We start from the raw sequence: 72,089 nt of genomic DNA, 5'->3' as shown, positions 1-72,089 counted from the left end.
AAAGCAGTTCCTTCGGTTGCAAAAACGACTACTAATGTAGAGAACCCTCGAGTAATACTTGAAGAATAGAAGAAATGACTAGCTTGCGGATTTTATGTTCTTGGGTTCTGCTTTCTGCTTTCTTTCAGGTATGTCGATGTCAGTATTTGTAAAGGTTCTTATAATGGATGGTAGGGGATAAGTAGAGATCCATCTGTATTCATGTCTATCCAAGGCAATATTTTAAGATAAAGTATTAGAAACATATGTTTAGTTTGCAGAATAGTAAGATTATTATTTTAATCACAGATTCGTGAACATTCACTAAAAGGAGATGTGTGATATAATTTATTTTACTTGAAATGGTATTGATTATTTATAGCACTTTTTATGCTTATAAATTCCTACAAAGATGAGAATCAAGAGTCGCTTTGCAATGTACTTACAAATTCATTTTCTTCAATATGGATATTTACATGGTCTTTTCTGCATTTGTTGTTACTGGAAACTGTCCAATAGTTTATTCTTCTGTATAACGTACAAATTAAATAATACTGCACATGAAAATCTGTAGCACAAAAATGAACATTGAAATAATTTATATAATTGTAAAAATAACAATCCTCCCAGCCCCGGACTCTGCAGTAATTATTTGATATTAGTTGTTATGTGATGAGTTATTTGTGGCAGATTTAGTGTATATTGTACAGATGTAGGGGGACAGTTATCAATCTGGTGTATAGTAGAACTGGCTTAGTTGTCCATAGCAACCAATCAGATTCCACCTTTAATTTTTCACAGCTCCTTTGGAAACTGAAATATGGAATCTATGATACGTTATTATATGTGGGTGATCTGACATCATCAATAGATCCCATTATATAGTTAATCTCAGACTTTGGAAAACAGTCTGGTTTATTAATCAATTGGAATAAGTCAGTTATTCTTCCGCTGTCCGCTCTTCCGGAATCTCTTTGCTTAGATCATGTTAACCTGAAAGTGGTCTCCTCCTTTAAATATCTTGGAGTCACTATTTCCGTACAGCCCCGATCTTATGTAGCGAATAACCTAGTACCCCTAATGGATAGATTCAAACAGAAAGTGGTCACCTGGCATAAGCTTCCATTGTCAATGATCGGTAGAGGTAATCTTCTTAAGATGATATGGATGCCGCAATTGCTCTACATACTGCATGACTCACCAGTACGGATTCCTATGCATTATTATTATAAGTTACAGAGAATATTTAGATCCTTGTTATGAAAAAATAAAAATAGTAGAATCCGATATGAAACATTACAGCGTGGTCAAGAAGAGGGGGACTGGCGTTACCTAACCCCTTTATATATTTCTTATCAGCTCAGTTGCAACACCTTAAGGGCTGGGGATCCCTGAGAGAGATGGGAAGATGTGGAGAATTGGTGAAGTGGGCATCTGGGGTCTGCCAGCCTATTTCGATTATGGAGAAAGATTTACCTGACTCTTTTAAACCCCTCTCAGTAGTGGGATTAATGAAAAGTTAGGTAAATTCTGGGTGTTCAGGAACTATTGGACCTGTCTCCTGTTTGGAATAACCCTCATTTAATAGAATTGTCCAAACTGCAGGAATTTTCTGATTGGGAACGTAAAGGACTATGGAATTTAGGTCAACTATACTCACAAGGTATCCTAAAACAATTTGCACAACTTTGCACTGAATATGGCCTAGTGTCTACCCATTTCTATAAATACCTTCAGTTAAGGCACGCTATTAGTTCGCAGGATAAAGTGAGCCCCCCTACAATTTGTATCACATCTCATGCTTAAAAAACTGATAGAGCCAGGTCCTGTAAAAGGAGCTATTTCGGGTGCTTATAATACTTTGCTATATGAGCAGCTGAAAAAATATCCGCTCAAAGTTAAGTTAAAGTGGGAGAGGGATGTGGGCCCCATCTCAGACAGCCAATGGGAAGAAGTCCTTGCACAGATTCCTACTCTAACCCCTAGCGAAGCGGCTAGACTGTCTCAACTCTATATGATACACAGGGTATATAGAACTCCAATCTTCTTATGGAAGGTGGGATATAGATCTGACTCCAAGTGTCCGAAATGTGGGGAAGAAGGGGCCGGATTGCTCCATATGCTGTGGAATTGCAGTGCGCTACAGGGCTATTGGACAGATATAATCAAGTTATTAAACAAAATTTATAGCGCTAATTATAAACAGGATCCTAGCTTTTGCTTGCTTGGTATGTTGGATTCGGATAACTTGCCACCAAATGTTACAATCAGAATCAACAGAATCTTATATCAGTCACGCAAAACCCTAGCTGCTAACTGGATACAGCCTCTTCCCCCAAGCATATCGGAATTCATTACCAGAATGAATACAGTCATAAGATTGGAAAGAGGAGTATACATGAAGCGTAATAGCATGTCGAAATTTGATACCGTTCGGGGCCCCTGGATTGACAGATCTGGAGTTTGTAGTACATGGCTCACTAGTCTGAGGATCTTCTCGGGCTAGCCCGGGAGGGGAGAGATGGGGCTGATTGTGTTTGTTTGCCTAGTGTGCCGAAGCTTTATAGTGCATAGGTGATGTCATGGTCTGTTTCTAAAACAAATAGCTCTTACAAGGTCTCACAGTGGGGGGGGGGGGGGGGGGGAGTTTGGTAGTTGGGATCTTTATGTTAAGGATCCTGTTTATTGACTATCCTGTTTTGTACAATGAATATTTTTGCACTGTGTTTTTGCCTCCATGTATTTCTACCCATATTGACTCCACATATTCATGTCCCTCACTTATATTAACACAACATTGATAAAAAAAATGGCCATGAAAAACGGACACACTATCCTGTCCATTTTTCTACCATTTTTGCATCTATTTTCTGTCTACCTGTCCTTCTTAAACGGCAGATTTGCATCCGTTTTTCATGGCCATTAAACTGATTAATTTCATTGGCTTTTTTTTTAATAAAATCTCAACCCCTGCAGTATACATAATTAGAGATGAGCGAATTTCTCAAAAGTTCGATTCGGTTGATTCACCAAATTTCACCAAAAAATTTGCTTTGCAACGAATTACTTCATCACGAAGCGCATTTTTTGTAAGTAGCGGGTGCAATAACAGGGAGCTGTGATAGCGCCTCCCCTGTCATTGTACCCCTCAGATGCCGCGTTCATACATGATCAAGGCATCTGAGTGTAAAATTAACAATACAAAAAAAATTAAATCAAACTTGCAGCCTCCATCTGCTCGCGACGGGCCAGCTGCCTCCATCTTGCTTGAAGATCTCGGCCGAAATCCTGTGCAGAGCGAGATTACGTCATCACGCCGGCTGGCGGCCCGTCGTGAGAAAATGGAGGAGGTTTTTTAGTTTTTTATACTATTTCAGGATAAATCGATTCGCTGACATGATGCATGAGGAAATTCGCCTTCCAGGCGAATCAAATTTTTCATGAAATTCGCCCATCTCTATACATAATGTCACCCATAGTGTCCCCCAGTAGTAATAATGTCGCCCATAGTGTCCCCCAGCAATAATTATGTCCCCCATACTGTCCCCCAGCAATAATTATGTCCCCCATACTGTCCCCAGCAGCAATAATGTCCTCCATAGTGGCCCCCAATGTCTGCCACAGGGGCCCTCAGCTGTTGTTTTTTTTTAGCCCCACCCCTCCAAAAAAAAATACTCACCTCATCCACTTGCATGCGCAGAGGAAGTCTCTCCTCTCTTAATGCTGAAGGACCTACTGAAAGACCTGCGCTAAAGCGTGATGACGGCCTTTAGCGTGATTGCATGGTGATGTCATCACTCTTGAGCACAGGTCCTTTGGCAGGTCCTTCAGAATCAAGAGAGGAGCGACTGCCTCTGCACGTGCAAGTGGATGAGGTGATTAATTTTTTTTAACCCCTAAAAAGTCATTTTGCAGTAGTACAACCTATTTTGATGTCTGTTAGATGGGGAACTCCTGTCTTGAGTTCAATGGGGTGTCTCACCGTGAAAATGGCCAAAAATAGAACACAATAGAATTCTGTTTTTGATGGCTGTTATTCGCTGGCCATTAAAAAAGTGGTCATGTGAATAGTCCCATTGACTTCAATTTGTTCTAAAAACAGCCGTCACACGGTCATTTTTCACTGTAGTATGAATGTAGACTTATTGGATAAAGATTGTTTGAAAACAATTAAAAATCATATTCAAAATTCAAGATATGAACCAGGGAACCACTCACCATAGTCATGAAAATAAAGAAAACTCTTTGAATGAGAAGGTGTGTCCAAACTTTTGGTCTGTACTGTACAATATTAAGAAATAATTAATCCAGTGTATGAATATATCAAGTCAATGCCCCAAAAACAAATGCATGAAACATCAAAATGATGTAAAGCAAAAAATACTCTTTACAAAAATGGGAATAAATAATTGAAATAATGTGACACCACATAAGACAAATTGCAAATGTGCAAGTAGCAGAGTATACCAAGTGAACAAATATAAAAACTAGTACGACCTCCATAAATAAAGAAAAAGCTCTGTGGGAAAGAACCCCACACATATCGCTGCCCCTCACATGCAGCTTCCTGAGGGGTGAAAGTAAAAGACAATTCTGTCTATTGTATAGCCAATTACAAACAGATATCTGTATAAGGCCTCATGCACACGACCATATAGTTTTTTACAGTCCGCAAATGGCGGATCCCAAAAATACGAATACCAGACGTGTGTGTTCCGCACTTTGCAGATCTGCACGTCCCCCCCTTTGCTAGAAATGTCTATTCTTATCTGCAAAACAGACAAGAATAGGATATATTCTACTTTTTTTGCAGGGCCACGGAACGGACATATAGATGTGGACAGCACATGGCACGCTGTCCGCATCTTTTGTGGCCCCATTTTAAATTAATGGGTCCACATCTGATGTACCAAAAATGCGGATTGGATGAGGAACGAAACTACAGTCGCGTGCATTAGGCCTATCATACATGATCAATCAATAATGGGGGCATCTCTTTACAGAAAGAGACCTCCAAACATGTTGGAAGGAGATCTCCACATTTGGCGTATCTTTGGCAGAGGGGAGTTCCAGCGATGGGAATGTAATAATGCACGCACAGTAGATCTATGAATCCTCAGTGCATACCAATAGTAGAGAGGCACACACCAAGATGTGCAATATACAATAAAATTCCATATTCAAATAATAAAACACAAGAAGAATGTGCATGCAATAAGATCTCAAGTGCTCTATATCAGAGGCAACAACATAAAAATCATAATGCCGTTAGTCGATATACTATAAACTACAGTCCTAATCTAACTTGCAAATGTAATCACTAGGATCAAAATAAATATAATAGCGATAAGTATATAATGTTGATGTTAGCAGCTAAAAGAACATAACCACCGGGACTGCACTTAATATCATCTATATGATGAGAAGTGTTGTGCTGCACTGTGCTATTTGGTTCTGCTGGGGCAGTACTTTGTGCTGCACTATAGTATTGCAGGCCCTGCCTACTTCTGTTGTCTGTGCCTACTTGTGTTGGCTCTTCCTACTTGTGTTGCCCCACCTTCTGTCTGATTGGACCCGCCTACAATATGGGGCCACTTTTAGTTTTTTCCAAGGCAACTTTAAGTTCCCAGTCTGCCCCTGTGGAGGTGCCAACTTCTAATATTTTATTCAGAATAGAACATAAATCACGGAACAAAAGTTTAAACTGAGAAAATGTACCATTTTAAGGGAAAAATATGTTGAATCAGAATTTCATGGTGTCAACAAATTCCCCAAAAGTTGGGACAAGGCCATTTTCACCACTGTGTGGCATCTCCCCTTCTTCTTACAACACTCAACAGACGTCTGGGGACCGAGGAGACCAGTTTCTCAAGTTTAGAAATAGGAATGCTCTCCCATTCTTGTCTAATACAGGCCTCTAACTGTTCAATCGTCTTGGGCCTTCTTTGTTGCACCTTCCTCTTTATGATGCGCAAAATGTTCTCTATAGGTGAAAGATCTGGACTGCAGACTGGCCATTTCAGTACCCGGATCCTTCTCCTACGCAGCCATGATGTTGTGATTGATGCAGAATGTGGTCTGGCATTATCTTGTTGAAAAATGCAGGGTCTTCCCTGAAAGAGATGACGTCTGGATGGGAGCATATGTTGTTCTAGAACCTGAATATATTTGTCTGCATTGATGGTGCCTTTCCAGACATGCAAGCTGCCCATGCCACACGCACTCATGCAACCCCATACCATCAGAGATGCAGGCTTCTGAACTGTGCGTTGATAACAACTTGGGTTGTCCTTGTCCTCTTTGGTCCAGATGACATGGCGTCCCAGATTTCCCCCAAAAAACTTTGAATCGTGACTCGTCTGACCACAGAACAGTCTTCCATTTTTCCACACTCCATTTTAAATGATCCCTGGCCCAGTGAAAACGCCTGAGCTTGTGGATCTTGCTTAGAAATGGCTTCTTCTTTGCACTATAGAGTTTCAGCTGGCAACGGCGGATGGCACGGTGGATTGTGTTCACTGACAATGGTTTCTGGAAGTATTCCTGAGCCCATTCTGTGATTTCCTTTACAGTAGCATTCCTGTTTGTGGTGCAGTGTCGTTTAAGGGCCCGGAGATCACGGGCATCCAGTATGGTTTTACAGCCTTGACCCTTATGCACAGAGATTGTTCCAGATTCTCTGAATCTTCGGATGATGTTATGCACAGTTGATGATGATAGATGCAAAGTCTTTGCAATTTTTCGCTGGGTAACACCTTTCTGATATTGCTCCACTATCTTTCTGCGCAACATTGTGGGAATTGGTGATCCTCTACCCATCTTGGCTTCTGAGAGACACTGCCACTCTGAGAAGCTCTTTTTATACCCAATCATGTTGCCAATTGACCTAATTAGTGTTAATTGGTCTTCCAGCTCTTCGTTATGCTGAAATTTACTTTTTCCAGCCTCTTATTGCTACCTGTCCCAACTTTTTGGGGATTTGTTGACACCGTGAAAATTTGAATCAACGTATTTTTCCTTTAAAATTATAAATTTACTCGGATTAAACGTTTGATCTGTCATCTACGTTCTATTACAAATATAATATTGACATTTGCCATCTCCACATCATTGCATTCAGTTTTTATTCATAATTTGTTTAGTGTCCCAACTTTTTGGGAATCCGGTTTGTATATTGTGTTCCCTATTTAGGCTAGCGCTGTGGTGGGTAGTTCCCTGGTTCAAATTTTGTATTGGGACACCCCGTGAGGGGCATTTACTAATGTCTTTACGCCACAGTAGTGGTCTAAAAAAAATTCGAATTATGGCGCATGCCATATGTGACTTTATAAGCTTCTGGTGGGGGCAGAGATGAAACTAATTTATTAAGAGGCATCTGGCATATTAAGAGGCACAAGGAGATCACGACTGGTGTATGGGAACGCCAGTCTTGATAAATGTCCCTCTGTGTTTTGTATCTGTAAGGGTGCGTTCACATCTGAGTTCTGGATCCCGTTATGGCTTTCCTTTATAACATGGTTATAATGGAAAATAACGGAATCCATGAGACGGAAGGACGGATCCATTCTGCTGCCCATAGACTTGTATTATGACGGAATGCAAAACGGAAGCCTTTAAAAGGCATTCCGTCATAATAGAAGTATATGGGAAACATAACGGATCCGTCCCATTTCCGTTATGCAGAACGGAGAAAAAAGTCCTGTCGATAGGACTTTGTTTTCCGTCTTGCATAATGGGAACCAGACAGATCCGTCATGATTCCCATAGACTTCTATTAAGACGGATCAAAATAGAATGCCTCTTAAAGGCTTCCGTTTTACAGATTCCGTTATTTTCCGTTATAACCATGTTATAACGGAAAACCATAATGGAATCCAGAACGCGGATGTGAACCCACCCTGTTTTTAAAAATTCTTTGTCCAGTAAAGCTATATATTTATGATTAGTATCATTATTGCTATTTATTAAAGCGCTATTAGTTCCATGGCGCTGTACATATAAAAAACGGTGCACATACATAATATAAAACAATAGCAATAAGCAGGAACAAGACGAGTTGCAAACTGATACAGAAGGAGAAAGGACCCTGCCCACGAGGGCTTACAGTCTACAAGGATATTTGTATGTAATTATTCATAGTGTGCAGCTTATTTTGGCATGTACCTTTTTATATATATTTTTTTACTTACCTGTACATACAGAGATAGCTGTCAGTCTGTAACAGGATCGCTTCCTTGACTTCAAAACCCAGATTGTGTAGGAATGTAAATGAATATAATACAGGTTATACAGAATCTTTTCCCACAAAACTATATATCAATCTGCTCAGCTCCTCCTGCTCTATCACATGCAGATTGCGCAGCATTTTCATGGTGACAAGTTCCCTTTAATGTATAGATTTCTTTCTACTTTGATGACTTTTTTTACTTTAAAATGTTGCTAAAATTAAAACTTTATTGAAAAATCACATTAAAGGGGGTTTCCAAGATTTACATGTTGATGGACTATTCTCAGGATAGGTCCTCAATATCTGATTGGTGGGAGTCCAGCTCCTGGTACCAGCACCAATCAGCTGGTCAAACATTGTTCATTTAAAAGGGACTGAGCTACACAAAAACACAATGTGACCAATCACCATCACAGGCTTCCAACAGCTCATTGTCAGGAAACCTGGGAGTTGGACCCCACCTGGAAGATATTTATCACCTGTCCTAAGAATAGCTCTATAAAAATACGGGTTGTATGACTATAAAGACTTTCAGTGATCAGCTGTAATTTTTTGGAGGACGCCAGCTCCAGGTATTCAGTTCTCCAACAGCACCACTACAGGTTAAAGGAAGCATTACACATTGTTTCCAGAGGGAAAGCTTTCTAGCTGCTCAGTCCTCTTGCTAATAGATGATGGTGCCCTCCCCCCAAAGGGTCACGATTCACAAATACATTATTTGAAAATAAACTGCTTTTGTAAACTGGACAGCTGAATGAATGCATTTTTATGATGTGATACCAATACATAATTAGTCTCTGAATGGGAAATGTCCAATGTATTGTACATGTTTCATAACATTATATTGGGCCAATGGTAATTTTTTTCTAATAAATTCTGTATTTTTCTTTTTTAGTTTTCATCTGGACAAGGTAATACAGTGCATTTATTGATATTCATCTTACTTGTATTTTACCATTTTAGTTTTAAAGATATTTATTAAGATTAAGATATAACATTAGTTCATTATGGTAAATTTTGCTATGCAATTATGGCACACTTTGAATATCATATTTCCATAACCTTGCTTAACCAGGACTTATCATTTGGTACAGTATTCATATAGTTATAGCTAGTATATGTATCGGCTTTATATTTCTGACTACATACTGTACAATATATGTATTCATGGTGGCATGTGTGTGAAATAAACATTTTATTCCATAAAGATCTGCAGATCACTAATGTTAAAAGTCCAACCTCTGCTGAACTTCTGATTTCATGGACCTCCAGCTCTACTTTGGTGTCCTTCTTTATGCTTGATCTTCGTGTTGTGAACAATGCAACCATCGCTCCCATCACTGTCATGGTCAGCACTTCTACCCGATCCAGGGTCATCCAAGGTCTACGTGCAGGCACCTTTTATAATATAACACTGAGATCATATCAATCTAATGGAGCAGTGCTTGCAACAGCCTGGGTGCAGTCACAGACAAGTGAGTATACATTTCATTATGGGAGACCATTACTTTGTGCTTGTACAAAAAGTCAATTATTGTTTTTGTTTTCACAATGATCAATGGGGGTCTTAGTGATTAGACCCCACCCATTAGACACTAATCCTGTGGTTAGGAATAAGTTTGTAGGTTGGGAAAACTACTTTAAGCATTTATGGCAGTATATCATTGGAGCTCTATTATCTCACCGCAGTGAGTAGGCTAATGACAATGACAAACACAAGTGGCCAATTTCTTTATTATTGACATAAAGTATATATGCTAATACAGTAGATCAAGGAATTGTAAACACAATAGAATACCAATATTAAGTGAAAAGTTATCAAAAAATAAACTATATTATTGCTGTCCCAAGCCCTGTGCCCTGTGCCCCTTTTGCTTATGGCTTAAAAAATCTGCAAGCTCATGGACCCTCACCAATACAATCTTCATATCTCTAGAACATGTGGAAAGACCCTCCAAAATCAAAATTGCCCTTGCATGCATATTTTAAAAAACCTGTATAAACTTTCTTTGAACACTGTACTTGGGGACACCAATGAATTTGGTTATTTGAAGGAACTCTGGCCTGTCGGATCCATGCTGCCGCTAGTGCATGCGTGCCCCGGACTACCGATCCGGACCCATTGACTATAATGGGGGTGGGCCGGAGTTTCGGCAGCAGCACGGCAAACATGCCGAGAGGTGGCTGGAATAAAACTATGACATGTCAATGGGGCCGGAACGGTAGGTCGGGGGCTCACGTGCGCTAGCGGCAGAACGGATCCGACAGGCTGCTTACTTGCCGGAACAGCCTGCCAGAGTTCCTTTCCGCTAGTGTGAAACGAGCCTAAGAGGTAGATGGAAGTGTGAAGCAGCAGTGGCTTGGTTTAAGTCCCCAGACATGGTCTTTTGAACCCTGGGAACAAAGGAATAATTTGTATTATAATTCACGTTTTCCACAGTGTACTGCAGTCCATAGACATCAATTTGTTTCACACAGATTACATCATTATTACACTGAACCACTGATATATATAAGTTACACCTACAACAGCTTCTAATTGCACAAAGGTTTCTTATCATGAACACTTCATGCGGACATAATTTGTTCCCTTGGGTCTATCATAAATACTCTCTTTAGTACCTATCTCTATTCTTCTCTCCAAAGAGACATATGGGCCATAAAACTAAAACGGGCACCTTCATTTATCACTTTCCCCAATCGAACATGAACATAAACATTTCAATGGCCTTCTTTAGTTTCAATAGACAAGCGCGTCTCCTGGCCAAACCCTCCATCACTGATGCAAATATCATCCATTTTCTAAGGGTAACCATTACATCATGACCTAAGTACATCAGGATTATTCACTAAACAAGCTATTTCTTCACTTTAACTCTTTGATAAACTCCTTTCTGAGGTGAGAACACAAGATGTCTGCCTAAGACAACATGGTTCACTATCAGATGTAGTCCTGATTCTGCAACGAAGGGATGTATAGTTTTCAAAACTCATTGACTTTAAAGGGAATTTGTCATCAGAAAATGACCTATTATTTAAATCACGTTTTTATGTTAAACATATTGTTTTTACATTTTTGGTGATATAATCCTGCCATTTTCACACAGGCCACTAGGTCTAATAATAGGTCATGATTTCCTGTCCTGTACAGGTAGCTTTTCAGTAGCCATTATCATTATCCCCATAGGCAGAATTACAAAGACTAGTTTCACACTTGTGTTTACAGGTCTGTCAGGCATTGCCGGACGCTGTTGCAATGCCGTCTGGCCCCATTAACTGTAATAAACTCCGGAGGAGATCTGACCGCAATCTGGCCGGAGAAATACAGTTTTTTGTCTGTCTGATTCCCAGCATTCTATGCCAAAACAGGCTGCCGGAAGGCTGTAACGGCAGTGTGAAACTAGCCTAACACCTCTGTATAGATAACACAGAATCCACCATTTACAATATTTGATATCACAGCTTATCTGCTCCCTCCTGACCTCTGCACAGGTCACAGAGCACGCTTAGGAAACTCTCTCATAGAAGTCAGTGGGGTCCCCTCCTGTCCATTGTGTCTATGGTCCATGTAGATGTTCTCAAAAGACAGGAAGACTTGACATGTTTTAGAACTAGTGGCCAGTGTGAAGTCTGGAGGATTATATACACTGTTTTTTAAAACATAATAATGACATGGAAAAATGTAAAAAACAACAAAAAAACAAAAAAAACATAAAAATGTGATTTAAACAATAGGTAATTTTCTGACACATTCCCTTTGATAAACTCTCATTAACATGGGCCAAAACAACGTGTAACCTTTATTTTTATATTTCCAAAAGATAAAGTGTTGCCAAAGTTATTGGAAATTTTTGACAATACATTGCTCAATTAAAGGGGTTATGCAGGAATTTGATATTGATGCGGCCTATCCTCAGGTCATCAATATCTGGTGGCAACCCAACTCTTGGCACCTATGCTGATCAGCTGTTCAAAGAGGCCGCAATGTTCTCCCTAGGCCAGTGACATCATGGCACACTGGTCACGTGGCCTAGGTGCAGCCGAGTTCCATTTAAGTGAATAAGGCTGAACTGCAATGCCGAGCACAGCCACTATACAATGTACGCCGCTGTTCGGAGCTCCTCCAAGTGCAGCGTCCTCTTCAAACAAGTGATCGACCTCCACCAATCCGATATTGATGACTTATTCTGAGGAGAATACCTCGGTACATTCAGCATCTGATCGAGAATGCAATGATTTTATTCTTTCAGAGGCTATGGGAAGCTGTAATAGGCCCTGTTTTCAGTCAATATCGTAACTTTTTACTCCCCCTGAAGAATTTCATAGCAATAAAGTATGTTATAAGGTCCTGTTCCCATCATGAAGAGATGTCCAGATGCTTAGCGTATCCATAGGCTTACATTAGCCAGAGGCCAAAAGAGTGTCCTGGTTGGTGTACATTAGTATACCACTTTAAAACCCATATGGAACAGGGTAGTAGACTGCGCTATCTATACAGCATATCTAATAAAAGAATATATACATTAAATGCACATAGTTTAAAAAAAAAATGTTTTAAATGCATATGTCATAGCTCATAGGTTAAACGGAAGCCATAAACACAAATACATGTGTATATAGCCTAACCTAGCAGATGTGCAGCCTCAGGCTCCAAGCCTTTATTTTACCAATGATCATATCTCCGCTGAGAGGTCAGATACTAATGTGTACACGAAAATGACTTGTAAATGTCTAAGGCTTCCTTCACATTTTGTTTTCCGTTCTTCTAGTCAAAACAGAAAAAAAACAAAAAACGATTCTTTAGTTTGAACATCCATTGTGCTCATTCTGCATCCATTTGTGTCAGTTCCATCAGAGATCCGTTATTTTTGACAGCAGAAAAATTCCTTTGTGCGTGATGTCCGATGGAACTGTAAATTGAGCACAATGGATGCTCAGAATAAAGTTTTTTTTTCTCCTGTTCTTCTGATGGATCAGAAGAACGGAAAACTAAACGGTGATGTGAACGTGGCCTTATTAGTATTTCTTAAGTAAAGAGGTTGAGAATTGTATCTCCAGAAACGTTGGTTTCCGGTTTCAGTTTCTACGTCTTTCTAACTTGATTTTTAACATTGCATTTGCTTAGAAAATAATTTTTCCGTTCATAGATTAAACTATGTGTTTTCTTCCATTCTAAGTACCTGCAACTCCACAGATTACAACATCCAACGGCATATCCAGCACCCAGATCACAGCCGGGTGGTCCTCTCAGTTTGGTGTGGATTACTACTTTCTGATGCTGACGCTTGGTACTGAAACTATTAACCGGACCTTCAGTACCTTGAACTGCAGCATTTCTGGACTTCAGCCATCATCCCTCTACAGTCTCACCTTATACGCTTTTAATTCTGCTGGACCCAGTGCAGCAAGCAAGCGTATCACTGTCCTCACCTGTAAGTGTCCTTCTGTTCCGGATTCAAATGGCATTTATAGTATAATTACATGACTTGCTAATAATTAATCCTGTCACTGAGCGAACACAAAAATGTTTGTATGCTGTAGACAGGTTGAGTCATGGGGTAGTATATAGCGCGTCAGAGTCACATACCATAGACAGGTAAGAAAATACTATTTTATCTTTAGGCACAATTATTTAGTATATAAATATGATCCACCTAGAAAATGAGTACGGTAATTGTGCTAAGGCTACTTTCACACTTGTGGCAGAGAAATCCGGCAAGCAGTTCTGGCAAGCAAAAAATATGCCAACTGATGGCATTAGTAAGGGCTCTTTCACACCTGCGTTCTTTTCTTCCGGCATAGAGTTCCGTCGTCGGGGCTCTATGCCGGAAGAATCCTGATCAGGATTATCCTAATGCATTCTGAATGGAGAGAAATCGGTTCAGGATGCATCAGGATGTCTTCAGTTCCGGACCGGAACGTTTTTTGGCCGGAGAAAATACTGCAGCATGCTGCGCTTTTTGCTCCGGCCAAAAATCCTGAAGACTTGCCGCAAGGCCGGATCCGGAATTAATGCCCATTGAAAGGCATTGATCCAGATCCGGCCTTAAGCTAAATGTCGTTTCGGCGCATTGCCGGATCCGATGTTTAGCTTTTTCTGAATGGTTACCATGGCTGCCGGGACGCTAAAGTCCTGGCAGCCATGGTAAAGTGTAGTGGGGAGCGGAGGAGCAGTATACTTACCGTCTGTGCGGCTCCCGGGGCACTCCAGAGTGACGTCAGGGCGCCCCACGCCCATGGATGACGTGATCGCATGGCACGTCATCCATGGGCATGGGGCGCTCTGACGTCATTCTGGAGCGCCCCGGGAGCCGCACGGACTGTAAGTATACCGCTCCCCCGCTCCCCGCTCCTACTATGGCAACCAGGACTTTAATAGCGTCCTGGCTGCCATAGTAACACTGAAAGCATTTTGAAGACGGATCAGTCTTCAAATGCTTTCAGTACACTTGCGTTTTTCCGGATCCGGCGTGTAATTCCGGCAAGTGGAGTACACGCCAGATTCGGACAACACAAGTGTGAAAGAGGCCTTAGACTGATCAGGATCATGATCAGTCTTAAAAATGCCTGATCAGTCAAATGCCTGCGCATGCCAAAGGACGGATCTGGCATTCCGGTATTTTGAATGGCACTAATGCATTCCTATAGGAAAAAATGCCGGATCCGGCATTCAGGCAAGTCTTCAGTTTTTTTCGGCGGAGATAAAATCGTAGCATGCTGCGGTTTTCTCTTTTGCCTGATCAGTCAAAATGACAGAACTGAAGACATCCTGATGCATCCTGAACGGATTAGGGCTCTTTCAAACTTGCGTTCTTTTCTTCCGGCATAGAGTTCCGTCGTCGGGGCTCTATGCCGGAAGAATCCTGATCAGTTTTATCCTAATGCATTCTGAATGGAGTGAAATCCGTTCAGGATGCATCAGGATGTCTTCAGTTCCGGAACGGAAAGTTTTTGGGCCGGAAAAAATACCGCAGCATGCTGCGCTTTTTGCTCCGGCCAAAAATCCTGAAGACTTGCCGCAAGGCCGGATCCAGAATTAATGCCCATTGAAAGGCATTGATCCGGATCTGACGTTTAGCTTTTTCTGAATGGTTACCATGGCTGCCGGGACGCTAAAGTCCTGGCAGCCATGGTAAAGTGAAGCGGGGATCGGGGGAGCAGCATACTTACCGTCCGTGCGGCTCCCGGGGCGCTCCAGAGTGACATCATCCATGCGCGTGGGGTGCCCTGACGTCATTCTGGAGCACCCCGGGAGCCACACGGACTGTAAGTATACTGCTCCCCTGCTCCCCTGCTCCCCACTACTACTATGGCAACCAGGACTTTAATAGCGTCCTGGGTGCCATAGTAACACTGAAAGCATTTTGAAGACGGATTCGTCTTCAAATGCTTTCAGTACACTTGCGTTTTTCCGGATCCGGTGTGTAATTCCGGCAAGTGGAGTACACGCCGGATCCGGACAACGCAAGTGTGAAAGAGGCCTTACTCTCCATTCAGAATGCATGGGGATATACCTGATCAGTTATTTTCCAGTATAGAGCCCCTGTGACGGAACTCAGTGCCGGAAAAGAAAAACGCTAGTGTGAAAGTGCCCTAAAATATTGCTTTATTAATCTTGCACTAATCCCAGGTTATTACTTTCAGGGCCAAATTCACAATTCTCCAGGTTATTTCCAAGCTTCTCTTCAGTCACATCTATAATATAGTGGATTTGTTTTTTGTTTTCTACAGCAAATTACTGTACAGTAACAGTTTTAAAGACTGCTTGCATTGCGCCTAGATATGTGTCTATGTATGAGGTTGAAACCCTTCTCGTTTTAATACTACTACATAGTGTGTAATACTAATAGTGTTGCTGCTGGTATAGTTCACAAGTGCATGGTATCTGGTACCGATCAGTAAGATTCAGTCTATGTATGTTAGCTGACATTAGCTTTGTCACCAGTCTATATGTTCTAGCATGTTTAATCCGGTATATATGTATTTTTTAGTAACTCCACCACCAATGGATATCACTGTGACTTCATTTTCGAGTTTGTCTGTAACCTTATCTTGGTCAAGTGTCGAGAAGGCACTACTGTATGGGATCTTTGTTTATGAAGATGGAGCAACCTCTAACTTGGCCTTTCTCAGGAAAACCACTTCCACCACAGTCTTGGTGGACAATCTCCTTCCATGCACTAAATATATTTTCGGTGTTACATCTTATAACTGGTTTTACACAGCTGGGGAAGAGAAACAGGTGTTGCAGGAAACTACAAGTAAGTACCGTAGCTTTTCATGTCTGTTAAGCCTTGCAAATTATCAGTGGTTATCAATTGTAATAATATAAAAAAGAAATATAAAGATTATGCAGCATACTATATCAGTTCTCCTCTGATATTACATGTTAGGCTATCTTCACACCAGTGTTTTTGCTGGATCCGGCAGGGTTCAGCAAAAACGCTTCCGTCACTATAATACAGCCGTCTGCATCCGTTATGAACGGATCCGATTGAATTATCTTTAACAGCCAAGACGGATCCGTTATGAACTCCATTGAAAGTCAATGGGGGACAGATCCATTTTCGATTGTGTCAGAGAAAACTGATCTGTCCCCATTGACCTGGATTGTGCATTGGGATCCGTCTTGCTCCGCACCACATCGCGGACATAAAAACGCTGCTTGCAGCATTATTCTGTCCGCGATGGGAACGCAACCAAACGGAACGGAATGCATTCTGGTGGATTCCGTTTTGTTCAGTTCAGTTTTGTCCCCATTGACAATGAAGGGGGACAAAACTGAAGCATTTTCCCCCCGCTATTGAGATCCTATGACGGATCTCAATAGCGGAAAGGGAAAGCGCAGATGTGAAAGAAGCCTTATACTCCCACAGTATATGTCTACTACACATCATAGCCTGGCTTATTCTAATGCTGTACTATCAATGATCGTGTACAAAAAATATTTTTAGGGTAACCACCACGTACAGAGGAGTTGTCACCTCTTCTGATTTTTTTTTTTTTTTTTTTTAATAATTCTTTATTATTTTCCTTTGACAGGACATACAGTAAATTCAGAGTGTACATCTCTGAACACATTAAATAACACAAACAAATTAAAGCACTACAGGTGCCTCAGACAAAACCATCACAAACATAGGGCAATATGTTTTCCTTGGTACAAAGCAGTCATACTTCACAATTAATGTACTAGCATACATAACCATCCCGTTACACAGAATCAAGGGGAACTGGCCGACGTAAGCCGCAGACGACCCAGTGCCCCTTTCAGCTGACCCACCAAATACCATTCCGTGAGTGTAAACGGCTGCATGATCAGCTGTATCTCCTCATTTGACATACAATGCACAAGAAATGGCTTCCATTTTTGAAATAACCCTTTCGCCTGTCTCTCCTTCTCCGCGAGAGAATTCAACCTTTCTACGTGAAAAACATGTTTCAGCTTCTCTATTATAGACTGTAACCCTGGGGTATCATCCTGATTTTTCTTTTTTTAGTAAATGATTATATTCTTCATTAATTGTAATTGTTATTGCAGGAATTCTGTCTGGCCCGGATAGTGGGATCCATGCTATAAACTTTAGGGATCTGGTGCGGTGGACCTGGCCGTTGGAGTCCAGTGTTCCCTCTAGCTCTGCAGGCCGTGGCCTGCAATCCTATTCCTGGCATTCTGACACTGCCTGTAAGGAACACCTATGCTCGCTCCCTGGCTTTTAAAGGATTAGCGTGCGCGCACCCTAATATTCCCCAGCCTATTTACATACCAGTGGGATGGTGCCTGAGCAACAGGTTGTTCTAGCTTCCTAATTTCCTAGTGAAAGTGTACCAAACTCTGCCTGTCTATCGATTCTGACCCCTGGCAGCCTGACCCGACTACTGCCTGCGTACAGTACTGATCATTTGCTGCCTGCCCTGACCTCAGGTTAGTTTCATGAATTCGCTACAAATTCTGTCTGCCCTGACCTCGGCCTGTGTCCTGACTACTAGTATTGCCTGATTCCATGGTGCTTTGCACCGGTGTCTCTGACCCCTGTGGGTCAGCAGCCAACCACGCCAGGACTATTCCAAGAGATAGTAGCCTGGTGGCTCCCCCTGCGGCTAATACCAGATCCTTGTATGAGGTTAAACAGTGATCATCAAGGGGCTTCCAGGATAACACCCTTAGGTATATCCCAATGCTAAACCGGTTGTTGGCTTAGTGGGTCCACATCCACTGTGTTTGCTTAGGCCCACGCCGTATGGGTCTACTAGAAATATTTCAAGAACTGGCTCAACAGCATGACCTCCAAGAGTGATTACTGTCATATATGAACAACATACCCACCCGCCTTAACACTCTAAGAACTACCACAGTAGTACTGCAACCACCAGCAACATTTGTAATATCTACCTTTTGAAGTTACACCTACTGGAGCTTCCAGCCTATGTTTTTCACTTCCCTCATGCTATGTCAACCAATGTACCAACCATGAACTGCAACACCACCAGTTTCCTACTGATCAGGCCAAAGTGACCTTCCTAATTTCATTCCTGTGTGGCGAGGTCCTTGAATGGGCTAATCTGTTGTGGGAAAGAAGTGATCCTGTGACTAACAATCTGCAAGAGCTTCTTTCAACCTTCAGTAGAGTCTTTGCAGAACCTGGATGTACGTTTTCTGATGCCTCTGCTTCACTGCAAGGCTAACTGACTATTGGGCAGTACGCCATTCAGTTCTGCACTCTGGCCTCTGAGATGGCCTGGAATAATGAGATATCAGTGGCAGCATTTTTGGGGGACTGTCCGGGTGTATTAAGGATAAATGGGCGTGGCATGCTGGCTACACTAGAGGCCTTGATCTGCGGTTTCAGAAATGAACCAAGAAAACTGCAACAGAAGACCTCCTCGGTTGGCATCTTCATTGACTGAGACTGCTAGCTCATCCTTCTACAACATCTTCTTGCATCATGCTGTGGTAAACCAATACCAAATACCCATCCAGCACTTTGAGAAGCCCTTGGTGGGTGACTTCTGTTGATGGCAGGGCTCTTGCAGAGTCCATTCAGGTTGTCACTGTGCTCTTGGAGCTACAAGTAGGTGCACTCCACACTGAAAAAAAATCCTTATTTGTTCTATCTGCTTCTACCGGGCCTCTGCTACTGGAGCTACCCTGGCCCTGCATGCACAGGCATCTCCTGGACTGGATCTTGGGGGAGATTCTTTACTGGGGTTCTGCATGTCACTCCGATGCTTGACACCAGTAAAACCTCTCTGTTTCCATCTGTCCTGCAAAATCTGCAAGGTTTGCCTATTGCTTACACCAGCTACATTGACATCTTTGATAAGGAGAAGGCTGAGACGTTGCTCCTCCATGTAACCGAGTGTACTCATTGCCCTTACCTGAGGCTCAGTCTATGTATGTATAGATAAAGGACAACCTGGATAGATGTTTTATGGAACACCCCCCCCCCCGGCTGGTGCCGAGTGGGGCCAAGTTCTTTAATTAGCTGGATCTTGGGGGTGCATACAATTTAACCTGGATTCTTGAAAACCCCATTTAACTCCCAAGACGGTCACTATGAATATTTTGTGATACTCTTCGGTCGTTCCACCGTTTTTTAGGAACTAGTGAATTATATCTTCCGGGATCTCCTTGGCTTTTGTGTCCTGGTCTTCTCTCCTGTTTTGGCTACACACTGTCCTCCAGCGTCTGCGTTAGAACCGGCTATACACCAAATGTGTTTGGATTCTGTATAATTTTTAAATAAAGACAAGAGTATCTTTCTTTGAAGTGCCTTTCATTTTATTTCTGATCATTGTATGTTTGACAGGACCTGAGAGCCAGATCAGGGTGTGGAGCATGAGGATGAGGTGACATCAGAGGAGTAGGGTGAATGCCACATCAGCAATAAAGAGCAGAATCAATGTACAGCCAAATGTGGTGCAGTTCCGCACCTTCACCTATATTTTATTTTGCAGCCTCACCCAAATTTTATTCTCTGTGCCATTGGTACTTTTGACCACGCGTCCGTAAAACATGTCTCATTGTTCTCCAAATATGGCTGTGCTGTCCAGGCTCCTGTGTCATATCAGAGAGTGTTTTCAGTGCAGCAAGTGTCATCTTCAAACCCAAATAAGCAAAATTGTTCTGCGCAAGTGTCCCAATCATTACCAATGTCAAAATGCATCAAGCACATGGATCTGTGAAGAGTTCCTCACATTGCCTGATGATAATGAGTATATCTGCTATTGCTGACAGTGGCAACTTATTGCCCATCCAGTAATGCAACTTCTGCTGTCTGACGCTTGTTCAGAGCAAGCTACTGCTTTCTCTTATACTACCATGTGTGTACAGTATAAACATTGGCAAGCATCTGCCTCCACTAAAGAGAATGGGGGACATCTATCAATAATGGCGTAATTTGCGCCAAAGAAAGACTAACATTACAAATCAAAAGTGGTGATTTGTTTTACCTCATAACATATCAAAAGGTGCATACCACTTTTAAAATGTTGCTTTCTTAAACATAAACTTGATTATTCGCCTATTTCTCTCGATTTGCAACATTTTAACGCCAATAGCACTAAACAGTGATTTTTTAAACCAAAATGATCCATTCCAACCAACCCTGCCAGACCGCACTTGAGACTTTTAAAACATATTTGCGACATTTTCAGTGGTAAATTGCGACTTTTGTCTCAGAGTCGTTATTGGTTTGTTTTTGTTGAATGACAATTTACTGACAAAACACTGTTGTTTAGCTTGTTCCCAACGCCCAGTTGATTTTTCTTTTCACAAATGTGACTTTTTGACAAAAAGTTGCATCTTTATTCCAGTTGATATATTTGCAGCAAATAAAAAAATAAACATTATTTTTGGCGCATTTTAAGCCATAATTCTGGTGCAACATGCTTAGTAAATGTCCCCCACTATGTCCGCATTTTTCTGCTGCTAGGTTCTAACAGCTCGAGCACATGCCAATGAGTCCTCATATTCATGAGCTCACGGCTCTCCCCACCCACCTGCCTCTGATTGACAGTTTTTGTTTCCATATGAATCAGCAGCAGGTGGGCGGGGAGAGCCAGGAGCTCATGAATAGTGTTGGGCGCGAATATTCGAATAGCGAATATTAATCGCGAATATCGGCACTTTGAGAATTCGCAAATATTTAGAATATAGTGATATATATTTGTAATTTTGAATATTCTATTTTTTTTTTTCAACAGTAACCTTCCTTTTTGCTTGTGGGCCAATGAGAAGGCTGCAATGTCTTTGTCTGAGCTTAGCAACATCCCTTACTATATAAGAACCTCCCCAGCAGCCCTTGTGTATTTTGCAGATCTGAGAGAGAGATAGCAGTGTTAATGCTGTGCTCTGTGCTGTTCTATGTCATTACATTAGATAGTTAGTTAGTTAGCTTATATATATAATACAGATAGTTAGTGGGAGACAGTCAGTGTAGGATAGATTGTGGTATAGTGTAGCTGATAGGTTCTGCTGTCCACACATACATACATACATAGTGCTGTGATGTCACAAGTTCACAACAATACTTAGTGCAACCAATCACTAATAAGTAGTCAGACCTGTTAAAATGTGAAGTTGCACGTATTGCGTCAAAGAATTTGCATCATTAGTGCCGATTTCGCAATCGCGAATATATTGGAGCACTCTATCTGCATATAAAGCTATTGTAATGTTCTGCCATGCCAACTATTTTCTCCAGTCTCAGGAAACTTCTAGCAGCTTAGCCCCGCCCAGGCCAGTTGATACTAGTCGTGACGTCACTGGGCCAGCGGTAAACAGTGAGAAGGCAGCGGTGCTCCAGGAGCTTCTCAAACAGCTGATTGGCGGGGATCCTGGGTGTCGGACCCCCGCTGATCAGATGCTGATGATCTATCCAGAGGATAGATCATCAGTTTAAACAAACTGCAGAACCCCTTTAAACTAGGTATTCTCAGCGATCTTCAATTATTGGAAAATACCAAGAGCTTTATTGACTAGATATAACTGCATAAGTAGATGTTAGCCAAGATCTCCAAGAGTTCTCAAAGCGTGGATAAGTGTGGTTCATATAGGCAATCATTTTTTCTTATGCACAAGAGGCATTTACTAAATTAACTACTTCCTTTAATCGAGGGACTGTTGAGGACTTCCAGTACCTCGTTATGACCATTAGGTCTTTTGGTGGCATTTATTTTGTTTGTTTTTATATAGCGTTTACTGTAGAGGATAATTTACACAATATTTGTGAGGTGTGGGCCATTACGGATGCGGTGATACCAAACGTGAGGAGATTTAATTTTTGCAATTTTTTTAATCAAAAAGCCGTTTTTCAATAGGAAAAGTGTATTTTTGTATAGAATTTTTTTTCATTTAATAAATGTTTTTTTAACCACTTATTAGTCCCACAAGGGGACTATAACAGGCTATCTTTTGATCGCTTCTAAAATACAATGCACTATTTCTATAGTACAGAGTTTCTCAACTCCAGTCCTTGGGACCCACCTACTGGTCAGGACTTGAGGATATCCCACAGAATGAATATCTGTGGTAAGTCCTGATGCATTGACACAAATTCTATCACCTGCTCAATACTAAGAAAATCCTGAAAACAAGACTGGTAGGTGGGTCCCAAGGACTGGAGTTGAGAAACCCTGTACTATAGGAATAGTGCATTGTATTTAAAGATCGCCTGTTATAGTCCCCTTGTGGGACTATTGAGTGGTTAAAAAAACATTTATTAAATGAAAAAAATTTCCATTGTATTTTAGTGTCAGTGCTATACTGACATTGACCAGCAGGCTAAGCCTAAGAAGTGTCGGAAAAAATAGAAAGAAAAGGGCAAGAGAGAAAAAATGTGAGTTCTAAGGCCCCTTTCACACGTGCGTGATGGATTAGGCCCGGATGCGTTCAGGGTGCGTTCAGTGAAACTCGCACCATTTTGCAAGCAAGTTCAGTCAGTTTTGTCTGCAATTGCGTTCAGTTGTTCAATTTTTTCCGCACGGATGCAATGCGTTTTGATGTGTTTTTTACACGTGTGATAAAAAACCTGAAGATTTACAAACAACATCTCCTAGCAACCATCAGTGAAAAAAGCATTTTCACTGAAGCCCCATTCACTTCTATGGAGCCAGGGCTGCGTGAAAAACGCAGAATATAGAACATGCTGTGTTTTTCACGCAACGCAGAACTGATGCGTGAAAAAAACGCTCATGTACACAGACCCATTGAAATAAATGGGTCAGGATTCAGTGCGGGTGCTATGTGTTCACGTTACATATTTCACCCGCGTGTAAAACTTGCTCATGTGAAAGGGGCCTAAGGCGCATCAAAACGCATTACACCCGCACGGAAAAAACTTAACAACTGAACACATCACAGAAAAAACTGACTGAATTTGCTTGCAAAATGGTGTAAGTTTCACTGAACGCACCCTGAACGCATCCGGAGCCAATCCGTCACGCTCGTGTGAAAGAGGCCTAAGAGACCTCATATACCAATTTTCAGGCCAACTGGAGCAGTTTTTATTAGTGTAGAATCGATTTCAACCCAAATCGAATTTTTGGTCCCCAGTCGAATCGGACTTGAATTTAATTTCAAGAAATTCGCTCATCTCTAGTTGTGACCCCACAACTATTTGTTACCCGCTACTCAATGGTGACAGTACCAGACTGTATGAAAAATTAGATGCCTTAGTAGTTGATATCTTTTCATGGCTAACTGAAAAGATGATGACAAAATTGCTATTATATCAGGACGCTGTCACACTTTCCTGGGGAGGCACGGGTGCCACTCCCCACACCCCTCTGTTGGTCCAGCGGTCCGGACACACAGGCCTACTTGTTTTCTAGCAGCGGGCCTGGCTACCAAAGTCCTTCTTGTCTGCCCCTCTCAGGCTGCGGCCCTCTTCCTGCTGGCAAAGCCTCTCATTCGAAGCTCGTAGTACATGCTCGCTCCCTCTGGCTCTTAAAGGGTTAGTGCACACGGTCTGAGGACAGGACAGGCAGTGAAGGGTCAGTACGGAGGTCAGGTACAGGTCAGGTCAGGTGGCGAAGGGTCAGAATCCAGGAATCAAGCAGATGTCAGTACACATGCAAACAAATATATACAGCACAACCTTGCAGAAAACTAACAAACTGACCCTTCGCTGCCTGTCCTGCCCTCAGACCATTTACTGTATTACATGTATTCCACCAGCTTTGATCTTGGCCTGTATATGATTACAAATTTGCCAGAGCCCTTAGTGCTCCACATTGGTGTCTGTAACCTTGTGGGTCAGCTGTCTATCACACAGAGACTACTCCAGGAGGTACCAGCCTGGTGGCTCCATCGAAGTCCAGATGCCTGCATAAGGGTCAAAGGATGAATACCACAGGACTGCCAGAAAAACACATCTGGCTTAGCCCAAAGCCAAATCGGTTGGTTGACCCAGTGGTTCCACACCAGCAATCGCAGTGAACTGTTGACTCAAACATGTAATTTCACTTGTTATGTTCACTGCATTAAACCTTGAATTCATTCAAAGAAAGTATTGAGCAGTGGTGTCTCTAGGCTTAGGTATCAGGAGCATGTCCCTTGAGTCCTTTCCTGGTGCTCGGCTTTTCTCATTCTGGCAAATGTCACTGTCAACTGTATCTACATACATTACATGGGAAAATTAGCTGGGGAAGTCATTTGCTGCAACTAATGTGCAGACAGGTATACAGTATGTTAAAAATAGAGAGATGCCCACCCTCAGGAGGAAAAGGTGAACTGGCCGTTTTTTTATTTTACACACTTATATAGCGCTACTATGTTCTGCAGTGCTTTACCGATATCAGCATCACATTGTCCCCAATGGAGCTCACAATCTAAGTTCCCTATCAGTATGTCTTTGGGGTGTGGAAATAAACCAGAGTACCCGGAGAAAACCCACACAAACACTGGGAGAGCATACAAACTCCATGCAGATGTTGTCCTTGGTCAGATTCAAACCCCAGCGCTGCAAGGCACTAATGCTAACCACTGAGCCATCTTGCATAAGCAAGAGAGGTTGAAAGTGTGTCTGGCATGAGGCATAATGGAAGCATAGGGATTATTGTGGATGGCATTGAGGGCAATTAATTTATCATGGGGCATTGTGGTGTTCATAAGGCTTTACTTTAGGATCATCTTCACTGTAAACACATCCTCATAACTAACGGAGGGCACAAGCCCAAGCCATATATTACATTATGGGTTCTAATGGGGTTGACAGACACACAAAGCACATCTCTTGAAGATTCCATACTGGTCTAGCCATTATTTCATCATTTAACTTTGAATAAATATGTTTCAATTCTCAGACTGTATAAAAAATGAGATTATATAGTAGTTATATCATTTAATGGCTAACCGAAAAGATGAAGACAAAATTACAAGCTTTCGAAACGAATCAGGTCTCTTCCTCGGGCATGGTATATAGCGCAGTATCTGAACAGTCACATATTTATACACATATTTGGCTAACACAATACAAATGTATTTTTTACAGACCAGATTGTGTAGAGACACCCCTTTTGCCAGGGGAATGGTAACACCAAGTTGTCAATTTATTCATAAATTTCTAGGAAAAATAACAAGAAAACAGCACAATGCAAACATAGAAGAAACAATGCTCAAGGAGTTGGATAATTCAAATAAGCACCGTTTGTATTACCATGAGCTAGTCAGTGCATTGTTTGAGAGAATTTGACTTTATTTGATCTTTTGTTACATTAGCAAAAATAAAGAACTATTTTATCTGTTGTTAACCAGGGCTGGAATCTCCTCAAGTTGTGACTATTCAGTACAACAGCAACATGGGGACTGCATTATTATCCTGGACATTACGTAATGGAGCTACTTCATATCTGGCTTCTGCAAAATCCAAAGATGGGCATGAGGCATCATGTGCATCCACCTCCACCAGTTGTAACCTGCAGAACCTTCTGTGTGAACAGACATACAATGTGACCGTCAGAGCTGTCAGTAATGGTTGCACCAGCAATAGCAGTGAAATGTTGACTCTAGAAACAGGTAATTTCACTGGTTATTATGTTGACTGCATTAAACCTTGATTTCATTAAAATAATGTATTGAGCACTGGAGTCTCTAGGCCCAGGCATCAGGAGCATGTCCCTTGACTCTTTTTCCTGGTGCCCTGCTTGTCTTGGGATGGAAATTGCCACTTGCAGCTGTAGCTTCGTGCAAAGGATTTGTTTTAATTGATCTGCTAGATTTAATTCAAACTCACAGCTCCGGGGGCATGCCCTTTCTGCTGCAGCTGGTGGCAATTGAAGGATAGAATTGAGAATGTGCGTCCACCTCAGTAAGGTGCACAGAGAAATTAGAAAAAGAGCAAACAGCAGGTGGCGCTATACAGATAGATTTCATAGAAAAACTCAGTGGCTATACTAATTTTTTAATTATGTGCAATTACAGAAGTATTCAGATCCAGGTGCTGGTTTGAAAAATGTACAATATGTTTAGTGGGACAATCTCTAAGGTTAGCTAACAATGGGCACTCGCCCAAGCTAAGTATACATTTTGGGTTTTGATTTATCTGTAGATAACCTACATGAAAAAAAGATTAGTCTCAAATGGTTCAAAAAGTAAGAATAATCTTTATTAAATACATATATACAACATGATAATAATAGAGATGAAATACATCAAAGTAGAAGTGCGGTATACACCTGAGGAACAGTGCAATAATGTTCTCAATACAGAGGGGAATGCAGTGACTATACACCACTTCCATAAGATAGCAATATGGAATCAGGTTTAGTATAAGAGTATTAGTATATGTGTATTTAATAAAGATTATTATTACTCTTTGAGCCATTTGAGACTCCTCTTTTGTCCGTGTGGGTTTGCTTGGTTTATGGTTTGGTTGGCTTTTTTGAGGGGAGTAGATGTTGCCCACCACATTGTTTCGGTTGTTATTAGTTTTTGTGCTATGTAACCTGTAGGCACTTTATCTGTAGATAGACTGACACACAGAGCAAATCTAATGAAGCTCTATACCGTTCAAGCTTTTATTTAATCAATTAAATCATTTTCTGAGACTTTTTAACTGATGACCTATCCTGGGTGGGGGGGGGGGGGGGGGGTCCAACACCCCTGCCGATCAGCTGTTGGAGAAGGCATCGGCCAAGCACACCCCCATACACTGTACAGTGGCTTTGCTTGGTATCGCAGCCCAGAGCTGTGCCTAGGCCACGTGACTGATGAACGTGACGTCACTGGTCTAGGGAAAGCTGTGGGAAGGCTTCAGTACTTACAGAGGCGCTGGTGCCTTCTCAAACATCTAATCGACAGGGGTCCCAGGTGTCAGATCCCCACCGATCAGATACAGATCATCAGATAAAAAGTCTCAGAAAACGTCTTTAACTTAAAAGAAATATGATTCAATTCTCATAAAATATTTCACACCTCTGTGTTAGCTTTATGCATTCTTTCTATGCATATCTTAATTGCTACCTATTGTCAGGGCCATCTTTAATATTGATTGGACCCTGGGCAAGAGGGAGAACACAAGTACCGCTGCCGCATTTATGGGTCCATACTTTATTAACTAAGTAGCAGGACATGTAGGGCATACATGGGGGATGTCCCTGCACTTACTATTATTTCTGGGTGCCGCTCCGTTGTGCTGCTGTGGCCCCCGTTACATTCTCCCACGCTGTATGCTAAGTAACAGCATCGGAACACCAGGGAGGAGACATCAGCTTTTCTCTGTGGGCGTTCCTTCTCCCTGGTTGTAGCGCTGTCCAATCGCAGCACAGAACGAAGGGAGAAAAAAAAAATCTCACCTTCTCCCTGGCTGTGACTGGAGAAGGAACGCCCAGGGAGAAAAGCTGATGTCTCCTCCCTGGTGTTCCGATGCTGTTACTTATCATACAGCGCGGGAGAATGTAACGGGGTCCACAGCAGCGCAACGGAGCGGCGCCCAGAAATAATAGTAAGTGCAGGGACATCCCCCATGTATGTCCTACATGTCCTGCTACTTAGTTAATAAAGTATGGACCCATGAAAGGTCCTCCAGTGGCCAGCGGGGCTCAAGAGGCAGTTGCCTTGGGTCCCCCAGGAGCAACTGGGCACGGGGCAGCTGCCCCTTTTGCCCCGCATTAAAGACGGCCCTGCCTATTGTTATTCTTGAGATCACACAACAGTTCTGTGTATTCAGATCTACAAGCTACTGATCATGGCTATCTTGTTTAGAAGAATTTCTCAAAGGATACATGCTCTGCCTCCAGCAGAGGGAGATTCATTTCAGTTCATGTCTATTCATTTCTAATTCATTCTGCTGCAATTTCTGTATTCCTGTAGTTATTAGTTAGGTAACAGCACCATCTAGCAGTAGTAAAAATGTATTGCACCTTGTTTTTTGTTAATAAAGATTCCATGCAGTTGTCCTTCTTAAACTCCACCATCTTTGCGCAAGTATATCTGGTGAGTGAGATCTACCTTGTTTCAGGGACGGTATGCTATGCAGAGCTGTTTAGTTAGGTATAAGTGTCACTCAGTTATTTATGTTAGCTAGCCATGCAATCTATGTATAGGCAGCCATTTTGGACATATGCCCAGTGTTAATGTAATGTTATAATACATGCTGTTCTATGCTTGTGCTGATTCATGTTATGCCTTATACAAGCCATTTGTATTCTTGTAGTTTTACCAATTCACAATCCTGTTGACAATAAACAAGTTAGACTACAGAAAACAGTCCTCTTATTTGGAAGACAGAAATGGTTTATACTGAATATCAGACTGCACACTATGTGAACAATACAAGACCTAGCCTTGCCCTATACTTGATCTGACACAGCTCGTGACTACTGACCCCCTGCCTTTCTGTATTTAGATTGCATCCTCAAGGGTCTAGAATGATGTACATGATAGATCTGTGTGACAAGCATTGATGACGGCCTTCAGAAGGCTAGTCATTCAGCCTTAGTGAGAACCTGCCCCCTCTCCTGAAATGTCTGTTTTAGTAATTATTTGCACTTTCCATGTAATAATAATTCCAGAGCATCTATTTTTAAAACTCTGTGTTGTGCCATTTGTCTACTTTTCGCACTAGATGCTTATTAATGAACAGCCAAAGGTCTACAATAAAGGTCCATCTGTGTGTTACCAGTCCGGGATGTATCTAGTCAGTCCTGGCAGTTACACACTGTGCAGGGACACACCCACAACTGGAAACACCCAGTTGGACCTCCATTTCAGACTATTTACAATTCATTAAAAAACTTCACGAAAGACTAATAGAGGAATGTCAGAATATAGAGTCAGAAGAATAGATGCTCCAGAATTGTCATTGCATGCTATAGCCCCATACCTTGCAGCAGTGTCTGTAAAGCTGAAATTTCTTGATTCAGATGATCTCCCTGGAGTGATGGTCTGACATCAGAATTGGTTCCTGGAAGTAGGAGCTCTGGCATGTACTTCCTCTCTCTTCACTATTTGAACTGGAACTCGCCTTCCTGGCAGGAAGTAGAACCAGCCCACTCCTACGAAAAGGAGAAGAATAGGGTGGTTAGCCCAATTCCTGCCAAACATTGCCAATCATGGAATAACTAGCCAAAACATGAAAATAACACAACATAACAATACATAATACAACACAATAAAACATTTGCAGATACCCCCAGTTCTGGGGTGCTGCATCATACTATAATTCTCCAGCAAGTCCCAACAGGTATCAGTTGATTGAAAGATGATAGAACTAGTATATTTGCTGGGATGACTTCATTCTAAGATAGGGCACCCGATACAGTCGGGTAAGCAGTGTTACTGTCATATATGTGGTCTGTCTAGCATCTACAGATACCTCTCCAGTGATAGCCTCACTTTTGTATCAAGTTCCTAATCTACTTCTGTGACCATAGATTTATATTTGCAGTATGTGAGGGGAAAGTAGTAGGATTTAGTGAGGGTAGGTGAGGGGTCTAAAGGCTGAAACGGTGCAGGTCAGCTAGTTGTCAGCACCAGATGGTCAAGTGAGGATTGTGAGTGAATAATAGGGAGTGTTACTGAGGGAAAAAAGTTTAGACAGCGAGTATTAGGGGTGGGAACTGTGGCTATGGGCCACGGCGACTTAACCACTGACTTTACTGCAGGGTTTGATGACAGTGGCGTGGGGAGGGGGGGTGGGGGATACTCAGTTGAGACAAAATCTGGCAGCCACAATGGTTGGTTGGAGATGGCCATCTGCTGCCAAGGGGGAACAGTGGAGGTGCATGGGCACCACTGACTCTTAATTGGTAGGAGGGCAGGGTGTAGGGTGGGGGAGTGCCACAATCTGTTGGGTCACCCAACTATGCTGCTGAATATGAAAAAACATGACAGGGAACAAATGTCAGAAGATTAGAGGGTTATCACGTGCACTCCTTATACCTGATCATCTTATTTTATAGCGTTTTGTAGGTGAATTGACTACAAGTGCACTTTTATTGCTCATTTTTATTATTCATTTTTGTAATACCAAAAACCTGTTCTGTACAGATTCCTTATATAACAGTCTACCCTTCTGTCTGTCTATTTTGTGAATTACAGCTCCGTGTGCTCCACAGAATGTGACAATCATCCGTGAATGCCAGATAAATACCGTCCTCCTATACTGGAACCCTGTAACTAGTGCCACTAAATACATTGCCAATGCTTTCGCTCCAGATGGAAGCAAAGAGGAATGTGTGAACAGGGATATCTACTGCTTCTTCATGAACTTGATGTGTGGGACAGAGTATGAGATGAGTATATTTGCTGTAAGCGGTAACGTAAATGGTTCTAGGAGCCAAGGAGTTAAAGTAAGAACAGGTGAGAAACATGAAGCAAGGAAGGCAGTAGATGATCTATAATAATATATTAAAACATTGTGTGAATTTTGCTCATACATTATTTCTTTACTATTTAAGCACCTTGTGACCCACAAAATGTTGAAGCCATTGTTCAATGCCAAGACAATACATTAGTGGTGTCTTGGAGTCCATCAGTTGGGGCTGTGGTCTACAGAGCATCAGCCTTAGGAAGCAGTGGCATTTCCTACAACTGTTCCTCAGTGACTACCAGCTGTCAGATCGAAGGACTGCAGTGCGGTGAAAGTCTGTCTTTGTCTGTGACTGCCTATGATGAGGAGTGTCCCAGTATGAGTAGTACTCCGGAGACGTTTGTAACAGGTATTTAAAAACTGGAAAAGAAGACAGATTTTGGTGGTAGGTGACAAAGTGTGAAATATTTGGAGAAAGTAATTCATACAACTAAAATCTACATGCCACATAAACACACACAATATATACCATAGTATAATGTATAAAACGTATACAGTGGATATAAAAAGTCTACACACCCCTGTTAAAATATCAAGTTTCTGTGATGTAAAAAAAAAGAGACAAAGATGAATCATTTCAGAACTTTTTCCACCTTTAATGTGACCTATAAACTGTACCACTCAATTAAAAAACAAACTGAAATATTTTAGGTAGAGGGAAGAAAAAATATATATCAGCATGGCACATTTTGACTTGGCAAGATTTGCACACTCTTCTTTGCAAAAACACTCCAAATCTGTCAGATTGCGAAGGCATCTCCTGGGCACAGCCCTCTTCAGATCACCCCACAGATTTTCAATCAGATTCAGGTCTGGGCTCTGGCTGGGCCATTCCAAAACTTTAATCTTCTTCTGGTGAAACCATTCCTTTGTTGATTTGGATGTATGCTTTGGGTCGTTGTCATGCTGAAAGATGAAGTTCCTCTTCATGTTTAGCTTTCTAGAAGAAGCCTGAAGGTTTTGTGCCTATATTGACTGGTATTTGGAACTGTTCATAATTCCCTCTAGCTTAACTGAGGCCCCAGTTCCAGCTGAAGAAAAACAGCCTCAAAGCATGATGCTGCCACCACCATGCCTCACTGTGGGTATGGTGTTCTTTTGGTGATGTGCAGTGTTGTTTTTGGGCCAAACATATACAGTCATAGCCAAAAGTTTTGAGAATTACATAAATATTGGAAATTGGAAAAGTTGCTGCTTAAGTTTTTATAATAGAAATTTGCATATACTCCAGAATGTTATGAAGAGTGATCAGATGAATTGCATAGTCCTTCTTTGCCATGAAAATTAACTTAATCCCAAAAAAACCTTTCCACTGCATTTTATTGCTGTCATTAAAGAACCTGCTGAGATCATTTCAGTAATCGTCTTCAGTAATCGTCTCTCTCAGGTGAGAATGTTGACGAGCACAAGGCTGGAGATCATTATGTCAGGCTGATTGGGTTAAAATGGCAGGAAGGGTGATGCTTGAAATCATTGTTTTTCTATTGTTAACCATCGTGACCTGCAAAGAAACGCGTGCAGCCATCATTGCGTTGCATAAAAATGGCTTCACAGACAAGGATATTGTGGCTACTTAGATTGCACCTCAATCAACAATTTATAGGATCATCAAGAACTTCAAGGAAAGAGGTTCAATTCTTGTTAAGAAGGCTTCAGGGCGTCCAAGAAAGTCCAGCAAGCGCCAGGATCGTCTCCTAAAGAGGATTCAGCTGCGGGATCGGAGTGCCACCAGTGCAGAGCTTGCTCAGGAATGGCAGCAGGCAGGTGTGATCGCATCTGCACGCATAGTGAGGCGAAGACTTTTGGAAGGTGGCCTGGTGTCAAGAAGGGCAGCAAAGAAGCCACTTGTCTCCAAATATAACATCAGGGACAGATTGATCTTCTGTAGAAAATATGGTGAATGGACTGATGAGGACTGGGGCAAAGTCATATTCTCCGATGAAGCCTCTTTCCGATTGTTTGGGGCTTCTCATCCAAGGGAGTGGGCTCACTCACAATTTTGCCCAAAAACACAGCCATGAATAAAGAATGGTACCAAACCACCCTCCAACAGCAACTTCTTCCAACAATCCAACAACAGTTTGGTGAAGAACAATGCATTTTCCAGCACGATGGAGCACTGTGCCATAAGGCAAAAGTGATAACTAAGTGGCTCGGGGACCAAAACGTTGACATTTTGGGTCCATGGCCTGGAAACTCCCCAGATCTTAATCCCATTGAGAACTTGTGGTCAATCCTCAAGAGGCGGGTGGACAAACAAAAACCCACTAATTCTGACAAACTCCAACAAGAAGTGATTATGAAAGAATGGGTTGCTATCAGTCAGGAATTGGCCCAGAAGTTGATTGAGAGCATGCCCAGTCGAATTGCAGAGGTCCTGAAAAAGAAGGGCCAACACTGAAAATACTGACTCTTTGCATAAATGTCATGTAATTGTCGATAAAAGCCTTTGAAACGTATGAAGTGCGTGTAATTATATTTACTACATCACAGAAACAACTGAAACAAAGATCTAAAAGCAGTTTAGCAGCAAACGTTGTGAAAACTAATATTTGTGTAATTCTCAAAACTTTTGGCCACCACTGTATTTTGTAATTATGGCCAAAAAGTTCAACCTTGGTTTCATCAGACCATAACACCTTTTCCCACATGCTTTTGGGAGACTTCAGATATTTTGCAAAATGTAGCCTGGCTTAGATGTTTTTCTTCGTAAGAAAAGGCTTTCGTCTTGCCACTCTACCCCATAGCCCAGACATATGAAGAATACGGGAGATTGTTGTCACATGTACCACACAGCCAGTACTTGGCAGATATCCCTGCAGCTCCTTTAATGTTGCTGTAAGCCTCTTGGTAGCCTCCCAGACCAGTTTTCTTCTCGTCTTTTCATTAATTTTGGAGGGACGTCCAGTTCTTGGTAATGTCACTGTTGTGCCATATTTTCTCCACTTGATGATGACTGTCTTCACTGTGTTCCATGGTATATCTAATGCCTTGGGAATTCTTTTGTACCCTTCTCCTGACTGATACCTTTTAACAATGAGATCCCTCTGATGCTTTGGAAGTTCTCTGTGGACCATGGCTTTTGCTGTGGGATGCAACTAAGAAAATTTCAGGAATGACCAACTAGAGCAGCTAAACTTTATTTGGAGTTAATCAGAGGCACTTCAAATGATGGCATGTGTATGCTGACTCCTATTTAACATGATTTTGAATGTGATTGCTTAATTCTGAACACAGCTACACCCCCAGTTATAAGAGGGTGTGCACATTTATGCAACCACATTACTTTAGTTTTTTTTTGTTTTCTTGCCTTCACCTAAAAGATTTCAGTTTGTTTTTCAATTGAGTGGTACAGTTTATAGGTCACATTAAAGGTGGAAAAAGTTCTGAAATGATTTATCTTTGTCTCATTTTTTGACAGCACAGAAAACAGACATTTTAACAGGGGTGTGTAGACTTTTTATATCCACTGTATACCGCAGAACGCCATATTAAGACTGTACCATTCGGATATAATCAGGGATACAAGTAATGTGTTTATGTTAAAAATAATTTTTTTAACTGTACCTGACGTCATCAACTGGTCGCTCCTGGAGTCATTGGAATGTTGTGCTGGATGAGGCAAGTCTCAGAGTCATCCCCCACTATCCTGCCCATATTACTCTTACAGACCTCCCCCTTCTTATTACGATGGCTACTGGCTCATTAGATTTCTATGTGCAACTGAGATCCTGATATGCGCATTGAGTGGAAGGGTATACACGTTTGCTTCAAGTTCTCACTGCGCATGTGTAGAACTTGCCGGGACTGATGTCAGCTGATCGCTGTGACGCAAGAGCTTACACCTCCGCTCACTGCTCATGTAAGGATCATGGCAGCCCATGAGGACTTCTATGTCTGACCGAGATTTCACACGGTTAGGCGCTGACGTAAGAATGCAAAGGGGAGGTCTGTGAGAAGGAGGGGGAGGTTTCTGAGAGTGAGATGGGCGGGATAGTGGGAAATTTCTCAGAGTCTTCTCTGTTCTCTTCATTCCCCTACTGTCACAAATTAGCTGGTGTAAACCCACTGTGCCACTGACTGGCTATTCTCTGGAGGGGCGTGTCTAAGCAACTACCTGGTTTTTACTAGAGCCTTACATGGTGAGGATAGACTTGAGCCGTTAGGGTAGTTGCCAGGGGCTACTCCAGAGCAATCCCCGAGTCAGTGGCAGCTGGTCCAGGCAGACCAGTAGATACCTGGGTAGGTACCAGAAGTACACGCGTAGTCAGGCAGGCGGGGTCGTTACCAGGAACAACAGTGCAGTACCAAAGGATGAGGCAGAGGCGTAGTCAGACAGGCAAAAGGTCAGGGCAGGCGGCACAGGTACAGGTCAGACAATCCGGGTCAGAAACAGGAGAGACAAGGCAAGCAGACAGGGATCAGATGATAAGTCCAGGAACAAAGTATAAAGCAGGAGCACACGAGAGTATCAGGAACCTGCAAACTCAAGGTCCTTGACACTGAGGCATCTGGGAAGAGGGCTGAGCCACTTAACTACCTGCAGGAGAGCCAGAGTTGGTCAGCGAGGTCACCTGACCTAACCCACACAGCCCAGGGAGTGATGCGCCCCACCCTTAGAGCAGTGTAACATGAAACCAGCCAACCTCATGCTGTGTCCAGGACTGAGTGGAAGCTGTGGAGTGGAATCCTCAAAAGCAATACCACCTACAGACACACAGCCCAGGACCGCAGCGGTGAAATGGGAAGTACCGACCACAGGTCACCGCTGAGTGCGGCGTCTGGGACCATGGCGATAAGCGGGGGAACAGCGGCGTACAGCAGCCGCTATTACACCTACTATTCACTCCACTACTAATCTTGTTGGTATCTCCTACTAATAGATTGTGTTTCCTTCTCAACATCTATCTTTCAACTTTACAAGGTTTGATTTCACATCTAACCCACATGGTTGCAAAGTGCCCAACCAGTATATCCCTTCTACCTCTTTTCGATTTATCTTTGCTACTGGATCTTCTCCTCGCCACTTATTCTTTACGTGCTCCAGCCCAATGAATATGAGACCCTCTGGATTTGAACCTTTCTGTAGTGTGCAGAGATACGATGCATCTCGAAACCATTTTTTAATGTTACAAATATGCTTCTGCACCCTTGTTTTTAACTTTCTCATTGTCCGTCCCACATACTGGAGTCCGCATAGACACTCCAGCATGTATACAACACCCGAATGTTCACACATAAGTTCCTATTCAATCTTATGCTTTGACCCATTACTTGTTGACATGACTTCACAATTTTTTGAAGACAAGCAAAAACCACACCATGTAAATGCATGTTTTTTCTCCTTCTCATTGTTTTCCAATAAACAATTGTGTACAAGTTGATCTTTCACACTGGGGGCTTTTCTGAAGACTCCTTATCGGTGGTCTGAGAACATGTGATTTTCATTCATTGAGAATAAGTCGGGGTAGAAGATGATTGGAGATTTTGTAACATCTGACCATGGGTATCTTAAGAATGGGTGGATGAGAGTAATAGCTGATTAGTAGATAAACTACATGTGATCGCAGACCCATTGAGTGAATGGGATAGTAGTAAAAAGCGATTGGCTTAGATATATATTTAAATAGCTAGAACATGTTTGTAGACTTTTATGATTTTATATATGTGTATTTATGGATATATGTTTTATTTGGGGAATACTATTTATGGATGCGTCTCTTATATGATATGTATTTGAGTAATTTTATGAAATGAGAGGAGTGCTTTATAAAAAGACTGTTGTGAAGGCCGCATTTGTTGAACCAGTGATTGGTTCAAAAAACCTTTCTACGTACTTTTGATCGGTTGAACCTGTCTTTGCTGAATGAGAGCACGGCGGTTCTGACTATATTTCTGAACTTTATGTGAACAGGACCCATAGTAGGAAATCAAAGATGATTTCTAACGTTAATGAGTACATTTAATTCTGAACAATACCAGGAACATGTAAATAGCGCCATAGGTCAATTCTGATGACAGGTTCCCTTTAATGCACCTGATTTGCAGTTATTTATACTGGTGGCAATGCATTGTCTGGTTTCCAGTTGGCAGCATAATGTGGTGCACCTCAGGCTGTAGTACCGAGGTTGTGCTATTATATATTTTACAATAAGGATGATTTAAGAATTAAAATGTAATGATTGTTGTTCAGCTATAAAAACAAACAAAAGCTAAATGTACGATCTTAATCAAAACCCATACAATGTATGGCATCCTTCTTATTTATCTGTCTGCCTTACAGTTCCATGTGCACCTATAGCCATTTCAGCCATGACTGACTGCAAAACCCGATCAACGCTCATACAATGGGACAACAGTGAAGGGGCAGTTCAGTACATTGCACGTGTAAAAGCAAGCGATGGCTCCGAATATTCCTGTGAATCCTTCCTTCTAAGCTGTTATTTGTATGACTTACCATGCAGTCAGACCTACACGGTATATGTCACTGCCAACAACTACCAGTGCATGAGCCCCTACAGTCCAACCATGGAGGTCAAAGCAGGTGAGCATTCATACCTAGAAGCAATGATAAGTATAGGTACAGGGAACTTACCACCCCTGAAAGCATACAAGACCTAGCGTTACCCTACGCTCTGGATGCTAGTATCTATTGATCCTTTGTGTTTCTGCATTTAGATTGCATCCTCAAGGGTCTAGAACAGTGGTGGCGAACTTATGGCATGGGTGCCAGAGGCGGAACTCAGAGCCCTCTCTGTGGGCACCCACACCCTGGAGAAAGTCAATGGTGTACCAATATGCCTTAGACTTGTCCTGCCATTCATCGGTGCAGGGCGCACCATGGACAGCACAGGCAGCGCACTGAATGTAGGCAGGATATTATAGCTCAATGATAAAGTACATGGAAGATATACTATATTGGACTGTAGTATTCATATTAAATTGCTGTGTTGGCACTTCGCGATAAATAAGTGGTTTTGGGCTGGGCACTCGGCCTGTAAAAGGTTCTCCATCACTGCTCATTAATGATATTGCATTATAAGCACAGATTTGCGCGGTGGGCATTGGTGACTTCAGCCTTCAGAAGGCTGTCATCAATCTCTGCTGCACAAATCTATGCAGCCTTACCTCTCCAGAGGCTTGACATGTCTGTTTTAGTAACTACTGTACGTGCACTCCCCATGTAATATCAACTCTATGTTATGCCAAACATCTATTGCTCCTGCTAGGAGTTTGAGTAAAGGTTCTCTCGGGTGTTACTATTTGGGGGCACTTATTGGACAACTTCAAGATTGAGCACACTCCCAACTGGTAGCACCCAGCTGTACATTTATTCCTAAACTTTTAGTAGGAATAAAAGAGGGATGGCACAACACTGAGTTATAAGAATAGATGCTCCAGAATGATTTCAAGTGCAATACAAATATTTACTAAAACACAAACACTGATTCAGCAGCTGAATTCAAAAGATCGCCATTGGCTTCCGTGTAAAAACCTTGACCATGTGCACATCCTGTACAAATAGGATTTTATTCAGTAGCTGATTTAGAGAACTCTTGAGAAGGGACATTTAACGTCTTAGGGGCAGGCTTGTGGATTTCATAGATGTCAGTGGGGAAGACCAGAAACTCTTCTAAAATACTCTCAAAAATTCCACTAAAAAAGCCACCAAATTACAAATTTGCCACCAAAGATTCTGCTCCTGATTTTTACTAGGTGAACATATCCCCATATTCCCAGTCCCTGGCCCCAGTGGTCTTATGTCATACACCGCTGAGCTCAGGGATTACTGCAGCACTCTTGATCAGTATACTGGCACGTCATTGCAGCAGCCAAAACCAGCGGCGGAGTGGAAGAGGTTTGGAATGGTCAATATAACCTTTTCTTTATTGTTTTAACAACCCTCCTGCCTTTTATCTTTTTTTTTTATTTTTTTACTTGGGCAACCCCTGTAAATTGCAACTTACATGGTGATCAGTCCAACTCCAGAAAGCCTATTATCCCTAGGGAAAAGTATGTCTGGACAGGCCAGGCCAGCGCTTCCTCCTGGCGCATAGAGGAGGCCCAAGCAGGACATTTATATATCCTAATGAAAAAAGGAAGGTATATCTTCATGAGACAACCCCCTTGATCTGTGAAGTGGAACCATTCACTTGATGCTGCATTTTTCTTTTTTTTCTTTACAAAAATCTTTTTTTTTTCCTGTGTAGTTTCTTCTTGAGAAAGCCTCATTCTTTGAGAAGAAAAGTAAAAAATGTTTACGCACAAAGAAGTTGCATCCACAGAGTAGGGGATAACCATCAGATTGGTGGGGAGTATGTCCAACCAGCTGCTCTGTCCATTTCAGTGGGGCTCCACAGGGTATGGGGCCACATTTTGTGATCACTGGGATCCCAGCAGTCGGACCCCCAACATGGATAAGGGATAACTTGTAATAGCCAAAATACCCCATTCAGTTTTGTCTGGAAGATTTCTGTTAGTTGTGAGGATCTGTCATGGTATAGACCTGTGTCGTTTTGAATGGGGGTTTTCTCCTTGCAAAACATGGATTTTATTATATCACAGCTTAGACAGCAGATGTATTCCATCTTGTAGTACTGTCAATAAATTCTTGAACATTTAGTTAAAGGGGTTTTGTCACTTCAGCAAATGGCATTTATCATGTAGATAAAATTAATATAAGACACTTACTAATGTATTGTTATTATCCATGTTGCTTCCTTTGCTGGATGGATTCATTATTCCATCACATTATACACTGCTCATATCCAGGGGTTATGGCCACGGCTGCAGCGCAGACATGAAGTGACTGGGACAGGAGCTACTGCACATGTATGGCTATGTGCGCTTCCTCGGTCCTGTCCATCAGTGAGGCCAGCGCTTTTTGCTATAGAGTACAAGCATGACCAACACTGCTGGAATGCAGGGTGGTCATAACCCCTGAATACTCCAGTGTATAATATGATGGAAAATGAATCAAGCCAGTAAAGGAAGCAATATGGGCAAGCATAATACATTAGTAAGTGCCTGTATTAACTTTCTCTACATGATAAATGCTATTTGCTGAAGTGAGACAACCCCTTTTAATATTTTACTGTAATGTATTACTGCGTGTAAGATCTAGACGGTGCCATGTATAGTATGCTGTGCTTAATTCTTTCTTGTTGCAAATTACAGTATCTTTGATATATACCTAAGGTGCCACAACATAGTCATTGCCTTCTTCTTCTTTATATTGCTTTAAACAATAAGCAAATTCATAGTAATAAAATGACCCGCCTGTGCTTGCAGTTCCCTGCGCTCCTCAGATTGTCGGTACTAATGTCATTTGCAATAAAAATTCGATGTTTGTCACCTGGAGCGAGGACACTGGAAATCTAACATTCACAGCTACGGCATGGGGTGGCTCCGACCATTATAACTGCACCACCGGAGAAAATTATTGCGAAATCAACAATGTTACCTGTGGGCAACGGTACTCTGTTTCTGTTGATGCCGATAATGGTCAGTGCGTCTCTTCTTCCAATCAGAGTGCACCATTATATTCAGGTATTGCTCTTTCCTTCTGGTTTCTACATTTTCTCTAAAATTGTTTTACAAATTATTTGACCCATGACACATTTTTGGAGCAGGGGAGGAATTCCACAGAAACTAGATGCAGATGATGACCTTGGGTGGATTAGAACTCAGGAGTACTGCCTGTGTTGTATGGACCGTGACATGGAAGTCGTAGCCTGCTATGGTGCCATACTGTATTTCTGGGTGCCTCTGATTTTATACAGAAGCACACAGAGATAGCATCTTCTATCAGATGCCGTATTACAAAGCTATCATCTATTTCTAAGCTTTAAGTCTTCTTAGCCTGGAAGACTTCCCTCCTAGATTTTTATACAGAGTATTGGCGAGCCTTGTTTCTTTCAAAGATTATAATGGAGTGATCAGTTTATAATAGAAGGTGGGAAGGGGGCAAGCCACCCTATTTATGGTATGTTGATGAAGACTCAGGCAGTGGGACCCCAGTTGATCAGATGTATTTGTCATGTCCACAAGAATAAATGAAAGTTCATTGCAATCACTCATGATTGTGAACTACCTATTTGGTGGAAGGATCAAAAGACATTCATCTAATCAGTTCCATAACCTCAATATCCTTAGCTGAAGATTATTTTTCTATTTTTGATTTACAGCTCCTTGCAAACCAACAGATGTGTCTGCTAAAAGTATATGTGTTAATAGTAGCATTCAGATATCCTGGACAAACAGTTCTGGAAACAATGTAGATACCTATGTGGCTGAAATGCAAAGCCGTGATGGTGTGACCCCAATGATGTGCCACTCCACAACTGGATCTTGTGTGATCGAAGGCGTTAAGTGTGGAGAAGTTTACAGAGCAGCAGTCACAGCAGTGGGTAACACCTGCCAGACCCCGTCCGATGCATTTTCAGTGGAAGCAGGTACCAGCAACCACATCAATTACATTTCTAGACAGAACTTCTACGTTGGGAAAATGTAAAAATAAGTGCTACAATGAAAAGCCCCGTGTGTGTCTAGTTCTCGGAAACAATACAACATGAAAAATATTGTGTGTAGAAAAATAGGGGATGGTGACCAGCTCCCAATGTTTCCCATTTAGACAGCGTGTTAGTTGTTAAGCAATGATGTATCCTCACCTGTGACTCATTGAACTCCATTTGACCGTTTATGTGTATAGTTATAATTTACATAAAAAGTTGAGAAACTTTGTAAATGCTAAAGAGCTCCACTATGACTTCTGGCCCTGTGACAGTTGTGGTAAATGGGTACTCCAATGCTTCTCTGAGGTTTGTGATAAGTGTAAAAAAGAAATTGTTCATCACTGTCAGTCTGTTTTCTGTCTATGCATTCTCCATCTTGAGAATTAGGCTTGTTACATTGATTCGAGGATACAATCCCAAATAAACGCAAAGCGAATGAACGCCCGGTATTATTGCTGTCCTAGACCAATTAAGCATATAAAACCAAAGCTAGACTCAGAACAGCATGATTTAAACAAATACAAAAATCTTTTATTGGACATACATTTGTTAAAACATACATATCCATATATATATAAACAGCACAAAGCCACACAGGATAATTCTTACAGATCTGTTGTAAAATGTAACAATGAATAATCCCAGACTGTGCAGAGTATGCTCAAACACAGCCAGCAGTCAAAAAAGTACAAAGTGCATAGTGCTCAACGTAAACAATGACCTAGGGAAAATACACAATACAAGTGAATACAGACCAAGTCGCCCTGGGATCCAGAACGACTTGGTCTGTATTCACTTGTATTGTGTATTTTCCCTAGGTCATTGTTTACGTTGAGCACTATGCACTTTGTACTTTTTTGACTGCTGGCTGTGTTTGAGCATACTCTGCACAGTCTGGGATTATTCATTGTTACATTTTACAACAGATCTGTAAGAATTATCCTGTGTGGCTTTGTGCTGCTTATATATATATGGATATGTATGTTTTAACAAATGTATGTCCAATAAAAGATTTTTGTATTTGTTTAAATCATGCTGTTCTGAGTCTAGCTTTGGTTTTATTGATTCGAGGATGAAGAGACTGGTTTACTATACTTTTACTGGCCACATAGCATGACCCTATCCCCTTGAGTGAACGTCTGTTTTTGACTGTGACCTTGAGGTGGGGGTACTTATCTTTTGCCGGGATAGAAATCGATAGAGGGTAATAGGAGCTGAGAAGGATGTGAGAATGTTCTGACTTGTAGATTTGCTTACTTATGTTCAGATTTATTTGCTTCTTTGCTTTTTATTTTAAGCAGCTTCAAAGTACCTATGTGAATGCATTATCTGCCCACCACTCACAGATGTCAGATGGCTCACATACTTCACTACAGTCAATCCATGTGGTGCTTTCTGAAGGCAACACCCTTCCACCCAGTCTCTACATTTTACAGCTCTCCCCTCCCTCCTGTTGACCAACGCTCCTCTGAGCATTGCTCTGCAGTCTATCTCATCAATAATTAATAAAATTAGATATGTATGGAGCTGCAGAATCCCTAAAATGCTTCAATGAGGTAAATCGTGTCCAGTTACAGCTGTCGATAAATCCAATCTCAGTATAAACCTCGGAGCATAATACTAATGTTCAATTGCAAAAGTTCAAAGTGTCTCCTGTAATCGGCTCACTAAGGTCCAGGGTCTTCAGCTCATACAAACACAAATCCTTCCTCTGCCTCGTTCCTTTTTGGTGTCTTAGTCCAATGCTCGCTCTCACTCCACCTTCTCCCCAGTCACCATCCAGGCAGCACTTCTTGCAAAGGTTGGAGGAACCATAGACAAGGGCAGATGGAAAGGAAGACAGAAGGGTAGAAACAATGGGTAGAATCTAAGATAAAATCAATATCTGGTCCTTTATTATACTCCCAAGATATGTACAATGTGAGATCAGCTCTTTTGGTATTGAGACATTTAAAAAAAACATACGGACAGGAATACCTATATTGACTATTATATAATTGCCATTTTACTCCTCAGATCAGCAACATCACAAACAGAAGATGCTTAGAATCAGGAGGAATTGCACTTTAGAAAAACATTTTAGAACAAAGTGAGTTATTAAAGGGGCGTTTTAGGATAGAAAGTATCCAATGAATCTCGAAGAGGAAGCATAAGAGAAAGCTAGATGGACATTTATGAAGATTTAAGAGAAGAAAAAGGAAGTATAAAGAGAAATGGGGATAATACCATTATTTATTACTTCTTATTCTTGGGAATAAAAAAGTATTAGGAAAGTTTTGCAAAAGCACAGGTACATGCTTAAAAAAGAAACGATTATGAGTAAAATCATGACAGAAAAACAGAAGTTGTTTTTTAGGTAGGCTCCAAACACCAGGAATAGTATAATGTCTAGTACGTTGAGGGATAGAGAAAAATCTGAAGTCGGAATAAAAGGTTTTGTTTCCATGCCAAAGATACAAAATGTACAGCACCTTGAAACAAAAAAAAAGCAAAAGCTTTTCCATTCTACAGTACAAAAGGAGGAATACCTAATACATGAGATCATCACTTGTGATAGTAGCAATATTGTCTATTTACTGGTGTGCAATACGTGGGCTACACAAGACACAAGTTAGACTGGAATACATGAACATATAAATAAAATTACAGATATGCGGGTGGTTACAGGTAATGAGTGCCTGCCATCCTCTATTTTCAATATAAATAACATTGGAAGAGGTGTTCTAACTTCTAAGTCATAGCGTGTCCACCTTTTTGAGATTCTTATTATAGGGATCTGTGTAGTACAGTTCTGATAATCTGAATTGCTTTATTAGAAATGGTTGATATAGTAAAGGGTTGATGAGCTGTGGGTGGGGAGAGTTGGGATAAAGCTTTTTAAATTGTTGCGTGTAAAGAAGTATATCCTGAAAAAAGAGAACCCTCTCGCTGGCGTCACTTTGTGGAAGTGGCACCGTATGAGTCAAGTTCAGACTTTTTAACAGCCTTAGGACATTCCAAGGGAAAATAGCCAGGCCAGATGTCTATCTGTAGTCAGCTATTTTGGGGTGATTGTCCCTCATCAGTAAGAAGTAGGATAATAGCTGGCGAGTGCGAAGTCTTTGATGCAGCTTAGGCAGAGAACTGTCTCTCCTTAAGGAGACCCGCCCTGAGTAGAGACCTACTGGAAGTATTCCAGAGTATTGGCAATGCTTCATGGGAAGACAATATGCAAAGTCGGATATAGGGGAAAAAACTGCAGTCAATTCACCAACAGCATTCTAAAGCCATCAAATCATACACAAAATTACTACTATACATTGTATATTGCATTTTGTACTCCCACAGAAATGAATTCAATTACAGAAACACACTGGGGAGTTGTCTATCCATGGGCAAGCATACCTATAATGAGCATCTCTTGCCCAAAGACAAGGGCAGGACAAGCTGTGGTGGTGCCCAAGGCAGGGTTTCAGGATACAACCCCCTTGGTTTTTGGAAGGTTATTATTAGGAGAACATAACCAGCTAGTAAGAAATCTTGTGTAAATGGTCACTATATCCACAGCTCTTTTGTTTGCGATCCAAACTATAATTTCACAAAGTCAGTAACATTTTTTTGTTGCCCTGTTCTCAGTACCCTGCGTTCCTACAAACTTGGAATCCCAGGTTGGTACACACGTTGTGGATGTGTCCTGGTCAAATTCAGCTGGAGCTTTCAATTATACCAGTGTCATAACAGGAAATGATGGAGTCAAACATTATTGTCACACTTCAAATACAAGTTGCTTGGTGGCAGAACTCATGTGCGGCTCCCAGTATAGTATGGCTGTGACAGCCCATGGCCAGTACTGCAGCAGTAACACAAGTTACATCCAAGCCTTTCAGACGGGTAAGAGTTTTAATGTCTTGATCCTATAACTGAAATGTTCATGTTGCATCCTGCTGCGCAGTGGAGAGCATTGTCCATCAGTAATGACATGGTGTTTTATTGCATTATCTAAGTGTACACTGGGAGATTTGTCCTCTCTGTGTTCACTCTTACAGTATAGTTTCTACATGGCAGCAGCTAGCGGCGGTTATTTCCACTCCGGAACTTGTGTGGAGCTTTCTCTTTGTGACCAGTCAGAATTCTTCATCCTTATACCCCAAGTTCAATGTATTTAGAATGAAAATTTATTTTTTATTGTTGCAAATAATTCTAGTAATAATAATAATAATCATCATCATAGTGTTAAATGTTTCTTCTTGTCTTATGAAGAACCTCTCACACAGTCTTTACACTGATGTGTAATTTTCTAATAGTAAAAACTTGTATTAGACTTCACACAGCCAGATCCATTTTGCGATAGGAGAGAATAGGATATGTTCTATATTGCAGCCACATAGAAATGAATGAGCCGTGTGCGATCCATGGATAGGACGCAGACTGAAAATGTGTTTGTGTGAATGAGGCCTCATTCAGTCACTAGTGGCTATACTGTGTCATTGACTATCCCACACACTAATCTGTACGCTCCTTCTACAGCGCCATGTACTCCACAGAATGTGACCGCTGGAGTGGACTGCGTGACTAATAATGCAACTGTGGCATGGAACAAGAGCTTGGGAGCAGACAATTATACCGCTCTGGTCATTACCCCAGATGGGGGACATTATGCTTGCTATTCTACTACAACATCCTGTGACATCATAGGGTTAACGTGTGGTCAGAAGCATGAAGTTACTGTCTCAGCAGCTAATAAGTACAGCAACAGTATAGCAAGCCTGCCAGTAGAACTGCTAACCGGTGAGTGTGAGTGGCATAAACCAGGATGTTCTGATGGCAATGCCTTAATAATGGTGGGCCCGAGGATAAAATTATATCTTAATATATAGCTAATTATATCTAATAAAATTCCTGTGTCAGTGCACTGTGTCTGTGTGTGTGTCACCAGTTTTGCACTGGGCATGCGCGGCGCGTCATCCAATCAGGACACAGTGCTACACACACACACACAGCGCTCCATAACTGTTTAATCCCTTCCATGCTGCGGTCCTTAGGGACTGCTGTCTGGAAGGGGCTAACCATCGGGCTGCTGCTTTGCCCTGGCAGCGGCCCGATGGTTGAAGGGTTAATGCACCCCTGCAGCACCCCCGCACCCCCCTTTCAAGATTGTTAGAGCACGCAGGAACCCCCCCGTTCTAGGATGCGCACCATGTTATGAGCCGGCACAGTCAGTAGAGATAATAATGGTAATAGAGCTCTACTAGAGTGAATAGGTCAAGGGTTCTAGCCCCTAAGGGGGATAATAGTTAGTAAATAAAAAGTTTAACCCCCCCCCTCAAAATATAGAAAATAACACATACTTCAAATTATATTGCGATATAGATTTTAGGCCATATCGCCCAGTCCTAAGTTCAATACACCACAGTACACTATATAGTGTACTGTAGTGTATTGTAAGCCATCAGACCCACTGGATCTTCAAGAACCAAGTGGGTCTGGGTCCAAAAAAAGTAAAAAAATGTGAAAAACAGTAAAAAAATTAATAAAATAAAAACCTTCCTATATCCACACATAATTGGTTAAAAATTTTCAAAATAAAATACACTAAACATGTTTGGTATTGCCACGTCCATAAGGACCTGATCTATAAAAGGATCATGTTACTTCTTCCGCATGGTGAAAACCATAAAAAAATTAAGAAATACTATGATGGAATTGCAATTTGGCCCACTGCACTTCCCAAAAAATGGCATAAAAAGTGATAAAAAAAGTTATATGTATCCAAAATTAGCACCAATCAAACCGTGACCTCATCCCACAAAAAATGAGCCCATACATAAGCCAATCGTCCAAAATAAATAAATAAATATGGCTTTCAGAAAATGGAGACACAAAAACATGATTTCTTTTTTCCAAACATGCTTTTATTGAATACAATCAAGTTAAAATAATGCACATACTAGGTATCGTCATGTCCGTAATGACCTGCTCTATAAAAATAGCATGTGATCCAACCTATCTGGTGAATGCAGTAAAAAAATAAAATAAAAAATGTGCCAAAAAAGCCATTTTTTATCACCTTACATCGCAAAAAGTGTAATACCAAGCGATCGAAAATTCATATATGCCCCAAAACCATCATCTCTTCCAGCAAAAAATGAGACTCTACCTAAGACAATTGCCTAAAAAATTAAAAAAAATATGGCTTTCAGAAACTGGAAACACAAAAACATGATTTTTTTCAAAAAATAGTTTATTGTGTAAATCCAAAATAAAATTTAAAAAATTTACTTATTAGGTATTGCTGCATCGTTACGACTTGCTCTATAAAAATATTACATTATCTACTTTGTCAGGTGAACATTGTAAAAAAACAAATAATAAAAACTGTGCCAGAACAGCCATTTTTTTGGTTACCTTGCCTCATAAGGCCTCTTTCACACTTGCGTTGTCCGGATCCGGCGTGTACTCCACTTGCCGGAATTACAAGCCGGATCCGGAAAAACGCAAGTGTACTGAAAGCATTTGAAGACGGATCCGTCTTCAAAATGCTTTCAGTGTTACTATAGCACCCAGGACGCTATTAAAGTCCTGGTTGCCATAGTAGTAGTGGGGAGCGGGGGAGCAGTATACTTACCATCCGTGCGGCTCCCGGGGCGCTCCAGAATGACGTCAGAGCGCCCCATGCGCATGGATCATGTGATCCATGCGATCACGTCATCCATGCGCCTGGGGCGCCCTGACGTCACTCTGGAGCGCCCCGGGAGCCGCACGGACGGTAAGTATGCTGCTCCCCCGCTCCCCGCTACACTTTACCATAGCTGCCGGGACTTTAGCGTCCCGGCAGCCATGGTAACCATTGAGAAAAAGCTAAACGTCGCATCCGGCAATGCGCCGAAACGACGTTTAGCTTAAGGCCGGATCCGGATCAATGCCTTTCAATGGCCATTCATTCTGGATCCGGCCTTGCGGCAAGTGTTCCGGATTTTTGGCCGGAGCAAAAAGCGCAGCATGCTGCGGCCAAAAAACGTTCCGTTCCGGAACGGAAGACATCCTGATGCATCCTGAAGGACGGATTGTCCATTCAGAATGCATTAGGATAATCCTGATCAGTATTCTTCCGGCATAGAGCCCCGACGACGGAACTCTATGCCGGAAGACTATAACGCAGGTGTGAAAGAGCCCTAAAAAGAGTAATATATATAGTATACACAAACACACACACAATGCACAACTGCCTCTAGCAAAAGATTTCTTTACTGCAGAAATAATCTTAATAATAACACACTCTCCACACCACTCACACCAGCGCGCCGACCAATCAGGACACGGCACTCCACATGCCGCCTGCACCGGCCACACCTGCACGCCGGCAAGCAGGTCGGAGCGCCACCATTTCTGTTCGTCAGTCCCAGCTGCCATTTCTGTTCATTAGTCACAGTACGATCAGCTATATAGAGCGAAGCCCCTGTCAGCAGTTTGACTTACCAGTCGCTACCAGCAGTCTCGGCACCAGCAGTCAGTGTCAGTCGTACAGCCACAGCCACCGCCACCAGTCACAGTGCCAGCAGTGGCAGCCACCAGTCAGTGGCAGCCATCTCAACCATCAGTCAGTGCCACCAGTCTCAGCCACCAGTTAGTGCCAGCAGTCTCAGCTACAGCCAGCACTCAGTGCCAGCAGCCACAAGCTGCAGCCAGCAGTCTCCGCCACAGCTACCAGTCAGTGGCAGCAGTCTCAGTCGCAGCCAGCAGTCTCAGCCACCAGTTAGTGCCAGCAGTCTCAGCCACCAGCCGCAGTCAGCAGTCTCAGCCACAGCCAGCACTCAGTGCCAGCAGTCTCAGCCACAAGCCAGCAATCTCAGCCACAGCCACCATTCCTGGCCACCAAATACAGCCACCAGCCATCAGTCTCAGCCACCAGTCAGTGTGGTCAAGTTCCCTTGCCATTTAATATAGACTGTTCCTACTAATGTTTATGCACTACTGTTCTAGCGCCCTTTATTGTAACAGGCTTAATGTCTAGTGTTTTATTATAATGCTTTATATTCTAAATGATTAGTACTATTGTGTTTATATCGCCTTGTGTACTGTTAAATGCTATTTTAATATAGCTACATTTGTAATTTTATTTCTGTTACACAAATGCTCCATTTCTGAGATATTCTCTGTACTTCATTATAAAGCTACCCCCGTACAGTAATGTGTACATCTGCCTGCTGAGGTGGGCACACATGCTCGGTTCCATCCTTAAACTGCCATCGGCCATATCTACTGTTAGAAGCAGTGACAGTTACAGGGAGAGAGTTGCAGCAGGAAGGACACATCCCCTGAGAAAGGACACTCCCCCTGAGCTGTAGTAGAAAAGTCATACCCCCTGAGCTGCCTGCCTAAAGAGAATGTAGCCAAGCAATGCATGGGGGGGGGCTCTGGATCCATGTGAGGTACAGGGCTGGTTCGAGGTTTGTTAGAGACAGTCATGGGATAAACTCTATTTTCCCGATTTGTTTAGGTTCCAGTTTTTTATGGCAAGGTTGGCGTTTTGTACAGTAAATTACTGCCACCAAAAACATCAGTACCCCGACAGAACCCATTAAAAGTTAAGGGATCCATCAGGATCATTCGAGATCCATTTGAAAATTGATCTATCATACTGGTCATGGCTCCATTATTTCTAGTGTGAACAGAGAACTAGAAGTATTATCACATGATTAATGTAAAAATGTTTAATCAGACATCATATAGTACATGACAATCTCTTTCTAACAAACCTAAAACTAGCCCTTTATCATGGATCGTGAGCAGGACAAAGAAATAAGAAAAAGGACTAACAGCAGGTGGCGCTATACAAATACATTTTATTGAATAACTCAGTGGCTATACTAGATTTTTAACTACATGCATTTAGAAACGTATTCAGATCCAGGTGCTAGTTTGAAAACTGTAGAATATTTTCATGGGACAACCCATTTAACTAAATCTTGAAAGTTCTATTGTGTGTAATGAATAAAATCAAAATTGATACTCAGTATTTATTGAATGCATGAACCCATTGCTATGAATAACAATGGTTTGTTAGTAATATGTAAAAATGTCTGAGAAGATATTCAAACCAATCACCTAAAATACATGACAATACCAATTAGTGTTAATTCAAGATATGATCTTCTATCTGAGTAAATGTCACATCTGAATAGGGTCTTCAAGTTGCAGTGCAATGTTGGTCTGACCCAGAGGCGTAAGATGAAGACCCTGGGCCACAACATAAGAGAGCCCCCACTACCATGTAATAGTTACAATACTGGGGTCTTATGTTGCAAAGGGTCTTTTGGGTCATTAGGCTCTAGGGCACATGAATATTTTTCTCAATTTTTGTGGCTGAGAAATTATTGCCCAACTGGAAGCATTGCTCTTGGCTTGTCTGATTTGTTACGCATGCAGCCCCCCAAATCAGCAGATAACTACAAATGTTTTGTTCCTTAATGTAATATGGTGTTATGCTATGTATTGCCATGTAATGTATTACACCCAGCATAGCAAGGTATAGTAGACATGGCCAGGGTTAACAATTCTGGTACAGCCCCTGCAGGTTGCACCCCTAGCATATAGTGGGAGTTCAGAGAGACAAAGAGGAAGCTGTTGTCTCATGCTCCCTTTTCACATGCCCAAGAAAGTTTCAGAGACTAACAGATCTCTGCAAGATCTACAAAAAGAAAAGAACAAAAAGAGAGAGAAAGAAAGAAGAGAACCTAGAATCTGCATGGCCAAGCATTGGAGTCAGTAAGGTAACCACTGTTGAGGGCAACACAGAGTTTACTACTGTTAAGACCCTACAAACTTAAGGAACGACCCGGGCCAATAGTATCATTCAATGTGTACACTGCAGTTCACGTTACAGGCATAATTGCTAAAGTGCAGTTGCCTGCCATAGATTCCACTGAGAGAGACTTAAGCAAGATAGTGTACCAAGAGGGCCATTACTCCCATCCTTGTGTAAATCCATACATCTCCATCTGGGAGAGAATTTGCAATGTGTACAGTTAGTGCTGTGTCTACTATAGTTAGATGTACTACAACTCTCATTTTGCACTACAGTAAAGAGAAATCTTTGTTCTTCTACCACTGGCCTGGTTTTCTGACTCCTACACCATACGCTGCACCCATGCAAACACCTAACACTGAAGGCACTCCAGCTGCCATGAGGCTGGAGTCCCAGAATCAGGGTATGCCCTAAAGGGAAGAAAGGGTGCCCCCTTCTTTCACTGGATGGCCCTAGGGAGTAATGGTGTGAGGACAGCCACTGTGATTGACTGTGACAGCGAGAGCCACTACCTCTTTCTTCCACCACTCCGGCTCCTCGTGGGATCACTGCACAGACAGTGGTATCTCGAATAATATGAAGAGCTGTAAGCACAACTGCTTAGTATACAGCATGTTCTCATTATACAGACTAATGTATTGCTTCTACTTGTGTTCCAGCACCTTGCACCCCCACTAACATAACACCTCTGATTAGCGCTGAAGCTGTGAATGTATCCTGGTTGGGCTCGTTTGGAGCAATAAGTTACACAACTGTCATAAGAGGATTCGATGGTGACAAGTACGAATGTCACACTACAAACACGAGCTGCATGGTGACAGACCTCCAGTGCGGCTCCCAGTATAGTATGGCTGTGACAGCGAATGGCCAGTACTGCAGCAGTAACACGAGTTACACACAATCCCTCCAAACAGGTGAGACTATAATATACTGTACTAATCATTTATATCAGTCCATCACGAATTCCAGGGGCATACAGTATTTTTCCTATGTATTATGTATTCACATGTACAATGTACTGGAATCTAAAAAAATCTTTTTTTTTTTTTATCCTGTTGGGGACACCCCTCTGTATTTAACATTCGTTAAGTCTCTAATGTAAAGTTGTCTCTGACGGGTTGCAAACCAACCTTTTGCATTGAAGGCAAAGACTCTAACCACTGAACTATAAGAATCAATGCTATTTAGCAACTACAAAAAATGTACAAAATAAATTACAATAATCACAATAAGTAAAAAAAATATAAAATGTCTTGTAACAACGCTTGGGAATACCCCCCTCCCCTCCATATCTGGAGTCAGAGCTGGGACTCCCAAGCAGTGCAGACAAATGACCGGTACTGGCAACCTGAGCAAAATACCATCTATGCCTGTGGAATACTGGCCATGTGGCAACGATGAGGAGATGTATCAAACATACACATACAAACCTTTATTTCCATTCCTCTATGTTTCCTTATGATGGTAAACAACAAAAATACTGTTCTTTAAAAAAAAAAAATGACCTTTACTTACAGGAATTTAAAGTAATTTCCTTTTATCTGGTATTTGATCATCCAGAAATTTGACTGGAGTCTTACAATACTAGAAGGAAAATACTAAGTTTAGCCGTCTGGTAATTTCATTTTTTGATGCCTCCTTAAAGGGGTTTTCTGGGACTTAAGATATGGATGGTCTGTCCTCTGGATAGGTCATCAATATCAGATAGGTGGGAGTCCGACACCCCACACCCCCTCCGATCAGCTGTTTCAGGCAGCTGCTGGTGTGGAAAATGATACAGCAGAAGGCTTCATCCACTGGTAGTGGCCGTGGCTGGATACCACAGCTCAGCTCCCATTTAAGTGAAAGGGAGCTAAGCTGCAGTATGTGGCTGCTGGAAACCACACAGTGGATGAATCTTTTGTCCACTTTATAGTTTCCAGTGTTGTCACCCTGCCAATCTGATATTGACGACCTACAGTCTCTAAGTATCCGAAAAGCCCTTTAAAGGTTCTTTGCCCTTACGTGTAAGATTTCTCTATATGTCTGTGGCAACCTGACTGAATCCAAATGATAGATCCTCTGAATGGCGGTAGATCATTTCCAACAGCCTTTTTCAGTTCCCTTCATCTTTTTTCTTTCATCTTTGGTTGTATATATGTTTTCCTAATATCTGTGTGCTTGGTCCTCAGCTCCTTGTACTCCACAAAATGTGACTGCCACGGTGGATTGTGTGACAAATGTTGCAACCATTGTATGGGACCTCAGCGCGGGAGCAGAAAACTACACCGCTTTGGCAACTGTTCCAGATGTTGGAGATTATGTTTGCCATTCCACTTCCACAATCTGCGACATCGTGGGGTTAAAGTGTGGACAGAAATACCTAATAACTGTCTTTGCAGCCAATAAGAATAGCTACAGTAAAGCAAGCCTGCCCATAGAACTGCTCACCGGTGAGTGCATTCAGTATTACAATTTGGAAATGTACTGTAAGTGACCAAAGGTTCAGCACGAGAGGCCCCATGGGTATGCCTGCTAAATAACCCTGAGCTAAGGTCATGAAGTCAGCCTCAGTCCCTATATACATTACATTAATAGAATCAAATTTATATATAAAGTACAGTATGACGCCAGTGTAAATACAGAATGTAGTATATGGCAGGTAGTAATGATCACGAATATTCGAATTGCGAATTTTAATCACGAATATCGGCATTTCGAGAATTCGCGAATATTTAGAATATCGCAAAATATATTCGTAATTGCGAATATTCGATTTTTTTTTAAATACCAGTTCATGCGAATTTTTATGCAAATTTTCGGAAAAATTTTATAATGCCCGGAGATCACAAATTAGAATTCGAATTTTCGAATATATGGCGAATATTCGCCCAAATATTCGCAAAATATCGTGAATTCGAATATTGCCCCTGCCGCTCATCACTAATGGCAGGTATGTGAACAGCATATATAATAACAGACATACTATAATAATTATGGCTTTTCAGCTCCTTGTGTCCCAGTACAGGAGATACCACAGTTCAACTGTTCCAACAACTCAGTTTCCTTGTCTTGGCATCAGACTCCTGGCGCCATGAGCTACATCGCCAATGTGACTAGTTCAGTAGGCGAGATGTTCTCCTGTCATACAACAGATACAAACTGCATTATCAATCAGCTAAAGTGTGGACAAACGTACAATGTCACAGTTACTGCCATCAATACTCAATGTAGCGGGCCAGCGGCCATCCCAATTAAACTCATGTCTGGTAAGTTCGTTCATCTACAAGTGATGTCATTTTGTCATATGCATTCCCCTGACATGTCAGCATACCATTGTCAATATTTCCCATGGTCAAGGCTTTATTACTTGCTATGTAATTCCAGCTCCCTGCCAGCCTCACAATGTGGTTTCAGATGTAGACTGCTCCAGTTCAGTGGTCACGTTGAGCTGGGACGAGTCCCTTGGAGCTCAGAGTTATTATTCAATGCTGAGGACCCCAGAAAAGCAGTATCTTATATGTAACAATACTGACCTTGGCTGTGAGATCCATGAGCTGCCATGTGGTCAGACCTATGACGTGATGGTGACAGCAGTGAATGATCAGTGCAAGAGTATACCGAGCTCACCAACTGCCTTGTATACAGGTAAGATGGATGCTCACTGACTCCATTAGCTTTATCTTCATTGATATTGGTTGAAAAATATTTAAATAAATACTCATGCCAGATAAGGTTGATGACTTTATAGGTTTGCACCAGCTTTACTTTAACTGGTGCCACTTAATTACACTGAGCAAAAATATAAACACAACACTTTCAGTTTTGCTCCCATTTTGCATGAGCTGAACTCAAAGATCTGAAACATTTTCTACATACACAAAAGACAGATTACTCTCAAATATTGTTCACAAATCTGTCTAAATCTGTGATAGTGAGCACTTCTCCTTTGCCGAGATAATCCATCCCACCTCACAGGTGTGGCATATCAAGGTGCTGATTAGACAGCATGAATATTGCACAGGTATGCCTTAGACTGCCCACAATAAAAGTCCACTCTGAAATGTGCACAGTTTTGCCTTACTGGGGGGGATGGGGTCAGAAAACCAGTCCACCATTGGCCTCACACAGTGGAACACATCTCTGTCGCATAGAGTTGATCAGGTTGTTAATTGTGGCCTGTGGAATGTTGGTCCACTCCTCTTCAATAGCTGTTGCAGAATATTGGCAGGAACTGGAACATGCTGTCATATACACCGATTCAGAGCATCCCAAACATGCTCAATGGGTGACATGTCCGGTGAGTATGCTGGCCATGCAAGAACTGGGAGGTTTTCAGCTTCCAGGAATTGTGTACAGATCCTTGCAATATGGGGCCATACATTATAATGCTGCAACATGAGGTGATGGTCGGGGATGAATGGCACAACAATGGGCCTCAGGATCTCATCACGGTATCTCTGTGCGTTCAAAATGCCATCATAAAATGCACCTGTGTTCGTTGTCCATAACCGCTTACCCACACAGCGCCACACACGCTGTCTGCCATCTGCCCTGAACAGTGAACACCGGGACTCATCCGTGAACAGAACACCTCTCCAACATGCCAGACGCCATCAAATGCATTTGCCCACTCAAGTCGCTTACGACGACGAACTGCAGTCAGGTCCAGACCCCGATGAGGACGACGAGCATGCAGATGAGCTTCCCTGAGACGGTTTCTGACAGTTTGTGCAAAAATTCTTTGGTTATGCAAACGAATTGTTGCTGCAGCTGTCCGTGTGGCTGGTCTCAGATGATCATGGAGGTGAACATGCTGGATGTGGAGGTCCGGGGCTGGTGTGGTTACACGTGGCCTGCGGTTGTGAGGCCGGTTGGATGTACTGCCAAATTCTCTGAAAGGCCTTTGGAGACGGCTTATGGTACAGAAATTAACATTCATTGCATGGGCAACAGCTCTGGTAGACATTCCTGCAGTCAGCCTGCCAATTGCACACTCCCTGAAATGTTGCAACATCTGTGACATTATGCTGTATGATCAAACTGCACTTTTCAGAGTGGCCTTTTATTGTTGGCAGTCTAAGGCACACCTGTGCAATCAGGGCCGTCTTTAATATTGATTGGACCCTGGGCAAAAATTTACTTGGGCCCCCTGGATCCCGCCTTCCCACACCCGAGCCTGCAATCACGCCCTCCACCACAACACACAAACAAAATAAATCCACACCTCTGGTAGAGTACAGTGAATGACTGTAAATACTTCCAGTTCTGAAGACTCCAGCGGCTCAGGATCAGTGCTCTGGGCAGTTGGGCTCAGGCTGGAAGTGGGCACCGCTCTGCAGGAAGTAGACCGGGGCTTGGCTCACCCTAGCATTACAGTGCACCCCAGCACCCCACAGTATGCAGTATAGCACCCTATAGTATACAGGACCCCGCAGTATGCAGTATAGCACCCTATAGTATACAGCACCCCACAGTATATAGTAGAGCAGTATAGCACTCCACAATATACAGCTCCCCACCGTATACAGTAAAGCAGTATAGCACCCCACAGTATACAGCAACCCAACAGTATACAGCACCCCACAGTATACAGTAGCGCAGCAAAGCACTCCACAATATACAGCTCCTCACAGTATACAGCACCTCATGGTATACAGCACCCCAAACTATACAGAATACAGCACCTCACAGTATACAGTATACAGCACCCCACAGTATACAGCACCCCAGGTATACAGTAAAGCAGTATAGTACCCCACAGTATACAGCAACCCAACGGTATACAGCACCCCACAGTATACAGTAGAGCAGTATACAGCCCCCCACAGTATACAGCACCCCATAGTATACAGTAGAGCAGTATAGCACACCACAGTATACAGCACCACACAATATACAGCCCCCCACAGTATACAGCACCCCATAGTATACAGTGGAGCACTATAGCACACCACAGTATATAGCACCCCATAGTATACAGTAGAGCAGTATAGCACCCCAAAGTATACAGCACCCCATAGTATACAGTAGAGCAGTATAGCACCCCAAAGTATACAGCACTCCATATTATACAGTAGAGCAGTATAGCACCCCAGAGTATACAGAACCCCACAATATACAGTAGTATAGCACCCCTCACTATACAGCACTCCACCGTATACAGCACCCCATAGTATACAGTAGAGCAGTATAGCACCCCACAGTATACAGCACCTCACAGTATACAGCATCCCACAGTATACAGCACCCCATAGTATACAGTAGAGCAGTATAGCACCCCACAGTATACAGCACCTCACAGTATACAGCACCTCACAGTATACAGCACCCCACAGTATACAGCACCTCACAGTATACAGCCCCCCACAGTATACCCCAGACGAAGGTACACCGAAACGCGCGTTGGGGTTGGCGCCATCCTGGAGGAGACACAGTATGGGTAATTGTCCTATTTTCCTGTCTTGTATGAATTTCCATATATGCATTTTTTTTAACAATCATGTTGAAGGGATAGGGACTAGTGTCCACTGTATGTCTCCTCCAGTGATGTTGCTTTTTATCTCCTGCACCGATTCTTTTAATCATGTATGTTATTAAATTATAATGTTTTTTGTAAAAAAGAATTTAATGAGTACCAGCGGTCTGGCATTTGTCTATGTAGGTTATGCCCCACAGTATACAGTAGCTTACAGTATATTAGTATAACAGCCCCTGTCACCTTTTCCTGATGTAATCTTCACAAAAAAGCTCCACAAGTCAGGCAAACTTCTCCTGCAGCAACACTCCTGGTAGACAGGACCTTTGATGACATCATAGCCATGTGACCAGTAATATTGCTAGGTTACTGGTCACATGGTGATGATATCATCTAAGGTCTTTAAGAGAATCACAGCTCTCATAGTTCACTGCCTGGAGTGCCGGCAGGCATGGCATGGCAGCCTGACACCCGGGGCAGTGGCCACTGGCCAGCAGGGCTCAAGAGGGAGCTGCCTTGGGCCCCCCAGGAGCAACTGGGCCCGGGGCAGCTGCCCCTTTTGCCCCTTATTAAAGATGGCCCTGTGTGCAATATTCATGCTGTCTAATCAGCACCTTGATATGCCACACTTGTGAGGTGGGATGGATTATCTTGGCAAAGGAGAAGTGCTCACTAACACAGATTTAGATAGATTTGTGAATAATATTTGAGAGTAATGGTTCTTTTGCGTATGTAGAAAATGTTTCAGATCTTTGAGTTCAGCTCATGCAAAATGGGAGCAAAACCCAAAGTGTTGCGTTTATATTTTTGCTCAGTTTAGCTTCACAAAGTGTATTCTCAGTGCCCACATTCCCCTTTGGATCAGGTTCATGATGGTCATGAAAGAGTAGCTGTCAAATGAGCACCACAGTATGTACCCATCTCCCTGGTGGCAATGGTTTTATAAAGCTAATGTGCTCTAGTGGATTCAGTAATCTCAGATGATTAAGAAATGAAGGCTAATCCAAACGAGCTCAGTTTAGAATATCAGTCACTGAGATCTTTATCGAGGACCTTTAACAGGTCAATGTGACTGAAATACTGCATAGTTATTCTACTGTGACTTATGGAACTGATGATTTCTTCAGGTTTGGTCTCCTTGGACAAGAGTAGCATAACTTATGTTGATGTTTACAAGTATTGATTTTTTACTCTATATTTACTGCAACATCCATGTATAGATTTATTGTATTTTGCACTGTAGTAAAAGGTGTCAAATTATATTTGCACAAGAACAATCAAAAAGTGACAGAACATACGAAATAAGCTAACTGTACAGTTGACATTGGGAACAAAGCACCAATAAATACTGTAGAGGCATTTACTAGTTACTATTGACTGTGTTGAGGACATTGGTAATCTTATAATACAATTTGTTGTAGTTTTTAAAAACACCCTTTTCATCCAGCAGTGTGACCTTTTAGTACATGACAGTGCTGAGTGTATTTTTTGGATTTGTTTAGACATTAAAGGGATTCTGTCACCAGTTTTTGACCCCCACATTCAAAAATATGGTTATGTGCATGGTGCCCTTGTGATTCCTAATGTGGTCTTATAAGCTAAATCTGTAGGCTCATTTAGTGTAAAAAACGTTTTATCTAACCTGTCATTCATCAGATTAAGGTGCCCAGGAGGACGCTCATGTCTCCAAGATGCCGCCCGCCGCCGCCGTTCGTGCCCAGCTCCTCCTTTGCTTTCATCAGCGATGTGCCCAGCTCCTCCTTTGGCTTCATCAGCGATGTGCCCAGCTCCTCCTTTGGCTTCATCAGCGATGTGCCCAGCTCCTCCTTTGCTTTCATCAGCGATGTGCCCAGCTCCTCCTTTGCTGTCATCAGCGATGTGCCCAGCTCCTCCTTTGCTGTCATCAGCGATGTGCCCAGCTCCTCCTTTGCAGTCATCAGCGCCGCCTTAGAATCCTTTTCAACGCCTCCGGCTCTCCCTCACTCCCCCCTCCTTCTTCTCTAAGATCCCGCGCGTGCGCACAGGCCTGTGCCTGATGCGCCCGTGCGGACTTCTCCGTTCGGCTTCATTGAGCGAAGTGCGCATGCGCCGGCACTTCGCTCAACCTCCCGATGACCTGAACAGCTGGGCACGAACGGCGGCGGCAGCGGGCAGCATCTTGGAGACATGAGCGTCCTCCTGGGCACCTTAATCTGATGAATGACAGGTTAGATAAAACGTTTTTTACACTAAATGAGCCTACAGATTTAGCTTATAAGACCACATTAGGAATCACAAGGGCACCATGCACATAACCATATTTTTGAATGTGGGGGTCAAAAACTGGTGACAGAATCCCTTTAAACTAGTTTGACACTTAAGGTTCAGTGTTTTTGTATCTCTTTATTTTAAAAGCTATACCTTTTTGTTTAGTTTTTTTCCCATTGATATAGCCATATGAGGTTTTTTTTAGGCAACGCAAGTTGTATTTTAATGGCATTAATTTAAGGTACATCAGGTAAATTCCAAAAATATTTGGGGATGACAGTGTCAAAAAACAATGCAATTCTGCCAATGTTTTTAGGGTTTTGCTTTTTGCAGTGCTCACTGAGCATTATTGTGTTATATTTCTGCCAGTGGAGCTCTCATTTTTTTTTTTTTTTGTGGCAAGCTATAGTTTGTACGATTTTGGGATATATTTAGATCACTTCTTTTTAAAAAAAATTTGGTGACGACGAGGTGGCATAAAAATCCCCTTCAATTATGGGATTACTGTTTTTATGCTGTTCACAACGCAGGTAAATGGGGTATTTTAATAGATTGGGTTGTTGTGGATGCAGCGATTCCAACTGTGTTTATCAGTATTATCAATAATTCTACATTAGATTTTCACATAACTTCTAAAAGTAGATAAAAAAAACAAATCAAATTAGTCATAAATATTAGACTTGGTCATTTATTTATAGAGGAAAAAGATCCAATATCATGTCTGTGAGTGGCAAAAGTATGGGGACCTTTGCTTTCAGTATCTCTTGTGACCCTATTGTGCAGAAGTCGATAAATTCTGCACATCAGCTTGGAGGAATTATAGCCCATTCATCCTTACAAAGCAGCTTCCACTATATTATGTTGGTGGGTTTCCACCCATGAACTGCTCACTTTAAGTCTCTTGGGAGTCAATGTCTCTTGGGAGTCAGCTCATGGACAGGTGTCTTGACATTTTTCTTTTGAATTTGCTGGTTTAATTCAGAATTCATTGTTCCATCAATGATGGCAAGCAGTGATCTGATGTTGGATCATTTCCCTCAATAAATAAATGAACAAATGCAGAAATACTGAAAATTCTAAAACTCACAAACTTTCAAGCACCTGTGTGTGTGTGTATATATATATATATATATATATATATATATATATATAATTTGTTATAGGAAGGTGCAAAGGTCTGTCATTGACGGAAGGTCACCGAGTTTCCTGGTCTCGGTGAAGTAAGAGCCGGTATTTTCATGTGTTAGCGGCAGCTATTGCTGACTGACACTTTGCTATTTTAGTATGGCTGTATAGCTGATCCGGGACGGCTCTTACTGGGAGTAGTCAGAGTGATGGGTGGGTGACTACTCCCCACGTTCCAGGCCGAGTCTTGACTGGCCTATAAAAAACCCAGCCAGCAGTGTCAGCTGGGAGTGAATACTTCACTCTGACAGAGGAGCTCTGACAATCGCTGGTGTGGGAACTGAGCCCTGTGCTAGGCTGAAAAGTTGAGACCTGTGTATTGGGAGAGCAGGCCACCTAAAGCCTGAAATTTGATTGCTAAATGCAGAACCGCCGACAAGGTGACTTTTTTTGTTATGCACAAACTTTATACTTGGTGTTTTTTGTTTGACCTTATGTGTGAATAAACACGGACATTTGAATTACGAACTTGTACTTTGCCTCTGTACTGCACCCGCATATCCCAACTACCAGAGCGAATCTGGGTTCAAATCCTGACAGTAACAAACCAATGGATGCACATGAAAGAAATGTTCATATTAGTGTGGCGGGAGGTTTTCTTTTGGTTGTTACTTTGAGGAATGAAGGGCTACAAGATCTGATCTTACTAATGCCAGGTAGTAGCAAGTTTTGGGAAATTTAGATATTTTATTAACAACTTTTATTAACATTCTTATTTAAATAAATGTAATAATATACTTCCTATTGTGCAGTTCCTTGTGTGCCAAGTCAAGCTCAAGCTAATATAAATTGTGAGTCTACTGTAGTAACTCTATCATGGCCTGAGACAGCAGGAGCAATGAATTATACAGCAGTCGCTACTGGACCTCAGGGAGATCAGCATTATTGCCAAACCAGCAACTCTTCCTGCAGCTACAAACAACTCTCCTGTGGTCTAAAATTTGATGCTTCCATCGTTGCAGTGGGAAGGAGCTGCAGAAGTAATTTCAGTACAGCTGTTACGTTTTACACAGGTTTGTATTAAAATGGAGATTTGTAACACAATTCCACTAACAATTTTCAATGTTTTTACCTGAATGCACTATTTCCGAGTCTTGACTTTGCGCATGTACAGTATATGGCAATTATTTTTTCACAGGTGCATTTTTTGTATAAGGCCTCCCCTTGCAGTTTTTCCATTTTCTTTATTTTTGTTATTTTATTTTCTGTACATAATTTTGGGGATGGCTATCTTGCCTGCGCTGCCGCTAACAGGTCTTTACTCATAACCTAAAGGTTTCTGAGGCTATAACTCATCCAATACCAATGTTTGGTCTGAAACATGACAGCCAATAAGTGTTTCCCTTCTTCTTATTTTAAAGTGTCAATAACTTATCACAAAACTTTTGATATGTCAAAGGTTTAGATTATTTGTGGTCCGAGTGCTGAGACCCCCAACGATCCCTAGAACGAGAAGAGAGACGTATAGCACTGCACACATATCCCGCTCTCACTTCTCCTGCTGAGGAGGGAATCGAGACAGACTCATAAACTCATGCAGTGGGGAGAGGGCACGCTTCTCTCCTCTCATTCCAGGAATCGTTGAGTCTCAGCGCTCAGATCATCACCAATGTCAATTTTTCATATGTCTCTGAAAGGTTAGTGACCCCATTAGGATTAGTGCCTTGCTGTATACATTGCTGGCATACAATAAAGACTTCGTGAACAGGTATTGTTTAAGATAATTGGGTATTTAAAGGAATTGTATCATGAAACAAGTTTAGTGCTCTCAATAAGAGAAACAAAATCTGAGTATTGCAGGTTTGATACCTTTTAATGGCTAACAAAAATAGAAGTAATGATGTTACATAGCGAGTTTTCAAGACATCACCAGTCCCTTCATCAGGCATACTACAAGAATAAAGGAAGAAACAATGGCTGCACACTCTTCCTGGTCAACCAAGTCCGCTGCCTTGGAGTGACCTTGGATTCTGCCCTCTCCTTCCGACTGCACATCCAAGCCCTTTCCACCACCTGCCGCCTCCAACTCAAAAACATCTCCCGCATCCGCGCTTTCCTTAACTTTGAATCTGCGAAAATGCTTGTACATGCCCTCATCATCTCCCGCCTAGACTACTACAACATTCTCCTCTGTGGCCTTCCATCTACCACTCTCACACCCCTCCAATCTATCCTCAACTCTGCTGCCCGACTAATACACCTCTCACCCTGTAACTCCTCTGCCTCTCTGCCAATCCCTTCACTGACTCCCCATTGCCCGGCGAATTCCATTCAAAATACTAACAAATACATACAAAGCCATCCACAACGTGTCCCCTCCCTACATCTCTGAGCTACTTTCCCGATACATCCCCACACGCACTCTCCGATCCTCACAAGACCTTCTTCTCTTCTCTCTTCTTATCACCTCTTCCCACAATCGCCTCCAAGATTTCCATGTATCCCCCACACTCTGAAACTCGCTACTCCAACATATCAGACACCTACAAAAGAAACCTGAAAACCCACCTCTTCAGACAAGCCTACAATCAGTGACCCTGCTGCCTCTATACCACCATGACCAATTTCACCCTCACCTACAGTGTCCTTCTCCAATACCATGTAGATTGTAAGCCCTCACGGGCAGGGCCCTCTCTACTTCTGTACCAGTTTTCAACTCGTCTTTTTTATGCTAAGTGCAATTGTCTGTATTATATATGTATACCCCTTTTCATATGTACAGCGCTATGGGATGAATGGCGCTTTAATAATAATAAATAATAATAAAAACAGCAATATATATACAATAAGAACAGAGACATGGGGGAATGAATGGACATTTGAAAAACAACAGAACAACAGAATATCAAAGATCTTGAGAATGAGCCCTTAATTAGCTTACAGATAAGGGGTATGAAAGTTTTATGGTCTCTGAATTAATGTTATCTCAGAGACCTGGTCACCGACTATGTCTATAGAAGACTCGTTAGATCTTGTACCGTGTCATAAATTCTGGGGACAAATTCAGTCCAGTATTCAAAGTGTCAGGCAGTGTTATAAATTTGTATTCCCAAATTCTTCTAGCTCTTTGGGATTTGAAGTTACCTTTTAATTTGAGAACCTTAATGTGTTCTTCATTGTGTCCTGGGCTACAGAAATGCTTAGCCACACGAAAGTGTAGCTTCTTCTCTTTAATTGTGTGGCGGTGGGACCTCATCCTTGCATTGAGTTTCTGTTCTGTTTCTCCAACGTAGAGGCCCCGAACAGGGCATTTAGTGCAGAGAATCAGATAAACAACATTAGATGTAGAACATGTGAATTTCCCAGGGATCTTATAGTCCTGCTGTGTGTTGGGGAGCTAGAAGAATTTGGGAATACAAATTTATAACACTGCTTGACACTTTGAATACTGGACTGAATTTTTCCCACAGGATTTCTGACACACTACAAGATCTAAAGAGTCTTCTATAGATATAGTCGGGGCACCAGGTCTCTGAGATAACATCAATTTAGAGACCATAAAACTTTCACACCGCTTATCTGTAAGATAATTAAGGGCTCATTCTCAAGATCTTTGATATTCTGTTCTGTTGTTTTTGAAATGTCCATTCATTCCCCCATGTCTCTGTTCTTATTGTATGTACACTGACCTAAAGAATTATTAGGAACACCTGTTCTATTTCTCATTAATGTGATTATCTAGTCAACCAATCACATGGCAGTTGCTTCAATGCATGTAGGGTTGTGGTCCTGGTCAAGACAATCTACTGAACTCCAAACTGAATGTCAGAATGGGAAAGAAAGGTGATTTAAGCAATTTTGAGCGTGGCATGGTTGTTGGTGCCAGACAGGCCGGTCTGAGTATTTCACAATCTGCTCAGTTACTGGGATTTTAACGCACAACCATTTCTAGGGTTTACAAAGAATGGTGCGAAAAAGGAAAAAAAAAAGGAAAAACATCCAGTGCGGCAGTCCTGTGGGCGAAAATGCCTTGTTGATGCTAGAGGTCAGAGGAGAATGGGCCGACTGATTCAAGCTGATAGAAGAGCAATGTTGACTGAAATAACCACTCGTTACAACCGAGGTATGCAGCAAAGCATTTGTGAAGCCACAACACGCACAACCTTGAGGCGGATGGGCTACAACAGCAGAAGACCCCACCGGGTATCACTCATCTCCACTACAAATAGGAAAAAGAGGCTACAATTTGCACGAGCTCACCAAAATTGGACTGTTGAAGACTGGAAAAATGTTTCCTGGTCTGATGAGTCTCGATTTCTGTTGAGACATTCAAATGGTAGAGTCCAAATTTGGCGTAAATAGAATGAGAACATGTATCCATTATGCCTTGTTACCACTGTGCAGGCTGGTGGTGGTGGTGTAATGGTGTGGGGGATGTTTTCTGGGCACACTTTAGGCCCCTTAGTGCCAATTGGCCATCAGTAAAATGCCAGGGGCTACCTGAGCATTGTTTCTGACCATGTTCATCCCTTCATGACCACCATATACCCATCCTCTGATGGCTACTTGCAGCAGGATAATGCACCATGTCACAAAGCTCGAATCATTTCAAATTGGTTTCTTGAACATGACAATGAGTTCACTGTACTAAAATGACCCCCACAGTCACCAGATCTCAACCCAATAGAGCATCTTTGGGATGTGGTGGAACGGGAGCTTCGTGCCCTGGATGTGCATCCCTCAAATCTCCATCGACTGCAAGATGCTATCCTATCAATATGGGCCAACATTTCTAAAGAATGCTATCAGCACCTTGTTAAATCAATGCCACGTAGAATTAAGGCAGTTCTGAAGGCAAAAGGGGGTCCAACACCGTATTAGTATGGTGTTCCTAATAATTCTTTAGGTGAGTGTATATTGCTGTCTCTTCCTATATTCTTGTAGTACGCCTGATGAAGGGACTGGTGATGTCTCGAAAGCTCGCTATGTAATATCATTACTTCTATTTTTGTTAGCCATTAAAAGGTATCAAACCTGCAATACTTCTATTTTGTTTCTCTTAATGAGAGCACTATACTAGTTTTCTATTGGCTAACACGGTACCAGACTTTTTCCTTTTTCTTTTGTCATGAAACATACACACTTGGACAAAATTGTTGGTACCCTTCTGTTAAAGAAAGAAGAATCCACAATAGTCAGTGAAATAGCTTGAATAAATGAATAAAAATAATAAATGACTAAATAAAATTTACTGGATATCAACTAAATCATACCTTGCATTTGAATTGTGGTTTAAGAGAATCATTTATAAAACAAACTAATGAAACTGGCCTGGACAAAAATGATGGCATCCCTAGAAAAGATTGAGAATAATTTGACCATAGGAACAGGTGTCTTCTAACTTGCAATTAGTCAGTCTGCCTATTTAAAGGGTGAAAAGTAGTCACTAAGCTTTTTGGTATCATGGTATGCACTACCCTGAACATGGGCCAAAGAAAGCTAAGGAGAGAGTTGTCCTAGGAGATTAGAAAGAAAATGGGGGGGGGGGGGGGGGGGCCTGGTCAGATGCCAAGTAGGACCACTGTGTGAGAATCTTCCCCGCCACTAGCCTACTCTAAAAGCGTCTCAAAGCATAGAGAAAAGACGGCTAACTTAGCTATTTGACTCCTACTCAGCTGGCTAAACATCCCAGACCTGCAGAGATGGTGAAAGGGAGGCAGAAAAAGACAGAAAAAGATGACGTCCTTCTTTCAGCCGGCGAGCAATTCCCAAGGTGGCACCCGCACCACACAGAGAGAGGATGACGCAGCTACTGACGAAAGTTTGCCACATGCCTCATCGCTTGCAAGTGCAGCGAATCCTGATTACCAGACTTCACAAGACTCACTTAGATCCTGCACACTATTGGGCTCTCCCTCAACCAGGTCAGTCTCATCCCCTAACACAGCTACCAACAGGCTCAACAACCGAATGCAGTTAGCAAATATTGGCACTGCCATTACTGAAACTAGCACGAGGGCTCTGTTACAAGAGCTACGCAGCTCTATTTAAGAGGACTTTCAAAAACCAGTACAAAATATCTATAAATAAATAAATAAAGGACATAGGGGACAGAACGGCCCATTTAGAGGGTAAAATGGATGAATTTTAGAATGCACATAACTCACTAGTGGACACGCAGAATGAGTTGTATGATGACATGGGGCAGTTAAGCTTAAACTGGTGGATCTTGAGGACAGATCCTGCCGAAACAATATTAGATTTCGTGGGATTCCTTAAACGGTACAAACTGAACAATTAAGGGACTTCCTAATCATCTTTTTCGTCATCCTGCTACCGGACTCTAATCAAAGAGACATGATCATAGATAGGGTACATAGAACCCCCAAACAGAAACAATTGCCTCCGTCTGCACCTAGAGATGTTTTGGCCAGGCTGCAATTTTACCAATTCAAAAAAAAAAAAAATGGCTGCAGCCAGAAATGCTACTGATTTACCAGAAAAATATGCTGACATTTCTTTGTTTGAAGACCTGTCGGTTGCCACTCTCAACAGAAGGCACAAATTCTCTGCAGTAACGAAAATTCTGAGAGAAAAAGGTATCCCGTCAGATGGGGTTAACCAGTCAAACTGATAATATACAGGAATGGATCATATCATACTCTACACTCCCCTCAAGCAGCTTCCAAACTGGTGGCGAATTGGTTCCAAATTCCCTCAACGATGGAAAAGTCACCACTGCCAAGCAAGAAAAAACCAACCCTAAAGCAAGAGTGGACAGTCATTGGATCCTCTAAGTCATTGAAACATTCACCTGGTTGAAGAGTTAAAGATCAAGATGGGAGAAATTGAAATTATAGGATCCACCTGAATGAAATGTCCTTTGGACTGCTAGCTAAGTTGTCTAACACAGCTTTTGTTCTCCTTCTGTGCACCACATAATGTTTACTCTTCTCTCTCACTATCTGATTAAGGTAGGCTAGGTGAGGTCCCTGGGTGGCAACACTCAGAGATGCTATCTAACCCCCCAATGTCACGACTAGACCAACTATGTGAGTCAGGGTGGCTTGAGAAAAACACATGTTTTTTAAGTTTTAAACAGGTCAATGCTTTAGGACCTATTTGCATATTGTTTTTGTTAGTTACAACTGGTCCAGCACACTTTTCGCTTTTCAATAGAATGCATGGGAGATATGTAAGTTTATTCCTTAGTTTAGAAGATACACTAATGCCAACCTTTGGTATCATTAAACATGGTAGTAACGATAGTGTCATTGAATGTTAAGGGCCTGAATAGCCCAATTAAAAGGTCCTTCTTGTGGAAAGAGGCCAAATCACTTATGTGTGATGCAATGTGTGCACAAGAAACCCATTTGCACCAGAAGGACTCCCATAGGCTCAAGAATAGAAATTTCCTGCATATATATACTACACCTAACTCATGTAAAAAAAAGAGGCGTATTAATAGCTATAAGAAACTCAGTAGCATTCTCTATTGTCAATAATAAGAATGAGCGTTACATTATTTTAAACTGCATAATCAATAATCTACCATATTGCATTTAATCACTGTATGCGCAAAATAAAAAGCAGAGCAGGTTTTTCAGGCGTCTCTTGGGTATTCTCAAGAGAGAGGGAAAGGGAGCTTTGATTCTCATTGGAGACTTCAATAAGGTATTAATTCCCACATTAGATACATTCCCATTTAAATCTAACGAAAAAAACACAGATTTATATAATATTCTCCATAAAGAAGATCTCTATGACACATGGAGAATCTTACATGCGTCAGAAAGAGATTACTCTTTTTTTTTTTTTAATCACCCTCATAAGGTATATTCCAGAATAGATATGGCAATCATTGACAAGAGACTGTTGTAGAGAGTATCTAAATCTACTATAGGAAGCATTACCTGGTCCGATCATGCACCAATATGCATATCAATAGAGGAGCAATTCAACTTATTTTCCCAATCTCCATGGAGAATTAACAACTCCTTATTATCTGATAGGTAAACAGGCATGAGATTGGAAAAAGAGACTTTAACCACCATGAGGATACATCTATTCTTACGAACTGGTGTGCCTATAAAGCAGTGATAAGAGGCAAATGTATACAATTGGCAGCTATGGAGAAAAATCTAAAAGGAAAAAAAAAATAGAGGAGCTTTTAAAAAGCATTAAAGTGCTTGAACCTAAAAACAAGACTCAGATGTCTCCTCAGCAGATAGGTGAACTCAAAGACCTACCAACCCAGCTATACAGATTGTACCATGATCACTATGAATATTTGTATAGGAGGAATAGGGTGCACTTTTATGGAACGGGGAATAAAGCAGGACGCTTGTTAGCCGGTAAATATAAAAACAAAATGGCAAAAGCTAAAATCCCTTATCATTATGATAAAAAAGGGAGCAAACTACTTAATCCTCAGGGCATAACCAATGCCTTTGCGGAGTACTATTTAGATGTATATAACCTAAAGCATGATTCTCAGACCCCTCGACCAAATAAAAAAGCTATACAAGCTTTTCTGAGTGCTTTGAGTTTACCATCTCTCTCAATGAAAGAAATTGGATCAGTTATTCAGAAACATAAATGAAATAAATCTGGTCCAGACGGACTCTCAAACGAGTTTTATAAAAAAATGAACCACCTTATTCCTCATTTATTATTAGTATTTAACAATATAATGGACATGGGCAACATACCGAGGGAAATGCTTCATGCTTTAATTGTCACTCTCCCCAAGCCAGGGAAAACACAAAATAAAGCAGAACATTTCAGTCCAATATCCCTACTAAATGGAGATCTGAAGATCTACTCCAAAATATTGGCTAATAGATTGCTTAACATCCTCCCAAGAATAATAAAACAGATCAGGTGGGCTTTATAAAACATAGACAAACAATTGATGGCACCAGAAGATTGTAGATCTAATTTACTTGTGGAGCAGATTGAAACGCCTTCTTTGCTTCTATCCTCGGATGCAGAGATGGTGTTCGATAGAGTCCACTGGGGTTATTTGAAAGAGGTGCTTTGTAAATTTGGAAAAAATCTTTCTGCTGTGATGGCTCTCTATTCCAGCCCATCCGCATCAGTTTTTTCTTCATGTTTTTTATTTCAAAGTTTCACATTTACAAACGGTACAAGACAGGGTTGCCCCTTATCCCCCATGATTTTTGTCCTTATGATTGAACCCTTAGCTGAAACAATAAGAGCTGACCCCTCTCTACAGGGTATAGGCCAAACTGAGCTCCGTATAGGATTGTTTGCAGATGACATTATTCTCATATGCAAAAACCCTGCAGAGTCTCTCCCAGCTATTATCAAGGCACTCACCAACTTTACTAAGGTTTCATATTATAAAGTGAATCAATCCAAACCATCTATCCTGAATATAGGTCTTCCATCTAAGACAGTATCACAACTAAAATCTGGATACTCTTTTGGATGGGAAACTTCAGCTTTATCATATTCAGGCATAAAACTCACATACCCTGTCTCTAAGCTATTCGAGACCTACTACTTACCCCTTCTTGGTGAAATTAAGAAGGAACTAAATAGTTTTAGAACTGGTGAAGTCTCTTGGTTTGGAAACATAGCAGCTGTCAAAATGTTAATAATTCCCAAAATATTATATGTTTAGAAACGTCCCGATTCGCTTATCTAACGCCTTTCTAACAAAGATCCAATCTTTATTAATGAGATTTATTTGGAACAATAAAACCCCAAAAGGTTAGAGCGGATATACTTTATAGGGAGGTTAAGATGGGGGTATGGTGAAGTCCTTCTATTAGCTACTATTATTGAGCTGTCATATTAGATCAATTAAAACCTCTCTGGCTTCGAGATACATCTAAACACTGGGTTGACATTGAAACTTACAGTCTAGACAGACTAGGTATACTGTATCTGCGAAATTAGAGGCTGCCACACTATTCCATATACCACTTATTATCTCTCATGTATTCCTGGTGGACATTAGTTATTAAACACAAACTGTTTTCCATGAACTTTCTGGATGCAGGTATTGAATTGCTTGAATCCATTATACCGATCAGCGATTTGTCTAATTGGAGATCAAAAGGCATATGTAAATTATCAGATCTAATCTCAGATAACCGACCTACCAGCTTTAAGAGTTTAAAGAACAAATTTTCACTATCACCCTCAGATACTTTTACATTTTTACAGACATACTTTAGCTAATATAATCTGGCCGCTGGAACACCAAAATCTCCAATGGGCAGTTGGATTACTTCCATCTCAACCATAAATAAGGGAATATCTTACTGTTATAGGATCCTTTTAAACTGAATGGCAGGAAGCATACACTGTAATTCCCCAAATCTCTAGATGCTCAAATCATATTGAAATATCTAGGAAACTACTATATCAATGGTTTATGGTGCCTGCAAGGATGTCCTTGTTTAGCGACGTTCCCAGTACATGCTGGAGATGTCGGGAAATTGGATCCTTTTTACATATATGGTGGGAATGCCCATGTATTTTGAGGTTCTGGAAAAGGATTGGGGGACTTTTATCATTTATATGTGGTTTTCTAATAATTATTGAGGCCCCATTACTGAACATCAACTCCGGACAATTTTCTTTATTCTACAAAACTATTATTCTCCATGTGCTTACTGTAGTGAGTGAATAAATTGCACATAACTTGAGAACTCCAGCCATACCATCAATGGCTAGAGTAATACAAGGAGTGAACAATAATTGCTGGCATGAGTTCATGATTGCTTCTTTGCTGGATAACATTGTGGCTTTCAAAAATACATGGGATGTATGTTTATCATGTAAATATAACTCTCTCTTTTTTTTAGGAGAATCAATACATACTTCAATTCATCATTAGAAGTGTGTAATACCTATGGTTAGACTGTTCTGCATGGCAATATCTCCTTTGCAACATTTAATTTGATTA

The sequence above is a fragment of the Bufo gargarizans genome, chromosome 7, assembly GCF_014858855.1.
Source record: "Bufo gargarizans isolate SCDJY-AF-19 chromosome 7, ASM1485885v1, whole genome shotgun sequence".
In the NCBI taxonomy this organism is placed as follows: domain Eukaryota; kingdom Metazoa; phylum Chordata; class Amphibia; order Anura; family Bufonidae; genus Bufo; species Bufo gargarizans.
The sequence above is the reverse complement of the archived record's forward strand: the minus strand, read 5'-3'. Positions refer to the sequence as shown.